Source organism: Wyeomyia smithii, chromosome 1, assembly GCF_029784165.1.
Source record: "Wyeomyia smithii strain HCP4-BCI-WySm-NY-G18 chromosome 1, ASM2978416v1, whole genome shotgun sequence".
Classification (NCBI taxonomy): Eukaryota; Metazoa; Arthropoda; class Insecta; order Diptera; family Culicidae; genus Wyeomyia; species Wyeomyia smithii.
This window is the reverse complement of record NC_073694.1, coordinates 123,765,312-123,837,400: the sequence shown is the minus strand read 5'-3', so window position 1 is coordinate 123,837,400 and position 72,089 is coordinate 123,765,312. Positions and strand designations below refer to the sequence as shown.

Below are 72,089 nucleotides of genomic sequence, written 5' to 3'. Positions count from 1 at the left end.
TTATCCCTCGATGTAGAAAGAAACATATTTGGCAAATTTACAACGATTTTTGCAAGTTTGCATTTCTGCAACGTGCACTGATTTTAGTAAATGCACTCTACGAAATATTCAATGAGTAAATATATTTATTTTTCGCGGACTCGTTTTTCGTTTTTAATTTTTGTTTCGAAATCTTACTGTTAACCATCCCTTCTGGAATATATGTTACCATTTGTGTCACTTCTGACATTTTTGGGACATGTTCGAATTGAGTGAAAATAATCAATGTTTAATTTATTTTTTTGCTTCTTAAGATTTTACCCCTTTTCGCCTTAGAAATAATTTCTGGTTACGCCACTAGTTAAATAAAAAAAATATTTATTTTATGTTCGGTAATCGCAAATTCGAATATTTTTCCAGCGATTCGATTATCCAGAATGAATTTTTTTTTTTTTGACATTCCGAATAATCAAGTCCGACCTGTATTGTATAAAAAAAATTAAAATTTTCATTTAATTTATAATCAATGTTAAAAAAAAAATCAAAAGTACATATTCAGTGGTTGAGAAACAAATTTACAAAAACAACACTTCAAGAAGTCAAGTAAAATTACACTAAAAACTCGTTTTGCATTGTTTTAATTCAAGCAAACTGTTCTAACACGCATAATAGACTTGATGATTTATTTTCATTAAAAAAACGCTTGCTCGAAAAAATTGATAATTTTCGTTCTCAGACTTTGGGCGGACCGGAACGGAGCCAACCGCACCGGATATAAAACAGAACGGAACGAGCTTGTTCCGAATCTCGACCGAACTGGTCCAAAATCCGAACGCAACTTTCCGTTACAATTTCGCACTTATTGAGCAATTGAGAGCGTTTTTTATAGACTTGATAATCAATCCTGAAAAAACAACCAACTTAATTTGCCGAACATTTGATTTTTAATCTTTTCCCACATTTGGCGCCCTCCAATGATTGACGAGCAGGCGAGTTTGATTTTTCCAGCCAGCCACTAGCGCATCGCACTCGAGTTTATCGCTTCATAGGGAGCATTCGCAGGGAGTGGGAATTAGCATTCTTCGTGAAGTCTTCGGCTATCAGACGAGCATTCGTAACAACCACGCTTCACCTACGAACAAACAAACGGGTGAGTTGAGTTTTAATTATTCGGTTTGCCGAAAGAAGCACTTGGCGAAGAATGAGATTATGTATGTAGAACGGAGAATAAAAACATTCTAGCCCTCACTCATAGCAGGCATACTCTCGCACACGAGAGGAGAAACTCCCCTTACGGTGCTTATGAGGCTGCTGCGAACAGAATATAGAGTGAATGAAGCTTCAATGTGATAATCAGCAACATTGCTCGTGTTGCCTTAAAAGCTCTGCTCCGTCCGTGATGAAGGGTTCACCGATAAAAGTGTGGAAATTGTTGAAACGGCTAAAACGTAAACAATTACTTTTGAACAGCTACGAATGATAAATTGATACATTGCCTTCCGATGCCAAAATGCGCCAGGAATCGGCTTAGAACCTATGCTCGAGATCCTCAAACGAAAATATTGTGAACAAATATTAAACATTGCGGGAAGATTTGGTACCCGACAGAACAAACGCTAGCATTTATCAACATCGAGATTTTTGGGAGAAGCATGTATGCTTATGTCTAACTTTTAGGCTTGATAAACCGAATCACCACGCGATTGCATTCGAGTTTTTTGGTAACCGTAGAACGTTAGAAACTTGAAAAAAGTACAATTTGTCGAAAATTCGCACTGAATGCCGAAAGTAAACTATTGTTGTGACGTCACCACTTTTAACTCGCCACCTCTGATCGCATATCCAGAACTTATCAGCCATTCCTTTATAAGATATCTTATTGAGTTGCAATGACTTGGAATACTTTATCGCTTTCAAGTTTTGAATAATATCCGATAGTTTCCGCAGCTGCGAACACTTTTTACCATCGAAGAGTCGAATACATTTATTTTGTACGTAGTGTTATTCATGTTGTTGGACCTTAACATCAACAGTTATTTCATTTAACCACTTATTTATTCACTTCAAAACTGTTTTATGTATAGTTGTTGCTACTGCTAAGATGCCAATAACCAAAAAGTAATAAAGTTACGCGCTTGAATGCATTTTTGCAGGGGAACATACAAGCAAGAGCCGCGTTGCATGTGAAAGCGAGACATCATCTGCTGTGTTTGTATTGATGCAGTGATCTAATTCATTTGTGTCACGACAGTGTGTGTTGTAAATCGACTGGAGAGGAGGATAATTTTTCATTTACCTTTTCAAGTAGTGAGTAAAAGTTTTGCAAGTAGTTGTAACGGTTATTATTAGATACTCGTGATCTTGCAACATGTGCAAATCATATGACAGTAAGGTTTGTTACTCAACAGGCGAAGAATTTTATTACTTGTAAAGTAATAGATTTGTTACACGAAGGAAATTTTTTTTTAATTACTCTCCAAGTAATAAGTTGAACTTTTGCGTACAGTTATAGCAGCTATTAGGTTGGAAAATAATATAGGTAGGTATGATAGCATGGCAGGTATAATCGATTAAATAGTTAATTATACCACAAAAACAGCCCGTTGGATTTGTATCATGCTCTTAGCGATAATTTATAACAACAGGAAAAAACCCTCGAAAATGAATTCTGAGTGAAAATGGTAAAATATTCAAATGTTTATAACTTTTTTGTTTTTCATTTTACCATCACCAAATTTTGACAGATAGTAGTACATGTTGTCGTCTTCAATGCGTAAAAAATTAAATTTTCATAAAAAGTACGTTTTAAGATATTTTAGATTTTGTGACGATTTGGAATATTTGGCCCAGAAAAAAAAATTTACGGTGTATATATTTTTTTTAGAATCGCAATTTTATTACCTACAACTTTACTGAAGACACCATTCCAATCAAACAAGTCGTTTTTCTGATACAAAATATTTTATTCATCAGTCACATTTTCGGATAAGCCCTTTTGAAACAGCAGTCGTGAGTCTACGTAAAAAACTGATAGTGTAGAATGACCTCTTTATCAACTGGGAACAACTGTGCAAAGTTTCAGCGAAATCGGAAAGGACATCCTGAAAAATATTTATTTTTATTTATTTTCCATGGAATGCCTCTACAGCAACCTGTTACAAAAGTAATTCTACTTATCTCTTGGTGTTATGCTTTGACGATGAGGTGAGCAATATGCCATCAAGATGACACACACGAGTTTCTTCCGTTTCTTTCACACGAACACGAAATTCATACACACAACATAACAGTCTCCCTTGTTTAGGCAATTTCTCACAAATCACGAATCTTCCAAGTGAATTTTAACCCTATTTCTAACTTTTACTGAATATATTTCACTACTGGCACACACGATAGTCCAAAAAGGAAAAAATGGCTAACTTTCATCGACACAGCTTGTTAAATGACACAACAAAAGAGTAAAATGATCGGAGCGGATAAAAACGCCCACTTCATTCATTGGCTGTGTTGCCAGATCTCGATGTTGCATCGCACGATTATGCCATCGAAAAACTCAAACGTATGGGGTTTCCAGAGCACGTCACCGGATGCCTCATGCCTCACTAACCGTGCTTCAGTCTGCGTGAACGCCGTGTGTTCCAAAGAATTCGCCTTCACGTCTGGTGTTCCACAGGGAAGCGTACTGGGTCCACTTATATTTATCTTGTTTGTGAACGACATATGCTCTAGACTGAAGTCTCAGAAGTAGATGTTTGCTGATGACCTCAAATTCTATAGAGTAGTATCGTCACCTCTGGATTGGCTGGCTTTGCAAGACGACATCAACGAACTCACACTATGGTGTTTACAAAATGACATGAAAACGAACGCAGCGAAGTGTAAAATTGTTTCACTCACAAGACTCTCTCCATGCATATTATATTGGTGGTGGTGCGGGTCACTTCTTTTCGCGATCTAGGAGTCACGATTGACTCGAAGATCCGATTTCACGATCATGTCTCAATCACTGCAGCCAAAGCGTTTGCAGTGCTCGGACTGATTCAGAGGCAGTCGCACCATTTTACTGATGTATACACTCTAAAAACCCTTTTCTGTGCATTGGTTCGGAGCATTCTTGAGTACGCAGTTCAGGTCTGGGCACCATACCAACTAGCGCACGCCGTGGTATTAGAGAGAATACAAAGCAGTTTGCGCCAACTACCGTGGAATGATACAGTAAACTTACCAGACTACACCGCGCACAGCCCGTCGAATCAAGCTGCAAAGAATGTTCGTTTTCGACATGCATGTCAGTTACCTTCATGAATTTGGTATGACGAAAACGGCTTTCAAAAAAGGATTAGAAATTAGAATAAGCTAAAATTAGTCTGTACGATTTTTATTCGAAGACGAGAAACGATAAACAAAACAAACGGATATATGTGCATGTAGTGTGAGACGCAATATTTGAAACACGTTAAGCTTTTGTGTTAATGGTCTTACCTGCTGGAGTTGATACCTTTTTCCACTGCACTTACCCTTCGATATTGAATGTTACCTTTACTTGCATTTGTTTCTTTTCCTGTAATTTTGTAATTCATAATTAATATGTGCAGGGTTGTTACAGAAATCTTGAATTTGAATCCGCAAAATCCACGCCACGGGGTTTGAAGATCCGCACCGTGAGAACTAAATCCGAGCCGAAAAAAACTATTAAAAGTTATTGATTCAAGCATGGTTTCTACAAGTATCGTAGCGTTTTCCTTCATATATCATGTATCGATATATTTATAAGAGCAAACTGGACATTTCTAGAGAATAAGTTTAGCAAAGTAAGTTTAGTAAAGCGGGCAATGTATGTAGTTTCGCGGGAATGTGAAGATGAACGGGAATAGAAGGTGTGACTAGACTTAGAAAAAATTTTCCCTCGTCCAGACGGGACTCGAACCCGCAATCTCCGTTGTCTCCGGCAAGGTGTTTTGGCCAATTAAACTAAGGGTAAGGTTAACTCTTCCTAAGACCAATGTCGAATCACCCTCTACTATTGTGTTCCCGCATCTTAGCACGCCGCGATGAAACTGCATACACTGCCCTGTGGGAGTTTATTTCTGTAACTGAGAAAGTGGTCTCTTTACGCACACTATGTATAATGACTTACAACGACAACGGAGATTGCGGGTTCGAGTCCCGCCTGGACGAGGGAGAAAATTTTCTAAGTCTAGTCACACCTTCTATTTCCGTTCATCTTCGCATTCCAACGAAACTACATACATTGCCCGCTTTACTAAACTTACAGTATAAGTCAATATGACAAAAAATGAAATTAGTTCGTAAAGTTTAGCAAAGTAGATTTTTCCATAAAAATCGTATGGAAACTGGACCTTGAAGCTGACTTTAATTTTTTGTCCCACGCTAATTTATAGCTTATTTGTGTTGAGCCTAAAACGCAGGACATTTGAATTTTCAACATACGACGCGAATAACTACCTAGTAGTTGAACCGTCTTTAATTAAATAAAAAAAAGCTAAACTAAATAAACTAAACTAAACTAAAGTTAAAGTAAGTCAAAACCCTTACTGCGCCAATGTAGTGATGCTGAAATTTTTTTTTAAATCATGTTTATAAATGCAAAATGTTCGTATTACTGATTTTTTCTCTCTTTTACTATGTTTAAAGAAATATGATTATAACGAGTAACGTGCCAGTAAGATAAAAAATTGATGTTTGAAGAGAGAATTGAATTATGAGATTTAAAAAATATGGACTAAGAGGTATGATACATATTTTAAAATCTAACTCTTTAATTCTGTAAATCGCCGGGAGCATTCAATCAGTAGTTAACAAAGCAATTCATAGAAAGTTGTACAAAAATTAACAGTTCAAAAGGATAAAAGGCCGGGCTAAGTTTCAGTTAGAAAATGAAAAGATATTATCACTATTACGAATTGAAGTATGGCACCAAGCTCGGAAAAGTAGAAGCAAACCTTAGCTTAGTAAAATTGTAAGAACGAAGCTTACTTATAAAAATGTTTAAATTCGATGAAAAATATGTACATAAAAATCACTGAGTTCAAATTCATGTCTAACATTTAACTTATAATTATCTGCACATGGAAAGAGTTTTTTATGTACGCATTAACTTTTGTAAACAAAGTTTCAAACGACAGTTTAACGCAAACGCTAAGTTTGCGTGGGTTGCAAAATAGTCGCAGCAAATAGACCATCATACCCAATCTTTCAACCTCACTTTTAGAAAGATAGTGGTGCCACAGACAAACAGACGTACCACTTTATACAAAATTCTAAAAAAATGTTCGTAGAGATGCCAATGTTCCAATTTCAACTACCTAGATTCTTCCAGTTCTTTTGTCGAGTTATCCAGTTAAACAGTTGAATCACAAAATCATCCAGTTTTTGTATATTTTTTCAGTTTTATCCAGATTGTTTATCAGCTCAAGTTTTCATTGTTTTTGTCTATTTTGAAAATATTTTTTTAAGTAAAAATTGTATCTTGTTTCATATTTGAAAGTTCTTCAAGAGGGAGTGAATAAGGATTTCACTTTTTTTTTCTTTCTATTCTCTGCTCACACGAACTCAGCCAAATTGATAGCAACATGACAGAATTAAAAAAAAAAAACATTAAAAACAATGTAGAAGCAAAAAAGCCAATGATGGATAAAGCAACTTTTTAAAATTTTGTAAAATCTGTATTCGAATAGGACTGACTTAAGCGTGAGATTGTTAAATATTTTTTATTGTGACCTAGACCGAGAATACTACATGTTAAGTGATTGGTGCCTTGTCATATATGTAATACAGTGACGTCTCGTCCTATTGCGCACTATGTGCACTACACCAGGTGTTGTTGGTGGGGGCTTCATATCAATTTCAAGAAAAACTAACAAAAATCAAAAGCTAAAAAAATCCATCAAACAGTATCAATGATCAACTAGTATTGCTCGCTGTGTACCATTTAAATACATGTGACTCTGGAAATCAATGAGTGTAGGAAACCTGTATATTAGATAATTGACAAGACACTCACCGTTATGTTGACAGTATATCAAAACGAATAACGGCAATGCAAAATTATACAGCTCGCCCGTTTTGATGTTGATAGTTGCCTTAACGGTGAGTGTCTCGGCGTCGCTCTGATGTATAGGCTGACTAAATGAGTGATGCGAACGAGAGGCAAAAAACAGACCAAAAACCTCTCTGCGCAGTGCACTTATCAATGTACACAATATGATTATGTATCTACATACAGAGCGGGTACGCGTGTGACCAGTGGATATGGTTTGCGAGACCGACGTGTTAGTGTTGATTCCGTGCACTCCCGTCTGTGAACTTGAAGAGATGAGAACAAACACGGAGAGCATTGAAAATTGACAACGTTGTACACTCTCCGCAAGTCGCATGCTGCTTCATTCAAGCATTGAATGCAGCTTCATTAGAGAAGAGGTAGGTGGGAAACTGATCTGCCCCTGTTTACATAGTTGACTTAACAACCAACACCATCATTGCGAGAAAAACGCGTTTTTGTTATTTTAACCCAAATAATTATATTGAGTTACAATGGGGTCCTAAAGTTTTAAACGGTTTTCTGATTTTTATATATTAGCTGGAAGAGTGCAATTTTCTGAGCAAAACGTGATTTTTAAAATATGTTCACCATTTTCCTTTGATTTTTAAATGAAGGATAAAAATTTGCTCGAAATGCCGTAAATGACAGTTCTCTCATATACCGTACATGGGCGAAACGTCATCTAAGACCATTCGAGCAGTTTTTTTATTCTTCATTTAAAAATCGAAGGAAAACGATAAACGTTTTTTGAAAATCACGTTTTGCTCAGGAAACGCGGCTTTTTCAAATGATATATAAAAACCGGTATAGCTTTAGGACCCAATTTCAACAAAATAGTCTGTAAATTTTATGAAGATTGATGTTTGAATAGAGGCCCCAAGGATTATACGAGTCTGCCCATGGTAATTAATCCAGAAAAACCGCTACGGCAGTTTATGCGAATAAACATGCATTTTTCTCGCAGATTGTTCGCATAGCTTGGCGTAAAAACTCGACTACTTCCTACTCTGCCTCGCAATTGAATTAGTTTTATCAATCGTGTTTCGGTCAAACGTCAGTTATTGTCCATCGGCAGTTTTAATTAGACAAATACGCCAAACACACATACAAACCCACACACATGCACACACAAACCCATGCACAAAACTTACATTTACGCTAAGGTGGGCAATCGTTACAAGGAAAAATGCAAACTTGTCAGCACAGAGCCAGAACAAACTTTTTTTTTGTTCAATTTAGGCCCCCAGACAATGCTAAACCTGCCGAATATGGATTACTCGTGCCTCTGATTGGTGCATTACATATGCATGTACATGAATTTGTATGAAAATTAGTATAGGAAAACTTTTTCGCATGTTTCTTCCTAGACAGCTATCGATCAATCCACTTCCGGTAGTGTCAGGATTGTTTGGGGCCCCAAATAGAACCATAAAAACGTTCTGGCAAATCGATTAAGTTTACCCACCGTATTATACACACACGTTTTAATTATTTCATCTGATGCAAATATCCACTAGTAGGGGGAAAGGAGACGGTGCTTTAGACCTTCCTGAGACTGAGTGTTTGTAAAAATATTAATATTCAATACAAGAATTCAATCCCCCTTTCCCCTTTTCCCCTTTACATGGAATATTTGTCGAATTAAACGTCTTAACTTAGGCAAACAGACAGTAGTTAGACAGTCGAGTAAAACGACTTAACATAGACAATTGAACCTTGTATGAAGTGATGCCAGTTTTTGCAATCAATTGGCAGTTACGCCAAAGCGTTTTTCCAATATTTCTCAAAAGTTTTAGTACAAAATAGTTTTCTTTTCATTAGTAGTGTGTGTATCTAAGGGAAAGGATGCTGAATCAACGAAAAAGTGCATTTTGGTCATTTTAGCTCTTACGTCAACTATGTAAACAGGGGCAGTGATGTCGAATTCGTTTCCGCGGTGTAGCTACACCTTTTCAGACTACACTTTGTAGCTTGAAATAAAACATTTTCAGGGTAGTTGCATTAGTATGCGTAATAATGGGATAACTGTCCATTTGTTTTGTTTTGGTCATTACCGCCATCGTCATTTTGTCTCGTTTCCATTTCATATGTCCATCTCGCAAATGTGCTGAAAAAAAAATTAACCTGACACTTTACCACGTAGAACGAGAACCAAAACAAACCAGTTTTGACACATACGTGGGAATGTCTTGGTAACTTCCAACAGTACACTCTGTTTTTTCGGGTGTAGTCCGGGACAGAAAAAGTGTAGTCCGGGAAGTCAAATAAAACATTTACGGTGTCAAAAGTGTAATCCGAGTGTAGCTACACCGCGAAAACGACATAACAATGAAAATGATTACGCGCGCCCAAGCACATCCCGAACTGTTTTGACGCTATTCGCGTCTCGCCACATTCTGCATGACAAGGGCTCAAGGCCGATGTTAGTATTGGCTACTGAAAATACGCTCGGTGGCATTGTATGTAACACACACGCGATGTTGTATTGCCAGGGTGGTAGAATGAAATGATTTTCTTTCAGTACTTTTCAAGAGGCAAATGCCGTACGTTAAAATAAATATGGAGCCAGATCTTGTTGAAGACCTTCTAGTCAAGCCACTCTGAAGACGAACTACTGTAGAAGAAAAACTTTTGATCACAAAAATGCAAGTTCCTCGACCAAAGCTAGGAAATCTTAAGTCAACGTTTGTCAAAGGTGGAAAGACAATTACACGAAAATTTAACGTGAACGCTTATGATGCAACGTGGCTGTGCGGCTCACAAACACGTGGTAAACTATTCTGCTGGCCGTGTCTCTTGTTTCAAAATCCTAGTGATAAATGCGTGTGGATAAAGGATGGATGTGGGGATTTGAACCATCTTTCCTCGGCCATGAAGGGGCATGCAGCGACTAAAGAGCGAATTAACAACGCTATGACACACCGCACGTTTGGAAGAACGAGGATTGATGAGACGCTGGATCATGCACATGAAATTGCAAGGAAAAATCATAACGCTCAAGTGAAAAAAAATAGGGAAGGAATGACAACACTGATTGATTAAACATGGCTCGCATGGTCTAAGCTTTCGAGGTCTTTACGAACAACACGATTACGTCAATAGAGGCAATTATAAGAATCTCTGTGAATTCCTAGCATCCAGAGACGTGGCATTCGCTGATTTCGTCAACAACAATTCAGTGTTTTCGGGAACATCCGCTTCCATTCAAAACGCGCTTATAGAAGCCATTGGATCTTTTATGATTGAAGAAATCTTCCGGGAAGTGTGCAAAATGCTGAATTTATTTCTGTGACGATCGATAAAACCACTGATGTTGCGAGAAATTCTCAGCTGGCTACCACTTTTCGATATTGTTTGAAAGATGGTAAGTAAAATTAATAGTATTTTTCGTGTAATGAAAAGGATTGAGTTGAAATGCATTGTTATATTTGTGAAACCCGTCTGTAAGCAACGACAAAACCGCTGTAGTTCTTGCCAGAGAAGTAGTTTCGTTGTTGGAAAAATTCAACGTGACCCCTGAGAAATTTGTAGCACAGACATACGATGGAGCTCATGTTATGTCGGGTGTTACTGGCGGAACGCAAGCGATCGTCAAAAAGTCATTCCCTAACGCCGACTACATACATTGTAAGGCCCATGTTTTAAATCTTGTTTTGCAGCACGCTTGCAACCACCAAGATACAAGAAAGTTTTTCACTACACTGTCTACACTGGCTTCGTTCTTTACTCAAAGTCCTAAAATAGATTCAGAATTGAAAAACTATATTCAGCGTAAAATTCCAAACGTTTGTAAAGTGAAGTGGGCATATACATTAGACTGGGACACGGTTATATGGGAAAAAAGCGATGGTGTTATTTTTTCGCTCCCATGCACTTTTCGTGTTCCTTATGGGTCCTATAACAACTGTGTAACTTTTCAGATCGATCGGTGAAACGCCCGATTTTTAAAGCTTCCATACGATTTTATATGGGAAAAACCACTTTTCAAAACTTTTTCTCTAGAGATGTCCACTGCCTGTGATCGCATAATTGTAACACTCGACATTTTGTGGATTTCGCGCTTTTTATTGGGAAATGCTTGAAATAGTATGTACTTTCTACATCTGAAAAAATATGCTTATGTTTTGTAACGAGTACCTTGGAAATAATGGTTTTTTAGATTTAGCAGCAATATCGGAATATTAACTAACGAAATTGTAAGATTGAATCAGAATTGATTTGTTTTTTATTTCATTTATTCTGCATTACACATAATGCATGCTAGAATTAATTTCCGACTTTTGCCACGTTCAAATTCTTTTTTTTCTAAATAATCTGCGGTTTACATTACCGCAACAGGCGCCAAAAAAGTAGTAATTGGCATAATATTTACTCAGCCACGAGTCCTCTTACGTTCGCTTACGTTGCTTTGCATGCATCGCTGGCGGTCGAAGAGTGGATCGACCCAGCCGAATAAGTCTATTGACCTATTGCGTCACTGGGAGAGTTTCCTTTTTCTCTCTATCCTCGGGGATGGGATACTGGATGCTGGGTGGAAGATGCACGCTAGAAGAAGATGACTTTGCCGAAACTGCAATCTTCTGGCTTTTAGCGTGGGCAATGATCCTCGCGAGACAGGTTCCGGTAACGAAGTTACCGTGGACGGTTGATCTAAGGAATCCCAATGCTTGATCGTTCACTCTAAGTTGATTAGTGAAAGAGGTAGGAGCGATCTGCACAGTACAGATCCGCGCGAAGTTTGAGACAGGTGGTTTAAAAAAAACCAGTGAAACTCTTTATTTAATTTAAGATAGACCCGTAAATAGATAAAGGCAGGTTCCATTCAGAGTGGATGTGCGTAAAAAATCGTAGTGTGCAAAGTGTGCATAAAGGTAAGAAGCGGAATCTTGCCCAAAGGCGGTAGATAATGAAACGATACGTGCTGGCCACCTTTTTCTTCCATTAGAATTGCCACCGCTCATCGATTGCGACATCACGGATACCCCCGCGGCTTTCCTGCACAACACGATTCCGAACACGAGCATCGTCAAACGTTTATGCCTGTACGGAACAGGCCGAAAGACCAGTAATCGGCACCATCACCCTTGATGATTCACTGATCGAGGCGCACGTTCGAGGAGAACAATAGGCTAGACGGATAGAGTGGAGACACCCGATTTCGACCCAACGTAGCACTGGTAGCGTGCCGATAGGACATCGGTGAAAGGACCCGCGTGGTACGAAGCAGAACGACGCAGCAGCAGTAACCAGGTATGGCGGCTACGTCATTGTAAGCCGACCCACCCTCATGAAACCCGGTAAAGAGTGAGTACTCCCATCTAATTTTTGTCCATGCGCATGCGACTAAGCTAGGGCCGTGACCCTAAGCCGAATCTAGAGAAGATTTGCCCCCGCCGCACACTTGCCCCTTTGACGACAGCAGAATTGCACACTGTAGAAGATAGGGAATAAATCGGGAAAGGAATGAGTTAGGATAAGAAATGACTAGGCCTAGTGAAGCGAAATTGTAAATCAAAACCTTTGTAATAAAATGCTGAAACGTGATAGAAGGTACCAAATCTCACTGGAATAAACCGCAGTAGTTATACGGCAGAGAACGGCGGTTTTTATGAAAAGCGATAGACTGTCCTAGTAGATGGGTTAAGGTTTTTCACTGGTTCGGGGTTTCGTGTAGTTTCGCTGTTTTTTTGGTATTATTTTACTGGGGCGGCTGGCTCCGAAACCAGCCCGGAAAGCTCCCGAATCCACTCTGGTCAATTTTAGTTCTGCGAGACTGGATTGGGCCAGTGATGAAAATTAACCCTCTGCCGTTCTGTTTTTGCGAGGTCGAGTACCGCGGATAAAGGTACCAGGTGGGAGCGTAGGCAAAGTATCTGACGCATTTAGCGGAGTAGAGCAGGGCATTTAAGGTCAGCGGACAGCTTCCCTTCCCGCAACGGGATAAAAAAGAACCTCCCCTTGGAAGGTCTCAGGCTGGGCAATCACATCTCGGCGGGTGGTCTCTCTTAGAAGAGTGGCGCATTCAAGCCACCCGCTTATCATCGGGGAGCGATCCGGCCGACCAGTTACAGTTTGTTTGAAAAAAGTCGTAAAAAATAACATGTTGTTTTGTCACATAGCGTAAATAACGGCATTATTGTCACATTGCTTAACCTTTCAACTTTTTTTGTCAAATAAGCTTCCATCTAAATCCACATCTGCGTCCTCAAAAACTCGGAAGTTATTCTGGTCCGGTAACCAACCACCGGTGATCCATTTCTGATGTTCAGCTCATGCTTGTTGAATACAAGAAAAACTTCATTTTTACTGTGGTATATTCCAAAAATATCTTGAAAGTGATGGCATAAAAGTATCATTGCAAAAATTTCAACCAGTTTGACTTCAAAAGTAATGTTCAATGTGTACATAGTGTAAAGTAGTGCTTTTTTCATGATACTAAGTTTAGTTGAACTGTCTATTTGCAAAAATATATTAAGAACAATGCATTTAAGGTCAAAAGATAAAAGTGTTATTTGCTCGAACAACCAATTTTGCAAATGTTACAATTATGCGGTTATGGGCAGTCAGTTGGCTGTTAAAAATATATCAATACACGATATTTATAGGAAATTTTCCTGGAAAAAAAAAGATCCAACATACTATATTCCAGGAGATACAAAAAGAAAACATCATATATTATTCGGAAAGATAAAGTGGTCCCCGTGGCTCTGTGGTTTGCGATGTTGGTCGGCTAGCTCTCCCACACGGTTGTGAAATCGGGTTCGATTCCCGATCGAGTCAAGGAACTTTTCGAGCTGGAAATTTTCTCGACTCAGCAGTGGGGCACGGTGTATCGTTGTACTTATCCTACACATGCAAAATGCGCCAAAAACAATATGGATAACGAATTCTCTCAACTGCTAGTTGATCGAGACCGCTATTAGCCCCAAGGCTAGCATGCGATATTGTTTTTTAAAGACAAACAAAATGAAGTGGAAGAAGATTACGAACAGAAAACGAATAAAACAAAAAAAGAATATAAAAAACTGTGAATGGCACTGAGAATAAAGAAATTCGCACAGTTAAAACAGTAAAAAAAATACATGCACGAACACATCCATATGCAAAAACACATTTGTATTTACATATAAAAATAATAATAATGAAAGTAGTAGTAATCGTTGTGGGAGGAGTGGGGAGGGTTAGTAATACTACCAGAGCCGGATTTAAGGGGAGGTGGGCAGAGGGCCCGGGCCACCACATTTTTGGGGCCCCCACTAAACAAGAAAGTTCTTTTCTCTTCATCAAAAATGAGATTCAATCAAAAGTTCAATTTACAGCAAGAAAATTTGAACAGACCATTTCAATCTGAAACTTTCCGTCAGTGTTATTTTTTCGCGAGCGCCAATATCACAACCAGGGCTCTACATTTTCGAAACAAAACAATGAAACTGATTCGAACGCTGTCATTTCGATTCGAACAGTTCTTTCTCTCTCTTCTTTCGCATCATTTCAAATGAAACTAATGACTATTTCAATCGACGGAGACAGACAGACAGACGACGTCCAAGCAAGAACAACATTGATCAAAATTTCCGAGTAAATTTTCAAAGTAAACTGCGTTATAAATCACTCGTACACTAGCGCCGCCTGGTGACCTTATCGCTACAATACATTTTTTTCGCTGGTGAACGAGGCTGGCGGTATGTGTAGCGCTATCTGGTTACGGATTGCTACTACAAAAAACTTTGCACAAGTTTGGAACTCAGCTTGGACGTCTGTCTGCGCTCTTTCCTTTCCTTCAGCGTCTCAACTGAAATTAGCACCGCATCGCGTCGTTTGATGATAGTTTTCTAATACCGCAAGCCGTAGTTAGAACGGCAATGGCATCCATTAAATACGTTGCGCAAGTTCCGATCAATATTTCCTCTATATATATGCGTGAAGTACTGTATGAAAGCCTTGTCTCCGTCAGCGCTCATTGTCATTTTCAATTGAGAATCGTCATGTGAGAGTGATGGTGATAATCTTCGCTTTCAATTGAAAAGCGCTTGTATCGATTTCAAGCCCTTCAGTTGTCAGAATCACAGCAAGAGCTTTCAACTGGGTGTCATGTGACTCACGAAGTGCTTGAAAATGATACAAAAGTTTTTCAATTGAAAGCGACGAGTTAAAGCGTCACTATAACCTGATAAATGTCAATGACTTTGTCAGGCTCTGGGTGATTACATCCATAGACGTTCACCTTCGATTCTCTTGGAATGACATACATCAACACTCCATTTAAATCGAACCAGCACGCATGAGAGATCAAGCAGGAAAGAAAATAATCCACAAGTTTTTTTAATGCGTGCGGGACCAAAATCCGTACAGCACCGAAATCCGTACACTCTGTAGGTTTTATGCAATTACTCAAAACAGAAAAGTGTACAAACAATAATCACTGAGCCACAATAAACTTAAAATTTCCATGATATCTGCGTTGAAATTAAATCGATAGGCTTGGAAACAAAAATATTAAAAATAACAGACTGGAAAAAGGAAAAACTCCTTTTGAAGTGCATTTACTGCGATTTCGAAGATTTAATAGTTGCAAATCGATCTGAGAGGCAAGCATTTAGTGTTCTACGTGGTGATTATGAAGAAAATATCATATAAATGGTATATTGTGCATGCAGAGAAAAATCGGAAGCAACGAGTCGCTCGTCTGACAAGGATTTTCCAGCGAATTTCGTAGTATTCTAATATAATGTAGCCTTTGATTCAACATAAAATGTCTCGAAATATGCGACTGTAATATTTTCTAATAGTTTTGATTGTTTTCTAGTCGCAAAAGTATGCCAATTTAATCAAAGAACATTAAAACTGCATTGTACTGTGCGAGAAATATTCATACAAAATGATATCGCTAGAAATCTTCGCGTCGCTGGACTCACCAGCGAATTGCAGAGTAGTGCTGCAGCGACAATACATTCATCATAGTCAATGTTGTACGAATTTAGAGCCCGATTTGTGGGACGATTTTATATCCGTACTCCTAGGGTTATTTATCAATGCTAGTCAGTTTATGTCAGTTGGAATGTTTTGAACTGTCATCCTTCTTTAGTAAACTGATCAGACGAACGATTTTTGGGCAATTTTTAATCGTCCTGTTTTTGATTTTGCCATATTGAATCGATTTTTTGGATACTCTTCGAAAAATTTCCGAACAAAGTTATAATGAACACAGACAACTAACAGTTGCAAACTGATGTGGTTCCACAAATTTACGAAATGAAAGCTCATTTTTCAAACTACCTAGATCGTGTTAAAGTTACTGAGTACCTTTTGGATTTCCTGGTAAAAACGCGCTAACTGAAAAGTACAGTATGTGGACTGAATAGACTGCAAGTTGAGATCATGCAATATTAATTGTTAGGCAAAACTCTCCAAATTTCACAGCCATATTTGCAAAAAACTGCGCAAAGCTTCATGATCAGCTAATTTTTTTATTCCTTATGAGACAGATTAATCGAAGCAATGCATGCTTTGCTGAATCTACCTCATTTTGTAGGTGTTCTTCCATTCACGGCTGCACTGCCGTAATCTCGCAGACTGACGTAAGCGCCAAAGTGGCCGATTTGTGTTTTTTGCGATTAAACGATAGAACTGGAACTCGAAACTGCCATATGGCAGCAAAATGTATGATTTGTGGTGACACTAATCACACGAAAGATATCTGCCCCGTGAAAGAGACCACTGATAGTTTCAAACGTGTAAATTGTGGGGGAAATCACAAATTCAATTTCTTTAATTGTCCTGTAAGGTCAAAAATTATTGCTTCCAGACAACGTAAGACTTCAAAACAACCTGTTGTCAATGTGGGTAATCAGAAGACTTTCAATACTGTTCAGGCATCACCAGCACTTTAATTAGCAGGTGTGTCTGTAGGTAATAATTTAAATTCAGATAACAAATTTCAGACAAATAATCCTGTTCAGGCAACACCAGGCTGTTCATATGCCAGTGTCCTTTCAGGTAATATTTCAAATTCAAACAGTAACAAACCATTCGTGTTTGGTGCTGAAAAGTCAGCCAGTATTGCTTTAGGTAGTCCAACTCCCGAAAAGATTGAATACCTACAACAATCCATGCTGCAGTTAATGTCCGCTTTGTTGAACTGTAACTCGATGTATGAGGCTGTTCAAGTAGGTATGAAATTTACAACTAATATTGTTATGAAATGGAAATTCAGTAATGATTTTAAATAATGTTGTAAATATTCGAAATTGGAATGCTCGCTCTTTAAAAGCGAAAGAGGATGAATTTTTCAATTTTTTAACAGTTCACGATGTGCATATTCGTGTTTGGTGCTAAAAAGTCAGCCAGTATTGATTTAGGTAGTCCAACTCCCGAAAAGATTGAATACCTACAACAATCCATGCTGCAGTTAATGTCCGCTTTGTTGAACTGTAACTCGATGTATGAGGCTGTTCAAGTAGGTATGAAATTTACATCTAATATTGTTATGAAACTGAAATTCAGTAATGATTTTAAATAATGCTGTAAATTTTCTAAATTGGAATGCTCGCTCTTTAAAAGCGAAAGAGGATGAATTTTTCAATTTTTTAACAGTTCACGATGTGCATATTGCAGTTGTGACTGAAACGCTTTTAAAGCCAAATATCAAACTAAAAAAGAACCCAAATTATATAGTTCATAGGTTTGATAGAATTAATGTTGCCGGTGGTGGAGTTGTAATAGTTATCCACCGTCGAATAAAACATCGTGTTTTACCCCACCTTGAAACCAAAGTTATCGAGAGTTTGGGAATTGAAATTGAAACAAGTATTGGCATTTTATTTATAGCCGCAGTGTATTTGCCTTTTCAATGCACTGGTGAGCAAAAAAAATATTTCAAGGGAGATTTGCAAAAACTCACAAGAAATAAATCTAAATTTTTAATCATCGGTGATTTTAATGCGAAACATTGATCTTGGAATAATGCTCAAAGCAATTCCAATGGAAAAATATTGTTTAATGATTGCTCGGCTGGATTTTATCCAGTTTTATTTCCAAATGGACCTACATGTTATTCTTCTATTAGGAATCCATCTACAATTGATTTGGTACTAACAAATCAAAGTCATTCATGCAGTGATTTATTAACTCATGCTGACTTTGATTCTGATCATCTTCCCATAACATTTTCTATTTCCCATGAAACTATTTTAAATCCCACTAGATCTGTGTTAAATTATCCCAAAACTGATTGGGATAGATATCGTTCTACGATCGCAGAAAATTTGAATGATGATATTATTTTACAAAATAGTGCTGACATTGACAGAGCATTAGAAAATTTTGGCAGCTTAATACTTAATGCCCGGAATTTATCAGTTCCTAAGGCTCGAGTGAAATTTAATGCACCAATTATTGACAGTGAACTTCAACTTCTTATACGATTGAAGAACATACGGAGACGTCAATACCAAAGATCTCGTGATGCTGCTTTGAAAATTATTCTTCAAGAATTACAAAAGGAAACTAAACATAGATTCACTCTCTTGCGAAATGAGAATTTCATGAGAGAAGTTGAACAACTAAAACCTTATTCAAAACCTTCCTGGAAGCTTTCGAAGATTCTTAAGAAACCTTCGAAGCCCATTCCAGTCCTTAGAGATGGTGGTTGCATTTTTCTAACGAATGAACAAAAATCTCAAAAACTTGCTCAGCAGTTTGAGAGTGTTCATAACTCCAATTTGAACGTAGTAAGTCCTATTGAAAATGAAGTAAACCAAAAGTATGATCAGATCACCACCCAAGAATCTCCGAGGTTCGAGTCCCGTCTGGACGAGGGAAAATTTTTTCTAAGCCTAAAAGTCACACCTTCTATTCCCGTTCATTTTCGCATCCTCGCAAACTGCATACATTGCCCGCTTTACTAAAACTTAAAATGTAAGTCATATGACAAAAATGAAATTAGTTCGTAAAGTAAATTTTTACCAAGAAATTTAAAAAGTTTTCGGGAAGTCTTTTGATGAGGATATAGAAAATCCCATCATCTCCTGGTGCTTTCATGTTTTTGAATTTTTTGAGAATAGTTCGCACCTCATTCAAGTTTGTTTCCAATACCTTTTCAGAAAGAAATTCTTGGGTGGTGATCTGATCATACTTTTGGTTTACTTCATTTTCAATAGGACTTACTACGTTCAAATTGGAGTTATGAACACTCTCAAACTGCTGAGCAAGTTTTTGAGATTTTTGTTCATTCGTTAGAAAAATGCAACCACCATCTCTAAGGACTGGAATGGGCTTCGAAGGTTTCTTAAGAATCTTCGAAAGCTTCCAGGAAGGTTTTGAATAAGGTTTTAGTTGTTCAACTTCTCTCATGAAATTCTCATTTCGCAAGAGAGTGAATCTATGTTTAGTTTCCTTTTGTAATTCTTGAAGAATAATTTTCAAAGCAGCATCACGAGATCTTTGGTATTGACGTCTCCGTATGTTCTTCAATCGTATAAGAAGTTGAAGTTCACTGTCAATAATTGGTGCATTAAATTTCACTCGAGCCTTAGGAACTGATAAATTCCGGGCATTAAGTATTAAGCTGCTAAAATTTTCTAATGCTCTGTCAATGTCAGCACTATTTTGTAAAATAATATCATCATTCAAATTTTCTGCGATCGTAGAACGATATCTATCCCAATCAGTTTTGGGATAATTTAACACAGATCTAGTGGGATTTAAAATAGTTTCATGGGAAATAGAAAATGTTATGGGAAGATGATCAGAATCAAAGTCAGCATGAGTTAATAAATCACTGCATGAATGACTTTGATTTGTTAGTACCAAATCAATTGTAGATGGATTCCTAATAGAAGAATAACATGTAGCTCCATTTGGAAATAAAACTGGATAAAATCCAGCCGAGCAATCATTAAACAATATTTTTCCATTGGAATTGCTTTGAGCATTATTCCAAGATCAATGTTTCGCATTAAAATCACCGATGATTAAAAATTTAGATTTATTTCTTGTGAGTTTTTGCAAATCTCCCTTGAAATAATTTTTTTGCTCACCAGTGCATTGAAAAGGCAAATACACTGCGGCTATAAATAAAATGCCAATACTTGTTTCAATTTCAATTCCCAAACTCTCGATAACTTTGGTTTCAAGGTGGGGTAAAACACGATGTTTTATTCGACGGTGGATAACTATTACAACTCCACCACCGGCAACATAAATTCTATCAAACCTATGAACTATATAATTTGGGTTCTTTTTTAGTTTGATATTTGGCTTTAAAAGCGTTTCAGTCACAACTGCAATATGCACATCGTGAACTGTTAAAAAATTGAAAAATTCATCCTCTTTCGCTTTTAAAGAGCGAGCATTCCAATTTAGAAAATTTACAGCATTATTTAAAATCATTACTGAATTTCAGTTTCATAACAATATTAGATGTAAATTTCATACCTACTTGAACAGCCTCATACATCGAGTTACAGTTCAACAAAGCGGACATTAACTGCAGCATGGATTGTTGTAGGTATTCAATCTTTTCGGGAGTTGGACTACCTAAATCAATACTGGCTGACTTTTTAGCACCAAACACGAATATGCACATCGTGAACTGTTAAAAAATTGAAAAATTCATCCTCTTTCGCTTTTAAAGAGCGAGCATTCCAATTTCGAATATTTACAACATTATTTAAAATCATTACTGAATTTCAATTTCATAACAATATTAGTTGTAAATTTCATACCTACTTGAACAGCCTCATACATCGAGTTGCAGTTCAACAAAGCGGACATTAACTGCAGCATGGATTGTTGTAGGTATTCAATCTTTTCGGGAGTTGGACTACCTAAAGCAATACTGGCTGACTTTTCAGCACCAAACACGAATGGTTTGTTACTGTTTGAATTTGAAATATTACCTGAAAGGACACTGGCATATGAACAGCCTGGTGTTGCCTGAACAGGATTATTTGTCTGAAATTTGTTATCTGAATTTAAATTATTACCTACAGACACACCTGCTAATTAAAGTGCTGGTGATGCCTGAACAGTATTGAAAGTCTTCTGATTACCCACATTGACAACAGGTTGTTTTGAAGTCTTACGTTGTCTGGAAGCAATAATTTTTTACCTTACAGGACAATTAAAGAAATTGAATTTGTGATTTCCCCCACAATTTACACGTTTGAAACTATCAGTGGTCTCTTTCACGGGGCAGATATCTTTCGTGTGATTAGTGTCACCACAAATCATACATTTTGCTGCCATATGGCAGTTTCGAGTTCCAGTTCTATCGTTTAATCGCAAAAAACACAAATCGGCCACTTTGGCGCTTACGTCAGTCTGCGAGATTACGGCAGTGCAGCCGTGAATGGAAGAACACCTACAAAATGAGGTAGATTCAGCAAAGCATGCATTGCTTCGATTAATCTGTCTCATAAGGAATAAAAAAATTAGCTGATCATGAAGCTTTGCGCAGTTTTTTGCAAATATGGCTGTGAAATTTGGAGAGTTTTGCCTAACAATTAATATTGCATGATCTCAACTTGCAGTCTATTCAGTCCACATACTGTACTTTTCAGTTAGCGCGTTTTTACCAGGAAATCCAAAAGGTACTCAGTAACTTTAACACGATCTAGGTAGTTTGAAAAATGAGCTTTCATTTCGTAAATTTGTGGAACCACATCAGTTTGCAACTGTTAGTTGTCTGTGTTCATTATAACTTTGTTCGGAAATTTTTCGAAGAGTATCCAAAAAATCGATTCAATATGGCAAAATCAAAAACAGGACGATTAAAAATTGCCCAAAAATCGTACGTCTGATCAGTTTACTAAAGAAGGATGACAGTTCAAAACATTCCAACTGACATAAACTGACTAGCATTGATAAATAACCCTAGGAGTACGGATATAAAATCGTCCCACAAATCGGGCTCTAAATTCGTACAACATTGACTATGATGAATGTATTGTCGCTGCAGCACTACTCTGCAATTCGCTGGTGAGTCCAGCGACGCGAAGATTTCTAGCGATATCATTTTGTATGAATATTTCTCGCACAGTACAATGCAGTTTTAATGTTCTTTGATTAAATTGGCATACTTTTGCGACTAGAAAACAATCAAAACTATTAGAAAATATTACAGTCGCATATTTCGAGACATTTTATGTTGAATCAAAGGCTACATTATATTAGAATACTACGAAATTCGCTGGAAAATCCTTGTCAGACGAGCGACTCGTTGCTTCCGATTTTTCTCTGCATGCACAATATACCATTTATATGATATTTTCTTCATAATCACCACGTAGAACACTAAATGCTTGCCTCTCAGATCGATTTGCAACTATTAAATCTTCGAAATCGCAGTAAATGCACTTCAAAAGGAGTTTTTCCTTTTTCCATTCTGTTATTTTTAATATTTTTGTTTCCAAGCCTATCGATTTAATTTCAACGCAGATATCATGGAAATTTTAAGTTTATTGTGGCTCAGTGATTATTGTTTGTACACTTTTCTGTTATGAGTAATTGCATAAAACCTACAGAGTGTACGGATTTCGGTGCTGTACGGATTTTGATCCCGCACGCATTAAAAAAACTTGTGGATTATTTTCTTTCCTGCTTGATCTCTCATGCGTGCTGGTTCGATTTAAATGGAGTGTTGATGTATGTCATTCCAAGAGAATCGAAGGTGAACGTCTATGGATGTAATCACCCAGAGCCTGACAAAGTCATTGACATTTATCAGGTTATAGTGACGCTTTAACTCGTCGCTTTCAATTGAAAAACTTTTGTATCATTTTCGAGCACTTCGTGAGTCACATGACACCCAGTTGAAAGCTCTTGCTGTGATTCTGACAACTGAAGGGCTTGAAATCGATACAAGCGCTTTTCAATTGAAAGCGAAGATTATCACCATCACTCTCACATGACGATTCTCAATTGAAAATGACAATGAGCGCTGACGGAGACAAGGCTTTCATACAGTACTTCACGCATATATATAGAGGAAATATTGATCGGAACTTGCGCAACGTATTTAATGGATGCCATTGCCGTTCTAACTACGGCTTGCGGTATTAGAAAACTATCATCAAACGACGCGATGCGGTGCTAATTTCAATTGAGACGCTGAAGGAAAGGAAAGAGCGCAGACAGACGTCCAAGCTGAGTTCCAAACTTGTGCAAAGTTTTTTGTAGTAGCAATCCGTAACCAGATAGCGCTACACATACCGCCAGCCTCGTTCACCAGCGAAAAAAATGTATTGTAGCGATAAGGTCACCAGGCGGCGCTAGTGTACGAGTGATTTATAACGCAGTTTACTTTGAAAATTTACTCGGAAATTTTGATCAATGTTGTTCTTGCTTGGACGTCGTCTGTCTGTCTGTCTCCGTCGATTGAAATAGTCATTAGTTTCATTTGAAATGATGCGAAAGAAGAGAGAGAAAGAACTGTTCGAATCGAAATGACAGCGTTCGAATCAGTTTCATTGTTTTGTTTCGAAAATGTAGAGCCCTGGTTGTGATATTGGCGCTCGCGAAAAAATAACACTGACGGAAAGTTTCAGATTGAAATGGTCTGTTCAAATTTTCTTGCTGTAAATTGAACTTTTGATTGAATCTCATTTTTGATGAAGAGAAAAGAACTTTCTTGTTTAGTGGGGGCCCCAAAAATGTGGTGGCCCGGGCCCTCTGCCCACCTCCCCTTAAATCCGGCTCTGGTAGTATTACTAACCCTCCCCACTCCTCCCACAACGATTACTACTACTTTCATTATTATTATTTTTATATGTAAATACAAATGTGTTTTTGCATATGGATGTGTTCGTGCATGTATTTTTTTTACTGTTTTAACTGTGCGAATTTCTTTATTCTCAGTGCCATTCACAGTTTTTTATATTCTCTTTTTGTTTTATTCGTTTTCTGTTCGTAATCTTCTTCCACTTCATTTTGTTTGTCTTTAAAAAACAATATCGCATGCTAGCCTTGGGGCTCGATCAACTAGCAGTTGAGAGAATTCGTTATCCATATTGTTTTTGGCGCATTTTGCATGTGTAGGATAAGTACAACGATACACCGTGCCCCACTGCTGAGTCGAGAAAATTTCCAGCTCGAAAAGTTCCTTGACTCGATCGGGAATCGAACCCGATTTCACAACCGTGTGGAAGAGCTAGCCGACCATCATCGCAAACCACAGAGCCACGGGGACCACTTTATCTTTCCGAATAATATATGATGTTTTCTTTTTGTATCTCCTGGAATATAGTATGTTGGATCTTTTTTTTCCAGGAAAATTTCCTATAAATATCGTGTATTAATATATTTTTAACAGCCAACTGACTGCCCATAACCGCATAATTGTAACATTTGCAAAATTGGTTGTTCGAGCAAATAACACTTTTATCTTTTGACCTTAAATGCATTGTTCTTAATATATTTTTGCAAATAGACAGTTCAACTAAACTTAGTATCATGAAAAAAGCACTACTTTACACTATGTACACATTGAACATTACTTTTGAAGTCAAACTGGTTGAAATTTTTGCAATGATACTTTTATGCCATCACTTTCAAGATATTTTTGGAATATACCACAGTAAAAATGAAGTTTTTCTTGTATTCAACAAGCATGAGCTGAACATCAGAAATGGATCACCGGTGGTTGGTTACCGGACCAGAATAACTTCCGAGTTTTTGAGGACGCAGATGTGGATTTAGATGGAAGCTTATTTGACAAAAAAAGTTGAAAAAGTTAAGCAATGTGACAATAATGCCGTTATTTACGCTATGTGACAAAACAACATGTTATTTTTTACGACTTTTTTCAAACAAACTGTAACTGGTCGGCCGGATCGCTCCCCGATGATAAGCGGGTGGCTTAAATGCGCCACTCTTCTAAGAGAGACCACCCGCCGAGATGTGATTGCCCAGCCTGAGACCTTCCAAGGGGAGGTTCTTTTTTATCCCGTTGCGGGAAGGGAAGCTGTCCGCTGACCTTAAATGCCCTGCTCTACTCCGCTAAATGCGTCAGATACTTTGCCTACGCTCCCACCTGGTACCTTTATCCGCGGTACTCGACCTCGCAAAAACAGAACGGCAGAGGGTTAATTTTCATCACTGGCCCAATCCAGTCTCGCAGAACTAAAATTGACCAGAGTGGATTCGGGAGCTTTCCGGGCTGGTTTCGGAGCCAGCCGCCCCAGTAAAATAATACCAAAAAACAGCGAAACTACACGAAACCCCGAACCAGTGAAAAACCTTAACCCATCTACTAGGACAGTCTATCGCTTTTCATAAAAACCGCCGTTTTCTGCCGTATAACTACTGCGGTTTATTCCAGTGAGATTTGGTACCTTCTATCACGTTTCAGCATTTATTACAAAGGTTTTGATTTACAATTTCGCTTCACTAGGCCTAGTCATTTCTTATCCTAACTCATTCCTTTCCCGATTTATTCCCTATCTTCTACAGTGTGCAATTCTGCTGTCGTCAAAGGGGCAAGTGTGCGGCGGGGGCAAATCTTCTCTAGATTCGGCTTAGGGTCACGGCCCTAGCTTAGTCGCATGCGCATGGACAAAAATTAGATGGGAGTACTCACTCTTTACCGGGTTTCATGAGGGTGGGTCGGCTTACAATGGCGTAGCCGCCATACCTGGTTACTGCTGCTGCGTCGTTCTGCTTCGTACCACGCGGGTCCTTTCACCGATGTCCTATCGGCACGCTTCCAGTGCTACGTTGGGTCGAAATCGGGTGTCTCCACTCTATCCGTCTAGCCTATTGTTCTCCTCGAACGTGCGCCTCGATCAGTGAATCATCAAGGGTGATGGTGCCGATTACTGGTCTTTCGGCCTGTTCCGTACAGGCATAAACGTTTGACGATGCTCGTGTTCGGAATCGTGTTGTGCAGGAAAGCCGCGGGGGTATCCGTGATGTCGCAATCGATGAGCGGTGGCAATTCTAATGGAAAAAAAGGGTGGCCAGCACGTGTCGTTTCATTATCTACCGCCTTTGGGTAAGATTTCGCTTTTTACCTTTATGCACACTTTGCACACTACGATTTTTTACGCACATCCACTCTGAATGGAACCTGCCTTTATCTATTTACGGGTCTATCTGGGGAAAGGAACTGTCCTTATTAAATTAAATAAAGAGTTTCACTGGTTTTTTTTAAACCACCTGTCTCAAACTTCGCGCGGATCTGTACTGTGCAGATCGCTCCTACCTCTTTCACTAATCAACTTAGAGTGAACGATCAAGCATTGGGATTCCTTAGATCAACCGTCCACGGTAACTTCGTTACCGGAACCTGTCTCGCGAGGATCATTGCCCACGCTAAAAGCCAGAAGGTTGCAGTTTCGGCAAAGTCATCTTCTTCTAGCGTGCATCTTCCACCCAGCATCCAGTATCCCATCCCCGAGGATAGAGAGAAAAAGGAAACTCTCCCAGTGACGCAATAGGTCAATAGACTTATTCGGCTGGGTCGATCCACTCTTCGACCGCCAGCGATGCATGCAAAGCAACGTAAGCGAACGTAAGAGGACTCGTGACTGAGTAAATATTATGCCAATTACTACTTTTTTGGCGCCTGTTGCGGTAATGTAAACCGCAGATTATTTAGAAAAAAAAAGAATTTGAACGTGGCAAAAGTCGGAAATTAATTCTAGCATGCATTATGTGTAATGCAGAATAAATGAAATAAAAAACAAATCAATTCTGATTCAATCTTACAATTTCGTTAGTTAATATTCCGATAGTGCTGCTAAATCTAAAAAACCATTATTTCCAAGGTACTCGTTACAAAACATAAGCATATTTTTTCAGATGTAGAAAGTACATACTATTTCAAGCATTTCCCAATAAAAAGCGCGAAATCCACAAAATGTCGAGTGTTACAATTATGCGATCACAGGCAGTGAACATCTCTAGAGAAAAAGTTTTGAAAAAGTGGTTTTTCCCATATAAAATCGTATGGAAGCTTTAAAAATCGGGCGTTTCACCGATCGATCTGAAAAGTTACACAGTTGTTATAGGACCCATAAGGAACACGAAAAGTGCATGGGAGCGAAAAAATAACACCATCGCTTTTTTCCCATATAACCGTGTCCCAGTCTAATGTATATGCCCACTTCACTTTACAAACGTTTGGAATTTTACGCTGAATATAGTTTTTCAATTCTGAATCTATTTTAGGACTTTGAGTAAAGAACGAAGCCAGTGTAGACAGTGTAGTGAAAAACTTTCTTGTATCTTGGTGGTTGCAAGCGTGCTGCAAAACAAGATTTAAAACATGGGCCTTACAATGTATGTAGTCGGCGTTAGGGAATGACTTTTTGACGATCGCTTGCGTTCCGCCAGTAACACCCGACATAACATGAGCTCCATCGTATGTCTGTGCTACAAATTTCTCAGGGGTCACGTTGAATTTTTCCAACAACGAAACTACTTCTCTGGCAAGAACTACAGCGGTTTTGTCGTTGCTTACAGACGGGTTTCACAAATATAACAATGCATTTCAAATTTAGCTTGTAGATGCTTTCGGGAGCAGCAAAAACTTTCTATGGTGGTACGACTCCTCTTTCTTCCAAGTAAAACACACATATCTGAAACAATTTTTCCGGAAAATAGCTTAAAATGATCGAAATGATGCCCAGGAGCCAAGAATTGCCCCCAGAGACTATTTTGAATTCTAAGATGGCAACTTCTGGTTTCTTAATAACAGACCAAAATGGCCAAATACCATCCAGTATGAGAATTTCCGGAATCAGAATGATACCCAGATGCCAGAAATTAGGCCTTTTTGAAATCCAAGATGACGACTTCTGCTCTCTGGAAAACATCCCTAAATTATCGAATACCACCAATATGGATATTTCCTCAAACGGGATGATGAACAGAAGCCTACAATTGACCCCAGAGAAAACTGTGTTAATCTCCGACTACGGATTCAGCTTAGCGGGGATGAAATCGAGGTATTTGGCAAGTGCGTGCACTTAGGCTAACTGGTGATTACCAAGAACGACAGTAGAAGAGAAATTCGTCGAGGTCCTATGGCGGGAAGTCGTGCGTTTTTTGGACTCCGGAGGACGCACTGCTCGAATAAAATTCGCCGTGGAACGTCGTGGACTATCTACAAAACTTTGATCATACTGTAGCCCTCTAAGGCCACGAAGCTCGTGGACAACTAAGGCGCACTTGCTTTTTGTACGGAAGAAGTGTAGATGGAAGATGGCAGAGGCCACGAATGCTATTATATTCCAAGCCAAATTCATTTCCAAAAAATCACAGGAGGGTTGTGTGCAAAGCCACGACCGCAAGGTTGAAGTTGAATACTTTTACACAGCTCTACTTACGGCTGTACATTAACCTACGGCTGGGCGAATCGGTTCGCACCGCTTTTCGCGTTTAGCCTGGCAGAGGCCTAATGCGCACGGCCAACACAATAGAAAGGTGTTTTCACATTGAAAATTAGACACGGCTTTACTGGAGTAAGTGTTGGCAAATGCATCTACCGCTAATACCGCCGCTATCGTACGAAAGCGCGTCGTTTCATGTGGGGAATAAAAGAAAATTATTAACCTTCAATTATTTGTTTATTTGCCTTGAAAAAGGCATTTTGCGGTTCAAAACCGGTTGCTGACCGCAACCTTTGAGCTGTCCCAACAGTGGGGGAATTAAAAGACACGGACAACATGCACTGTGGAAGCTATTTCACATTCAGGAGATTAGACGGGTGCGACAGATTTAAATTGCCAACATGCCAAATCCAACACAGAATGCTTGCTTGTGTTGTCAAAAAATTAACTTTCAATGACTTGTTTATTTGCCTTGAAAAATGCATTTTGATTCTTAAAATTAGATTTCCTGATGGCAATCTTCATGCTGCCCCAACACGGGAGGAATAATGGCAGTCTGGCGACACACGCTGAGAAGAACCGCGCTGCTCCTGAAACGTGGTGACCAACCACAGGGCAAGTGTTTAATTTGAAGGCAGCCACAGCCGCGACCCGCTGCTATGGTCTGTTACTGCTGAGTGCCGATATCTGCTGCTTCTGCTGTCAACGTTGTGGACGGTCCATCCAGTTCACTTTCCGACTAATAAATGTAGCTAGTTTGATGATGATGAATTGTCTTTTATTTTTGAAATTATTTACAGAGGTATAATTTATGACAGGATAATTGGTCAGCCCTAAAGGCTCATCATCTTTGTTCGTAGTAGTGCATTTAGATTGGTTTTTTAAATTATCTTGAAGATTAATTTTACATCTTTGCCTTAATGGCATGGTAAGTTTATGAATTTAAATAAAATTGAATAACCTACCTAACTAATACTAACTTAAAACTAAATTGGCAAAGATCGAATTGCCTCGTGAATTGACCTCTGGCAAGCATCCCTGAATCTAGACAGAATTGCCTGTTTGCGCACCAAAAGTGTATCTAGACCGGCTAGTTGGTGGATCTCAGAGTTACGCGTTTTGGAGGACTGTTAAGGATCATCCTTAGGATCTTATTTTGGATAACCTGTAATTTATCATGGTGATACTTGGCACAACTCTCCCAGATTGGCAAACCGTATTCTAATACTGGCAGGATTATCATTTTATGGACAGCAAGCTTGTTCTTCAGGGACAGTTTGGATTTTCTGTTTATCAGTGGATATAAGGATTTAATTAGGATGTTGCCTTTGATTGATGTTTTTTCCACGTGTGATCTGAATATAAGCTTGCTGTCCAGAACAAGACCGAGGTATCCAACCTCTCTCGACCATTCGATGGGTGAATTATTAATTTTAAGCCTGACGTCGTCAGGCGGAACAAGTCGACGTGAGTTTGAGTGGGGAAATAAGATGGCTTGTGTTTTAGCCGCATTGATGCAAATCTTCCAGTTGTTGAAGTAGACGGATAGAACATCCAGGCCTGCTTGAAGTTTTCTAGTCAGCAAACGGATCACTCGCCCTTTGTACATGATGGCAGTGTCGTCTGCGAACATGGACAGAACACCACCATCCGGAAGGGGAGGAACGTCTGACGTAAAGATGTTAAAGAGGATGGGATCCAAGAGGCTACCCTGGGGGACCCCAGCATCAACATTAAATGTATCAGACTGGGAGTTGTTCAAGCAGACCCTAAATGATCTACCCGACAGATAATTTCCGATGATTTTCACAAGGAAGATCGGGAAGTTGCACCGATGCAGCTTATAAACAAGACCATCGTGCCAGACGTTGTCAAACGCTTTCTAAACGTCCAACAACGCCATGGCAGTTGTTTTGGAAACAGACTTGTTCCGCCTGATAATGTTCGTTACCCGGGTGAGCTGGTGCACAGTGGAGTGCCCCTTCCTGAACCCAAATTGCTCTCTAAGGAAGATGTTGTTCTGGTCAGCAAACTCTAGTATACGTCTCAGAATCAGTTTTTCGAATAATTTCGAAATAGATGGAAGTGGCTAATGGGCCGGTAGCTTTTAGCGTCAGTGGGATCCTTCCCAGGTTTATGGATGGGGATAACTTTGGCGAGCTTCCAACGGGACGGGAAGTAGCCAAGTTCCAAGCAATTATTGAAGATCTTTGCGAGGTGATGAAAGAAGCAAATATCTTCAAATAACAATATAGTTCACTCTCGAATTTCCCATATATTCCCGTGAAGACAGACAGGGAACATCCCCTCTTGTGGTGAAAAAGGTAACTAAACTCATTGCACAGTGGTACGGTTGGTTGTACCGCATTTAGAAAATTAGATTAGATATACTTATACTAAACTTATTTGATACTGCGTACAAACAATCTTCCGAAACGAGTAGAAATAATCCGCGTTATTGTGAAAATATCCCGTTTAAAAAAACACATAAAAACAACCCGCGTAAAAAGCGACCCCAGTGTAACTTTGTAAAAAAACTTTTTATAGACATGAAATTTTGTTTCCAAAAACAGTCTTTTCGCTCTATTTTTTCAATTCAACGGTAACTTTAATCAAAAATGCGCCAATTTCGACGAAAAAACATTGTCGATATATTGTACAGATGAAGAATTTTCACTATTTCTATTTTAAAAATAGGCCCTTTTGACATATTGATGTCTCCGTATAGGGAAAACATAAATAATATTTTTTGGTATCATTTGAAAGAACAAATATTGTATAAATATTGTGAAGAAATATCGAAAGTTGCTTAAAATTAGTTGATCTACAACTGTGCCGATGAATGTATACATTTATTTATACAAATAAAAAGTTGGTTTTTTCATTTAGTCGATTTCAGGACCACCCTTATTTTCATTGGCACATAAAAAAATAGACTAAATATAAGAAACAAGTTCTTAGAAAAAAAAATTTATTCTAAAACCACAAAATCGCATCGAAAAACTCATGTCCGCCTACATTGCCTTACTGTACCACTGCGCATTGTTGTTGAATTTCTGTGAGCGTGTGACTGACATTTTCACACACGAAACTGAATTTACTCAATTTTAGATTTAGTTGACTCAATTTCATACTTTCACAGAAAAAAATATGTTGCAGATTTCGTGCGTATATTGTTTGTATGTAAAACTAACGCCATTCCGGAAGTTAAATATTGATAATATAATAGATGTAGCTTATCGAGGCACGAAGAAGAAATATTCAAATAATCAGGCCACGACGTGTAAATGGTATAGTAATCCCAAGTTGCTATATACGTGGTTCCCTGTGTAACTTCACTAGCTCAAATCCATCACGGGAAGCAACTACGAAATGTGCGGCCGTCAAGCTCAAGCACAATAATCAGGCCACGAAGTGTACAATTAAATGAATATTTCAATTACCTCGTGAAAAAGATAAAAGGAGAAACCGCACAATGGTTGTCAATAGTCGTATATGGTTGTTGTGCAACTTTTAGCTTAGATAACACTTGAATGTTCTATCAATTTAACAATTTAAGTATGGATACATATAATGTTGTAATTGGTTTAAAACCTTTATTATATTATATATGAAAGATATTCAACAAAACAAACATAATTAGTGATAACAACTGTTATGCAAAAACTATTATTTAATGTTTAGTTTTCTTCGTTTTGAAAGTATTTTTTTCGTTTTTTTATTCCTCCGAATTTTTTGCTCTCGAGTTCTAATTTTCGTATTCATCACTTGCAGCTTTGCTTTAACCAGCGTATTTATGTATTCACTATCTGACCCGACAAACTTCGTCCCGCCTATTTTTGTGTTTAATTTAATAATTTTTAACATTCCAAATTCATTGATTTCTTGCGATTTGTTTATATCGTTTGGAATTATTGGTTTTATCGGAATGACAACATCCTCGACTTTTTCCTTTAGTACATCACCTCTATTCCGAAAACACTAATATTGGGTGGTATTCAGTTTATTTTCGTTGTTTTCCAGAAACTAAAAGTGGTCATCTTCGAATTCAAGATGGTGTCCAGGGTCAATGCTTGGCTTCTATACATCATTTCGATTACGGAAATATTCATATGCAGTAGTATTCGGCTGTTTCCCAGAAGTTGCCATCTTACAATTCAAAACGGTGTCTTAGGTTAATCTTTAGCTCCATGCATCATTCTGGTTAAAGAAACACTCATATTGGGTGGTATTTGGTCCCTTTAGGCTATTTTCCAGAAACCGGAAGTCACCACCCTGGGTTTTAAAATGGCATTTGGAGACAATTTCTGGCCCCTGAGCGTCATTCTGGTTTAAGAAACACCAATAATAGGCGTTATTTACTCATTTTCGGCTGTTTTACAGAAACCGGAAGTCACCATCTTAGAATTAAGAATGGTGTCTGTGGTCGATTCTAGCTCCTGTGTATCATTCTGGTATCGAAGCATCTCATATTGGATGAAAATCGGCCGGTTGAAGAAATACCCATATTGGGTGGTATTTGATCGTTTTCGGCAGTTTCCCATTCACCGGAAGTCGTCATTTTACAATTCATAATGTTATCTGAAGTCCATTTGTAGCTTCAGTGCATCATAACAATCCCGGAAATACCCATAATGAGTGTTATTTGGTCTTTTGCCACTGTTGTTTAGGAACCAGAAGTCGCCATATTGGATTTCAAAATGGCATTCTGAGACAATTTCTGGCCTCTGAGCATCATTTTGGTTAAAGAAACACCCATATTTGGTTGTTTTTGGGTCATTTTCGGCAGTTTTCCAGTCACCAAAAGTCGCCATTTTACTACTCAAAATGTTGTCTGAGGTCGATTTGTGGTTTCAGTGCATCATCACGATTTCGGAAAAATCATATTGGGTGGTATTTGGTCATATCTCGCTGTTTCTCAGAAACCGGAAGTCGCCATCTTGGATTTCAAAATGGTATTCAGAGACAATTTCAGGCCTCTGAGCGTCATTCTAGTCAAAGAAACATCCATATTAGGTGGTATTTGGTCATTTTCGTCTCTTTTCTAATCACTTGAAGTCGCCATCTTACAATTCAAAATGTTGGCTGAGGTCGATTTGTGGCTTCAGTGCATCATAACAATCGCGGAAATACCCATATTTGGTCATTTGTCGCTATTTTTCAGAAACCGGAAGTCGCTGAAGATGAAGACAAATTGAAAATGACAGAAGCGTTAGTCACCTTTTCGACCGCTAGGTGCGCCACTTCTGATTTTGTTCTACACGACATGCGAAATAGAGTGACTTTTGACAATAATATTACCCTAATGGGTACACTGAAAAAAATTCACATTTAATTGTGAAGTGAACTCGGCCGAATATTTTATAATAATAAAGTTCACCTATGCATAAGGCAATCCATGGGTGGTGTTCCACGGTTTGTACGTTTGTCGACCTCCGACAATATTTTGAGTTGTAAAATGGCGACTTCCGGTGACTGGAAAACTGCCGAAAATGACCGAATACCACCTAATATGGGTGTTTTTTTAACCAGAATGACGCTCAGAGGCCAGAAATTGTCTCGAAATGCCAGTTTGAAATCCAAGATGGCGACTTCCGGTTTTTTAAAAATCAGACAAAATTTTGAATTGTAAGATGGCGACTTCCAGTGATTGGAAAAAAAGAGGAAAATGACCAAATACCACCAATATGGATGTTTCTTTAACTAGAATGACGCTCAGAGGCCAGAAATTGTCTCTGAATACCATTTTGAAATCCAAGATGGCGACTTCCGGTTTCAGAGAAACAGCGAGATATGACCAAATACCATCCAATATGGGTATTTCCGAAATCGTGATGATGCACTGAAACCACAAATCGACCTCAGACAACATTTTGAGTAGTAAAATGGTGACTTTTGGTGACTGGAAATATGGGTGTTTCTTTAACCAGAATGATGCTCAGAGGCCAGAAATTGTCTCCAAATGCCATTTTGAAATCCAATATGGCGACTTCCGGTTCCTAAACAACAGTGGCAAAAGACCAAATAACACTCATTATGGGTATTTCCGGGATTGTTATGATGCACTGAAGCTACAAATCGACCTCAGATAACATTATGAATTGTAGAATGACGACTTCCGGTGAATGGGAAACTGCCGAAAATAACCAAATAACACCCAATATGGGTATTTCTTCAACCGGCCGATTTCCATCCAATATAAGATGTTTCGATACCAGAATGATACACAGGAGATAGAATCGACCACAGACAACATTTTGAATTCTAAGATGGTGACTTCCGGTTTCTGTAGAACAGCCGAAAAAGACTAAATAACACCTATTATTGGTGTTTCTTTAACCAGAATGACGCTCAGGGGCCAGAAATTGTCTCCAAAAAATATAGCCTAAAGGGACCAAATACCACCCAATATGAGTGTTTCTTTAACCAGAATGATGCATGGAGCTAAAAATTGACCTCAGAACAGCCGAATACTACTGCATATGAATATTTCCGTAATCGAAATAATGTATAGAAGCCAAGCATTGACCCTGGACACCATATTGAATTCGAAGATGACCACTTTCAGTTTCTGGAAAACAACGAAAATAACTGAATACCACCCAATATGAGTGTTTTCGGAATAGAGGTGATGTACTAAAGGCAAAAGTCGAGGATGTTGTCATTCCGATAAAACCAATAATTTCAAACGATATAAACAAATCGCAAGAAATCAATGAATTTGGAATGTTGAAAATTATTGAATTAAACACAAAAATAGGCGGGACGAAGTTTGCCGGGTCAGCTAGTAAATACATAAATATGCTGGTTAAAGCAAAGCTGCAAGTGATGAATACGAAGATTAGAACTCGAGAGCAAAAAATTCGGAGGGATAAAAAAACGAAAAAAATACTTTCAAAACGAAGAAAACTAAACATTAAATAATAGTTTTTGCATAACAGTTGTTATCACTAATTATGTTTGTTTTGTTGAATATCTTTTATATATAATATAATAAAGCTTTCAAACCAATTACAACATGATATGTATCCATACTTAAATTGTTAAATTGATAGAACATTCAAGTGTTATCTAAGCTTAAAGTTGCACAACAACCATATACGACTATTGACAACCATTGTGCGGTTTCTCCTTTTATCTTTTTCACGAGGTAATTGAAATATTCATTGATTTGTACACTTCGTGGCCTGATTATTGAGCTTGAGCTTGACGGCCGCACATTTCGTAGTTGCTTCCCGTGATGGATCTGAGCTAGTGAAGTTACACAGGGAACCACGTATATAGCAACTTGGGATTAGTTTACCATTTACACGTCGTGGCCTGATTATTTGAATATTTCTTCTTCGTGCCTCGATAAGCTACATCTATTATATTATCAATATTTAACTCCCGGAATGGCGTTAGTTTTACATACAAACAATATACGCACGAAATCTGCAACATATTTTTTTCTGTGAAAGTATGAAATTGAGTCAACTTAATCTAAAATTGAGTAAATTCAGTTTCGTGTGTGAGAATGTCACACGCTCACAGAAATTCAACAACAACGCACAGTGGTACAGTAAGGCAATATAGGCGGACACGAGTTTTTCGATGCGATTTTGTGGTTTTAGAGTAAATTTTTTTTTCTAAGAACTTGTTTCTTATATTTAGTCTATTTTTTATGTGCAAATGAAAATTAGGGTGGTCCTGAAATCGACTAAATGAAAAAACTAACTTTTTATTTGCATAAATAAATGTATACATTCATCGGCACAGTTGTAGATCAACTAATTTTAAGCAACTTTCGGTATTTCTTCACAATATTCATACAATATTTGTTCTTTCAAATGATACCAAAAAATATTATTTATGTTTTCCCTAAACGGAGACATCAATATATCAAAAGGGCCTATTTTTAAAATAGAAATAGTGAAAACTCTTCATCTGTATAATATATCGACAATGTTTTTTCGTCAAAATTGGCGTATTTTTGATTAAAGTTACCGAAGAAAACTTTGTTTTTAACTTTGAATTGAAAAAATAGAGCGAAAAGACTGTTTTTGGAAACCAAATTTCATGTCTACAAAAAAGTTTTTTTACAAAGTTACTTAGAATTAGTTGGTCTACAAGTTTGCCAAAGAATGTTTTATTTCGTTGATTTTAGGACCACCCTAATTTTCATTCGTACATGAATCGAGGACTATGTATAAGAAACAACTTTTTACAAAAACTATGGCTTTAAACCGCAAACCAAAATCGCAACGAAAAGCCTATGTCCGCCTAAATTGCCTTACTGTACCACTGTGCAATGAGTTTAGTTACCTTTTTCACCACAAGAGGGGGTGTTCCCTGTCTGTCTTCACGGGAATATATGGGAAATTCGAGAGTGAACTATATTGTTATTTTAAGATATTTGTAATTATTGTCACGCCGATACACGCCGCCGCCGATAAAAGCCAACGGCGTCACGCCGGCGCGCCGTTCGCCGCCGAGGTAAAATGTTTTCTACGCCGCCGCCGCCGATGATATGGTCGGCGCACAGATCTATCCTGGTTATGCTTATATGGACTACAGTGAGAATCAACAAACATAAAACAGGTATTTCGGATAATCATTCCATTTTGATTGTTCAAAGATGCCCAATTGTAAAAATAGTCATTTTCCGATGAATTTAACAGTTCATTTAGATTGCAAAGAATCTCCAACTACAACGATTTTTAGCATTATAGTAAAGATTTTTACATGAAAGGTATAGTGCTGCTATTAATTCTGAACTACATTAGCCATTGCAAAAGTAGTACGTACTATTAATAATAATAGATATATGTGTTTCACATTTTATTACCAATTCACACTAAAATTATGTTGTTCAAAATGTTTACTATAAGTGTGTACATCACGTGCAAATGTGAATCATTATGTCAATAATCAATATTCATCATACAATTCCTTATTAAATTTTCAACATAATGTTGCATGATTCATGTCTGATTGTTGTTGCTAGATAATTCACTCATCGTAACGAACAACTGAGAAGAAAACGTTACTTTACTTTTTGCCGGAACTATTTATTGGATTTTTTTTAAATAAAGCTTTAAAACTGCTCTAACTGTTATCATTACAAATCGATTTACTCAACTACAAATTAAATTATGCTTTTCAGTTTGCATAACTAAACATTGTATAAAATTAAATATAAACTTCTATTTAGCCGAATCGCCTTTTTTTTTGTTTTATTTTGTTATTTAATTAAAGCGCTCGAATATACAGCTTCAACATTGATAAATTTTTGAGATATAATTTGCATTGGTCGACTGTACTAAAGTTGTTTTCTAAGTAAAAGCATCAATTGATTTTTGTCTTATGATATTTCCAAACTTGTTGAGTAGGTTGCAAATATACTTAAAAATATTAAACATTAATTTATTCTTTCTGTTCTCAAATTCCCAGCTCTACACTGGGAAAAGAAAGCGAGTTACAGCTACAAGAATCTAATTTCTTGTAAATATTACATATTTTTAATTTTAATTCGCTCACCACTTTAAAAACGGCGGCTAAAAATGCTACCAGCGAGGCGGCTGCCCGTGTTTGAATTTTGGGGATTAAAACTACCACTGTTATTAGAATTACCACTGCCAAAATTTCGGCTGGTATTCGTATTGAACTCATTGAAGGACATACCACCTCCCTGGTTGCCAGCATTAAACGGTTTGTTTTGACGGTTTTGGTTAAAATTATTTCCCTTATTGCCAACAAAGTTACCGTTGCTGTTATTATCATCGAAATTACTATTCTGGTTTCGACTAAAGTTAACACTGAATTGGTTGCTACCGCCAAATCGGTTATTGCCACTATTATTTTCGCCCCCGAACGAATTTAAATTATCGTTCTGCTTGCGATTACTACCGAAGTTACGGTTGTTGCCGCTAAAGTTGTCACTTGAGAAGTTATCGTTGTTACGATTGTTACCAAAATTGTCGCTAAAATTATCGCTGGTAAAATTGTTACGATTGTTTCCAAAGTTATTACTACCTCCATAGGTGTCATTGACAAAGTTATTGTTGCGATTATTTTGAATGCGATTTTGATTCTGATTGCGGTTTAAATTTCCGCCTCCTTGGTTCCGGTTCTGATTAATGTTGTTACCAACTCCTGGCTTCTTTTGGTGCACGCGGTTTCCCTGATTCAGGTTTTGCACTGTACGATTCTGACTATTATTACCACCGTCAACACTAGCACCATGGGTCTGGTTCATTGGCTGATTGCCACGGTTAGTCATATTTTGACCACCACGGTTCTGATTGACTCCCAGGGCATTTTGGAAGTTAACACTAGCGTTGTTGTTACCAAAGCTATTGTTGGCATTGCCACGATTCTGATTCTGGTTCATGTTTCTTCCTTGGCTACGAAAATTGCCTGGACCGCCTTGGTTATTACGATTACGATTTCCGAAACCACCGTCGCCAAAGTTGTTTAAATTTGCGATTGGTGGATCGGGATTGTTGAACGAGGTCTGGTTAGAAGCCAGACTCTCGCCAACGTTCTTGCCAGACATGAACGCGAGACGCAACAAGTCTTGAATAGCTTGGGGATTGGTCAGACTGTTATTTGGATTGAAGCCACCAGGGCCTTGATTAAAACCTGTAAAACGAGACGTCGTTTGAATTACATTGCATTTTAAGTTAAGACAAGATTTTAAGATTCAACACATTTAAGCATAAACTTCATAGTTTATAATTTACAATACTCGAATGAGTTATTCAAAACGAGATTATAAACTTTGAAGTAAATGAAAAAACTAGATAATTCTGAACTGTCCAGGATACAAGCTATGCTAATGACTGGAAATGGAAAGAACAGCAGTTGATTAAACACAACCATTGACATAAGTGCTTAACTTTGCTTTGGAGAGAACCATATGGATCTGAAACATAAAAGCATAGAAAGATGAGATAACCAATATCTTACCAGGTCCATTGAGACGCGGGCGTTTATTCATGGGGCCTCCTTGGTTCATTGGAGTCTTTTTAAGCATGTCTGGATTTTGAGAAATGATCATGGCGATGCCGTTGAGCACACGAGAATCATCTTCATCGTAAAGACGCATGCTGACTGTTTCATCAATTCTTTCCACATTACTTTTAGGAAAAGGATGGTTTGGGGTTTCAACATTTAACAATTTTTCAGCATCGGCCGGATCATTGAGCTCAATGTAAGCAACTAATCGCGATTTCTTCACAATGCGATTAATCTTACCAACGAAAGGCTTGATTTTTTTAAATAATGCATCCTCCGATACTAGACGAAAAAAGAAACATAAATATAGTTTATTCAAAAATGCAATAGAAATTTTTCTTTATTAATGTTTGTAACATTTAAATATGCTGTGAATCATCTTACGCAAAGAATATGAAACATGGTTGAATGAAAATTTCTATATAGCAAAATCATTATCGCACATTTTATCGAACATCAAAAGTCACATACTCCATATAATGAAGAAATTCTCAAAACAGCTGAAATTTGTAAAACCAATACGAGCTTCTTCAAATATTTTGCCTTTCTACTTGATTCGGTGATTTGCTGTTGAAAATATAAAGCTGCTGTAAAACGCATAGGTTTTGAGCTAAACCCTTTCCCGCTCATGGTGACTCTAAAGCACCAAGAATTATAATCATCATATCTTGACATAAAATAGTTTGTTGTGCTTACGATTGTTCCATAAACTTTTATATGCTGCCTCAGAGCATCACTGGGTATTTTCTTCAAAATACTACAGTTGACAGTAATTTTAGTTGGTCTACAAAGTGTTCTGCTTGAATTTTCACGTGAAGCTATAAATTTTAATGATAAACCTTGTGAGCGAAAGAGGGTTAAGGCATACCGAATAGCCCCGATAGGATATATGCAAAATCGATTATAGAAGATTACTTACGATATGGAATTTTCGTCAATTTTAATGTTTTCTCCTCATTGAAAAACTCTTCTCCTCTCAATGGTAGAACATGCAAACGGTGTCCGCCAAAGAATTTATGATCCAAAAATTGGCATGCATTATCAGCGCTGTCAGCAAAATTATAATAAATTATGAATGTCTTTACTGGGTGCGGTGCGCTGGTACGATAAGGAAGAATTTGAGGTGAAAACATAAACTTGATTGGTCCATGTTGCGCAAAGTAGCGTTTTAAATCCAGTGGTGGACAGTTGAATGGTACGTTACCAACAAATACGGGATAAAAGGCTTCTAATTTCTTGTGCGCAGCTAATTGTGCTTTGGTTTTTTCCTCAGGTTCGATTGATTTACCATCTTCGTTGGTTTTTAATTTACGTTTTTGTGCTTGTTGGCGAAGCACCAGCGGTCCATCATATTTTTTTACCGAAACCTCTTTAGTAGCATCCTTATTTTCCTCTGTTGCAGCAGGAAAACTGGTGCAGAGAAGTGCTTTTTCAACGGAATCAGCAGACTTAAAACAAACTATAGCCGCGTCAATGCAGTTACGGCGATTGACAAAATCGATATCACCAAACTGTTTGAAGTGATCATACACTTGCTCTTCGGTAGTAGTTTTGTCCAAGGACGTTACATAAACAGATGTTTTATAATTTGGAATCAATGCCGATCCGAGATGTAAAGCATGAATTCGTTTATCTTCGAAAAAACGACCATTCAAAGCTTCAGCAGCTTTGACCGCCTGTTCTTCACTCTCGTAGAAAATACGAGCATAGTTCGAAGCGTTCCGTGTCATGTTGTTCAAAATAGCTTCGATTATGGTACCACCATTAGCACATTGTTTCTTCATCTCTTCTTTGTCTTCTATCCATTTGTGTGGTATATTAAGCAATTGAACGCGGTTGCGGTTACGGAAGAAAAGCTTTGCCTCACGCCAAATATCAAGATGTTGATTTTGGTCTCGTTGGTTAACATCGTGTGCATTGAAACCAGCTGCTTTCAGTTTTTCCAAAATATCTGCCTTGTCCGAATCCTTTTCCGGGCAAATATAGCAAAGGGGATAGAAAAGCAAAATCGAATAAGGTTCGACTCCCGCAGATTTAACCTTATCCCAAAGCTGCTCCTCCGTTGCATTCTCATCGTCGACAACAATAACAAAAGTATCGCGTGGGATATGCCGAATATTGATATATTCAAGATGCATACGAAGACGCCGTTCACGCAAAATTGATCCTTCTTTTCCAGCAAGAGCCTTAGCAGCTGTTTCTTTGTCCTTAAACAGGAACGTAGCTAGCGTGTACTTACGATAATGGAAGATCTCCACGTTTTCGATGTCATAACCACTAAAATGATCACGAAGCTGCTGTTCAGTTACATCCCAGGGTAAGTTACCTACGTTCATTTTGCGATGATGTTCTGAAAAACAAGATATCAATAAGCACTTTTTAGACCAAAATACGATTTCAGTACGCGCTACCGGCATCATTACAAGTACGATTAAATAATCATGTCTTCCGTTCGTGCGATTATGATTAAATGCTAATACCATGTGGGTTTAATTCGATAAGAAAACTTAATTGTTTCAGTTTTCAATCAAACTTGTAAAAATGACCAAATTTATTTCACGTACAGAAAATAAACGCGTTCAAAATGACAGGTAAACCTTTTTGTCTTCCAGTTGGCATTAGAACTATGCAATGGGGGCCAAGCCGCCATTTTTTTGCTTGCCATGATTACCTACAAAAGAAATTTACTGTACATGTTAACTTACCGTTAGCAGGCTTCGATCCTTCAGGCTCATTTTCGTTTTTTTCTGGAAATAAAAGTTTTAACACGTAAAATTGAATATAGACATGTGTGCGAATGCTTACGTGCAGGTTTCAAATCAACGTCGGTCATTTTTTAAAATTCAATCGTATTTAAAACAATTTCAGGTTCAAATTTCACTGTTTGAACAGGGCACAAGGTAACAGCGCGAAAAATAATAATTTCTAATAGGGATAGGCGATACTAGCATCGATACCAACGGTATCGATACTAGGAGTCGCGGTATCGAGTATTTTGGCATCGATACTCACAGCCACACTGAAAAAACTGCGCACGCTCCATCCAAGTGTTTCATCAATTGGATATGAAAATGACTCTGCATTGTTATATGTAGAATATTTTTCATCGAATTCAATAATTTGTCACTTTCGTTTCAAGTTGTCATACACATCAACTTACATCCATGAGCCGCACTTCATTTACGTATGATTCTAACATCCCTTTGAAGTGAATTACACTTGAATCTGCCCCACTGTTTCATCACAGTGATTATCATTAAAGCCCTATAGTTAAAGTTTGGACGACTGTCACTGAAAAGTTCCAATCGAACTGTCAAAACTTGTTCCAATCGAACACATGAAGGTTTGGCATGTCAAGTTTGTCTTAGTAAATGGGAAGTATTGTGATTAAGCGATAGCAAAATGCGAAAAAAGAAATGAAACTAGAATATAACAAAAAACAAAACATTGAATTCCAAAAATCTTCACGATATTTTATTTTTTAAATGGTTACAAAAATCATAACGCCATAGACCTTCTTTCTATTGTCTCTGATCTTTAGCTTCTGATTAATTTTTAATTTTGTTTTTCCTCACTGTTGACAACTGGATGAGATCATATACATGAGATTATATGTGATGAGATTCTGAGTTACTACGGCTGTTGGTGATACATGGAATTTTGAACGGACATTATGTAGCTTGTTTGGAGTGAGCGTAATCAATCGACATATTATCCGGTGTCTCACCGAGCCACAAACTTATACACAGGTCCCGGTAACTTTTAGTGCTTATTCTCCGACGCGAAGCATAAATCATCGTTATTAAAGTGGAACTGCAAAACATTTTTTTTATTCGGATTGATATTTTCAAAACGCCAAACTTACGCTACAAAGACATATCGTTTCGGTTATTAAAAAACCCTCCGGTAATTCACAACACTCAAGCCATTTTCAGCGATGATTTTTATTGGTGGGGAATCGAAAAGTTTCAAAATTTCGTGATGTTCGATTTGAACAAAATAGAAAACAGCACTTCATTTTTTCAGTACTATATGTAGCAAAACAAACTGAAACAAAAAACTATGAAACTGAAAATACCAGGACTATGCTATCGCTGTCAAATCTCATATATTTGCAGTGTACCTAGTGATGTCCGGTAATCGCTTGGTTAATCGATTAATCGATTAGAGTGTGTAATAATCGAATATTTTGTCATCGATTTTCTCCCACTGAATAGTCGAATTATTCGATTACCTCAGGGGGCTCTTGTGGCTGTCAAACTCCATACATTTTCCATCTACCACTCATTGATTCTGGTACCAGCGTTTCTGGTACCAACTTTTTGGTTGGTTTGCCCTAAAACAAGTGAAATAGAGTAAACGTCCCATTTTGTCGGTAGACTTATTCTCGTGTAAATGGCGTTTTAGATGCGAAAATACAAGAGCTCAACATTTGTTTTCAGTACAATGTGCACTTTCAATGAATAAGATAAGTTTTGTAAGCATTTGAAATTAAATATTACCGCCGTGATGAATTTATGATTGGTAGGCAGAATGTTGACGTTTATAGGCCCCTGGATTACCTGCGTCGATTACTAACACCAGTGTTGCCACATTTTCATCTGTACTGGGAGCTACAAACATCTTTTTCATCTGTACTATTTCCGGGAAAAATCTGTACCAAAACCTGTACCACTGGCCCAAAGTTTTAATTTTTATATTTATACAGCTTAAATTGCTTAGAGAAAACTGGGACTGCGTTGACTCAGTTAATTATAATTGCAAACTACTAACTCGATTGTCAATGAAACTTTTGCACACTTATGCAAATTACCGAGCCATTGCGGTTCAATCTCCTGAAAATTCAGCCAAAAAACAATGAAACCCATAATTCAGCAACACTACCGATATTTCGGATATTTTGTTCCAACATTTTAGTTTGGTTAAATCGAGATTTACGAAAAAATGTAACAACTGCCGTTTTTTAACCGAGTTGTGCAATTCTCTGCAGCAAATTACCGAGATTTGGTAGTAAATTCTAAGTGCGTGGATTGCAAGATCGCATTCTTGTATCGTTGCAGAGTCGGCCAAAAAGTTTTGTCTAATTCTTTCTAACCAGCTAAAAAATCTGTACTTATCTGTACTTTTTCTTTACATCTGTAATCTGTACGGTACAGAATCTGTACCGAAAAACCAGAGAAAATCTGTACATTTCCAGATAAATCTGTACAGTTGGCAACAGTGACTAACACGAATAATGAATTTTACTTGGTTTTTGAATTGAAATGATACGTAACCTATGAGGCGGTTATAGTTAATTTTTTATAAAATACTGTGGCGAGTTCCCGATCAGACAGTCGTAACAAACTCATATCAAAATTATATCTAAGTTTGTAAGAAGTAACAAAATATGTTATAACTCAGAACTATACTCACAGCGCGTTGAACAAAATTATAGCTCATCCAGCTATCATATCAAAATCTGTTATGTTTTGGCTATAAATTATGTTTGACCTGCGTTCGTGTGCCATACCCTAAACAAAAACAAATTTATGTTTTCAAGTCACATTACTTTCATCAGGATCTAAAGCGGTTTTGAGGTGGGAACTATAAATCCACGTGCCGTTCGAGCCCTTGGTTGCATAAGTGCTAGTATCTCAAATTGTTTGGACCTAAATACTAAATTACGGAAAAAGCAATCAAGGATCATCCATAATTTGGAAATTGATAATATTATTATTCGATTGAGCATAGTTAAATATATTACAACAAAATTCATTCAATTTGTGTCTTGACTTTACACACCGAAATATATTTTGTTTGAGAATCTTCCAAAGTATTAATTGTTACACTTACGCACTGTCGGATTGATTTATTTAGAATCACTAAATCGATATATCCAGTAGTTTCGTAGAGAAACATGTTGTCAAACATTTTTTTTGCATTCAGTCTTTCTCCAATAATGTAAAATTTGTCCTTGGAGTCTAATAGAATGCGCTGTATGCTATAAAAGAGGCCGTTCACTTTGATAAAAGAATCGTCATAAGAAAACTTAGCACACCATACTTTAGTACATATATTGATACCATTATAAAAGCATCGTTCTGTGTAGTTAAACTCCTCTCTGTCTATTGTGATATCCGATGTTATATCTCCTGGAAGCGTACATTTCAACGCTGGGTTATATGTTACATTTTTTAAGGCTGTGCGAGATTTCGAATTATTTCGTATAATTTCGCAAAACTCGAAATTTCCCGAAATTTCGCGAAATTTCGGTTTCGCGAAATTTCCGAAAAATTTCGTTGAATTTCGCTAAATTCCGCCTAAAATTTCGCGAAATTAATCTTCCAATTTCGACGATTACGAAATTTCGCGAAATTTCGGACCAAATTTCCGATGCACATTATTACATTATTTTGGTTTGTGCTCATTGCGACCATGAATTAAATTGAATATATCTCAACAGATATCTGGTATACTAAGTCAGACATAGGAGAATAAACTCTCAGCCGGTAATTTTTGTTTCTAAAGACAAAACCGTAACATCATGCGGGAGGTATTTTTTATTCACGCAGAGCATAAAATTCATGTCATCACTGAAGTCATATTCGAGGAATATGAAGCCGTCCGAATGCGCTACAAGGCATCTAGTAATTTGTTTGAAGGAATAAATTTTACGCATCTTTTACGTACATCAAAATGTGGTTATATTTGCAGCGCACAAGGTTAAAGAGGTCACTCTTTGTCTTTCGTTTAGGAGGGCATAGCAATTTCTGTCAAAACTAAAACTCTGAAGCTCTATCTTACAGGCCGAATGCTCTATGCTACTCGACTTGTAAAAATTTTTAAGCGTTTTTTCGGGTTTCTCTGTGTTAGAGGACTCCTCTTCGCACACCGTAGTGTATTTAAATGTGTTCTTTCAGATAGTTCATTGCTATCACTAGGCTGACCAGATATCATGCCTTATAGTGTGCAGACAGAGTGATCGATGTGTCAAGCAGAAAAAGTTGTAATTGCCTGAATTTTTAGTATTGTTTCAAAACACTCTGACTTCAAAGTCAGCATAGGTTTCAAAATTACCAGGTACCTTATCGAAAATATTTTGAACGTGTCACCAAAAAAGTATACTTCATCAATGAATGAATAAAAAGTACATGGTTCGCTCTTGTTGAACACATAACTGAGAAATGTTACTCTTGTTTTAGGGGACACGAAATTTTACAATGTCAAAAACAAGTTCAGATTATAGCGAAAAAGTGATTCTGACTTTGCACTTGACGAATATACAAGGTAGAAGGAAAGAAAGGTTAGAAAAAACGAGAAATAAGAGAACGAGGATGATTACGAATAACTTAATTGAGTAAAAAGAAAACTATTTGTTAGTTGCATTACAACATTCCATTCTAACTGTTGATTGATTGAAAGAAAAATAATTTTTGGTTTGTTTCAAAGGGGCCGTTCCCAAACCACGTAGTCATATATAGGGAGGCAGGAAGGGGGGGGGGGGGGGAGGTTATCAAAAGAACCTTAAGGTTAACGAATAGACCACGTAGTCTTTTTTCTGACTTATAATTTATTGTTACCACTAAGTCAAGACGAAGCTTTCGCAATTTTTTAATTATTAAATTTATTTGACACGACTTGATAATTAATAAGTGTCACGGAAAGTTTGGGAGTTCTCAGCAATTAACTGTAATCAAATTTTTTAAACATATTTCAAATTTATCCGAACCAGGGGCGACTCGTCCATAGGTGCAACCTGTGCAATGCACATGGGGACGTCAGGCAAAAATGAATCTAAAATCCAAATTCATGCTCTTATTTTCTTGTTTTTTAGTTTTATTTTTAAATAGTAACAAAGGGAATTACTTGCTTTTATTCGCGGATAAAATTGTAATTACTTCCCCAAACTCTGATTTTCAGAATTTCTAGTTGAACAGGTAGGTTCAACAGCCACGAGTCGCCCCTGATCCGAACGAAGAAATTTTTTTTTTAAACAGGCTTTGCCTTATATGGCATTTATTCTTAAGAATAATAGTTCTATTTTGCAATGCGTCGGGATTTATGACATTTTTCCTGGAAGTATATTTCAATACTCTACGACCGGTAAAAAAAATCAACGTTTTGGTCTTTAAAACAATATATAAGACCTGGATGTTCGTGAACTGAAGGAAGAAAGAAAGATGTTTATATTTTGTTCGACATTCAAAAACTTTGTAATTTATTAAAAAAAAAAACTAAGTTACACATCCGATACCTGAAAATCACTAAAAGTAAGGTTTCACTTATTATCAACTAAATATTTTTCTAGATGATTTTTAGATGAGTACAAAATTTACCATAACTATAAGCGAAAAATTGATCGTAGATGATCAAACTGCTTAAAAAAACTTTATTTATTTTGATACTCAACAACAAATTAAGAATTATTTTGAATATACTCAACAGAATAGCGTATTTTAAATTACTTTCAGGTAAGGAAATTATTATATTTGTTAAATACAATGAAATATTTTTAAAAATTAAACAACCATTATCTATTTTGGTTTTGAGAAAATGATATTACTGAAAATTCTATTTACAATTTGCGCAATAACTAATAATCAGTTTTCGTAAACCATCATTTTTTTATAAATTTTTCATACTTTATTGTACATATATTTGCAGAATAAGATCACAAAACAAAAGAACACGAAAGACCACGGGGGAGTGGGAGGGTATAAAAGGGATCAAAATATGACCCCTTAGTTTAGGAATGGTCCCAAATGCATTTTATTATTTTTGGTATCGCAGAAAGTCACAGGGCATATTTTTTTAGTGCAAAATTATTTTCTACAACCTTACCAGAGACACTAGTTATGCCAGTCAAACAAACCGATTTAGCTGAAAAAATAATTTAAACTCCAATTGGGCACTCTGTGGGTAATTAAAATATTTTTATAATCGAAACAGTTGGTTTGATTGGCATAGTGCCTTTGGCAAAGTTGTAGATAAAAATATTGTCCTTCCAAAAATAAACATGTTGTAAATTTTTTTTTTTTTTTTTGAAAAAATGTAACTACTTTTTTTGATTTCTTCATCGCTTCGGTATGTTTTTTGTAATTTTTATACAAAAAAAAAAAGATTTTTGAATATAAGCTTTTCTATATTAATTTTAATGTTTCCCAAAATAGCATTTTAAATAGCTGCTCAGCCTATAAAAACGTTTATGCAAAGTTTAAGCCAAATCTAAAATGACAAAAAATATTGAAACTGGGGCATATTTTGTGGAACTGCTCAGTTAAAAAGTAATTTTAAGTTATATTACAAAATGTGCAAACATATTGAAAACTTCAAAGTTTACAGAATAATTAACTTAAATTTTGTTTTCCTCGAATTGATAAAGATGTCACTTAGTCTAGTCTGACTAAACGGTGTTGAAAAAAAATCAATAACACTGGTCGACAAAAGCTCAAAATGGTTGCCCTCCAAAGGTTTTACAGCTTTACAGCTCCTGTAAATTTTGCTGCTTTTAGAGAATGCAGAAATGCATCAGAAGGCCGCCGAGGAATTGCTTATCGGATTCGACGCTTTTACGTTTGCATAGGAAAAAACTCTTTGGAAAAGTTATCTTTGCTAGGGACACCAAAACTCACAGGAATGGTTGAAAACCCTACCTACCATCTCTCATGTTTTCCAGTTCGAGCTCTAGGACAAAACTTGGATTATGAATGACGAAAGTGCTATGAAAGAAGGATTAAGGTGCCGCCACACGGACGCTACCTCCCTTAGTTTCTAAGTCTTAGTTGATTGTAAAAAGCATTTTTTCAACACTGAATAGTAGGCTATGAACTATTCGGGCATGCCGGAGTAGTTCAGGGTCTCTATGTTATAGCTTTTGACAGTACAATCCCGCGCTATGATGAAAAAAAAAATGCTTTTTACAATCAACTATGAGTTAGAAACTAAGGGAATCAGCGTCCGTGTGGCGGCACCTTTACTATTTTAAACATAGTTGCATTCAAACCAAAAGAATCAGTTCAGAAGTTTATTAAATTATTATTTACAAAGACATTTCGAGTTTGACCTTTATATCATTTGTATCTATCGCGCTACTATTACCTGCAATATAATCTGTATAAATAAGTGCATCAAGATTTTAGTTTTTTACATTTTTGATTTTCTCGTCATTGTCGGTTTATCGATATCTGAACACCTACGTTACTCTTCGTAAGCACCTTGCGATCAACTGCTGAAGGGTACTTCGTTAGCGTACGCTCCAACGTTTCAAATCATTGTAATGCTATGTTTCAGAAACATTTATTTTATTTTTCGAAATTTCGCGAAATTTAGAGACCAATTTCGTTTCGTCTCGAGAACTCGAAATCCACCTTGATTTCGTTTCGACTAATTTGGCGAAACCGAAATTAAGGGTTAATTTCGTTTCGTTTCGTTTCGACACCAGAAAAGTCAGTTTCGCACACCCCTAACATTTTTCCTTGGCTGACTCCATATTTTTTCAGTGAAGGCTTCGACTATTGGAGTTCTTGGCGAATATGAGTAGTGCACTATTCTATTCAAAACGTATTTAGTTGCAAGTTGCAGAACTGGACGATTGTGAGATGTATGAAAACTTTTCAACATACTGTTTCCGTTTTCATACGGGAAGATAATGAATTCCTCAACGCCCCTGAAAATAAATAACGTTTATTCAGATTTCAATCGATAATTTCTTGAATAGACCAACCTAGATTTCTACCATTCTGTACCAAGTGACCGGATAGATGCACATTATAGAGCATGAAAGATTCTCCATACAGCTTCTCAAAATCCTCAACGAACTGATCCATTAGTTTTTGACATTTTAATAACGTGCTTCGCGAAATGTTTAATTCTAGTAACAGAAAAACAACCGTTGCAAACATCATAACGTTATTCATATAAGTAGCAGGTAACAAATCTGCTAAACATGGGTAAATGCAGTGCAATAGAATAGTCTCCCATTCAGATGCTTTAAATTTAAGATATTCGTCGGGTTTCCGCATGCGTCGTGAAAACGAGCTTGGTAATCTCATTGATGTAAATCTGTCGCCTATTGTTTTTTTAACAATACTTGTATTTCGTAATCGCTGAATGTTTCCGCTACTATTTTCCACCAATATTTCCCAAATTGTTCGCGTGATTCCTAGAAGTGCCATGTGCGTGTAATCAACTGGTAGACCTTTTATAATGTCAAATTCTGGTAATCCGACTAGTACGCTCAGGCCCTTTATTCCAAATCTTGGTTCACGAGTTTCAAACTCTTCTACTTGAATCATCAACCTCCTTGTTGTTACATCTTCTCTAAGTTTCGCACGTTGATAGGGATATTTCATTTGTTTGCATACGAGTTTTCCAGGATGCATACAAATGGTGCATCCGTATCTACCATTAAACTGCTTTGAACAAAAAAGTTCACATCTCCCAATAGAATCGAGACAACATTGAAGTAGAACAATTTTGTACGTTTGTGCTTCTATTTGCATTCCGTTGTGCAATCTTTGTAGCTCCAAAACGAACTTCTTATGAAATAATGCCATGTTTGGTTTCCCTTTATTAAACCAGAGACTTGCCAGGATCAAATTATTCTGATCGAATCTTAATTTAGGTGGGAGATTATTCACGGTTACGAAGAGAGGATAAATTGGTTTTTTGTTAGTGCATTTATATCCGGCTGCTGCATCTTCATTTGCGGAAAGTGTTATTATTCTTCCAGTGTTTCTAGAGAAAATCGATCGGGCTAATAAACCTCTGTTAATATCCGATATGTCATTTTCTTCGATCTGTTTTTCGTATTTTATAGTTTGTTGAGAATACTTCAAATATATGTCTCTTATTTGTTGCTCAAGCGGAAACGTTATTAAAAAAATCATTCTCACTGGAGCCGCATCCATCCATCGGGCAGACTGATTCAGAGTTTGGCTGATTATTGAATCTATCATTAAACAAGTAATGCAGGACATAAAGTTCAAGTTGCAAAAAATAAAAGTACATCTTACCCGTACAAACAGTTGGTGCAAAAATAGTTTCTCTTTGCTTTTAGTGGGCTTTCGAAATCTTTCGCAAAAGAGGCAAAAGTTTCCGGAAGCACTTTATATTCCATGAACAAATTCAGCATATGGAGTAAATCTTCCAAAGCAGTTTGACTTAGTTTGTGTCTTATATAGAAATTAAGGACCATTAACCTCATATCCCTCACACTAATATTTTTCGCGAACTTGACGACAGTATCATTGATTAACCAATTCAGCAATATGAGATCAAAGTATATATTTTGCAACAACTAAAGCATAGCAGGATAGTTAAAGACGATAACATTTCAAATTATCCTATCTCACCTCATTATAATTATTATGTTTTTCAGTTCCACATTCAAACGCATCAGAGTTTGCATCAAAATCTTTAAGATTGTCATATTCGCTATCATTATCGCTCTGCAAAAAAGGACCGATTTTGAATATATATAGACTTTGTAAAACTCATGCAGATGATTAGAACGATTAAGATTCCAGTATTGAAATCAGATGATGTTGGTTGGTTCTAATTTTAAAACGCAACATGAGCCATGAGCGATACTTTCAAAAAATAAACATGTTCCATCTATCTTCAAAGTATAATCTCGATGACCAGTAACAAACATTACATACCATCTCACAATTTCCATTCCCTGTATCAATATCATCCTCAGAATCAAAATCAACTGTCATTTTTGCAGCGGAAGTGGGTTCGGAATCTTTTTGGCTTTTATTTGTGTGAACATCATTTGTCGAATCATTTCTATTGACCGGGATTTCACCTTCCACTTCCTGATAGTAGGCAGTGCTAATTGTTGTTTCCGAAACTGTATTCTGATTGTTAACCATTGGTGCTTGTGGTTGAAAGTTGTTCTGAAAATTGAAACCGCGTTAGTTAAATTAGTAAGTGTGAATAACGTTATACGATTTACCTTCTTAATATACTTCCGGTTACACCAGGGTCTGATTATATAATAATGTAGCGGCCTGCGTTTCCTATTCATTATTTGACTTATTTTGATCGTTTTAGTCACCACTTAATTACAAAAAAATTGTAATCACTTCACTTGTTTTTGTTGACCAAAACTTAGGGTAGTGATGGGAAACTTCTCGATACTTATCGATAATATCGATATATGCTGGTCATCGATATTATCGTTAATTTTTTGACGTTAACGATAATTATCGATATTATAAGGGTGAGCCCAAGTCAGTGCTGCTGGTTACTGGAGGAGACCCAAAAGAACCTACCCTACCCCAGGAGTTGCTTTTGCCGCTAGATATTTGTTGGGTGCTGCTATTCGACAAGATTTAGCATTGTTGGGGGTGGTGTAAAGGTTCACCCCGGGTGTCACTGAGTTTCTGAGAAATAATGGTAACTAAAAAGGTATTTATAGTTTCCTAAGAACAGATGAATTCGACAACTTAGTACTGGAGAACTTTGAAAGAATATCCGAACTTTTTGCACCATCTCATAAAAAGCAATGATACGAAATTGTAATAAAATGCATTTTCTTTGGCTTGCCAACTCTTATATTATGATGGACATGCATAGCGGCAGTCTAGTGGTAATTCTCTGGTAATTGTTTAGTTAAACTTGGAACTGTTTATGTTTAAAGTAGCTGTAACCCAACAAACAATTTTTAGTTCCACTAAAAATCCAAATCAACGAAATTGTTGCGCCAAAAAAGTATCCTGATTTATACAGGGGGTAGACAAAATAATTGAGATAAATAATTTTTAGTGTTGATATGTTACCATTTGTGGCAGAACACACTATATTAATTCTGAATACATATCAGTACATAAATAAATCATTACAAACATTACCCCCCCCCCCTCCCTCTTAAAGAGATAAATAAAATTTTCTCGAATTTTTAAATGGCCAGAACTTTACGAAAATTGAATCAATTTTGATAACCGGTTTCATTTCACTGGAAAACAGTAGTATTACTTGGGAACTTTGTGTGACCAACCTATACCGAAAATGTTTCGGATTTCAAGAGTGTGTGTTTTGCAACGCATAGAACGTTTTAGGCAACTAAATTGTCTATCTAAAATACTTCATTTAAAAAAATCTTAGATTACCGATATTTTCTAAAATCATTTTTTGTTTTTAAAGTTATATTTTTTTCAGAGTAGGATATTAAACTCGTTTTTTTATATTTTTGAAGAAAAGTTCAGATAATTTTTACTAAGATAAATTGATTCATAAGAAAAAGGTTCAAATACAGTTAGGTTTTCTTACGCGAGGCATGCCTGAAACAGAATGTCAGAAAAAGTTCTACGCGTGCCAAAAATGTACACTTTGGCACACACTCCAGGAAATCCGAAACATTTCCAGTGACCCTTGGTCACGTCTAGCTCTAAAGTAATACTAGGATATTGGGACAGTTTTCCAGTAAAATGAAACCTGTTTTGTCAAAATTGATTCATTTTTCTTGAAGTTTTGTCCATTTAAAAATTGACAGAATTTTGCCTGCTTCAATTATTTCCTTTATTATACAACCTTCAAAATGAACTTCGGCTTGAAACTACTTCGTAGAAAGCACTCCCGGCGTAAAACCCGAAGACTTTCCAAAACAAACTGTTTAACTCGTCCGGTTGTTTGAATTTCCATTCGCAGTATCGTAAGATTTGTCATTCAAGGCCTTAACACAATGGATACGTTACGGCTGCGTTTGCGGCAATTTGACAGTTAGCCCATACATTTACTATCACATTGACGTCAACGCAACGCAAACGTACCCATTCTGTTTGGGCCATCACTGTCTCTGTTTTTAACAAATTTATATAGCAAAACTGCATTTGTCGAATGGTACGTATGCGGTAAAAAAATGGACAAAAATTGCCGATTTTTCATGGGTTTACCTTTAATCGCACTGACGAAACGCGTCAAAAACGGACATCGTGCGGCACTTTGTGGACGCCGGGTATGCCGGTCCTGGCATCTACAACATGTAGACACTATTGGACAACGCTCAGAGCATCGAAAGAAAGCCCGGTTCCGGACGGCCAACGACCCCGAGCGACAAGAAGCTTCAAAGGATGCTGAAGAGGAAGACCGATGGAAAAGTGGCTAATGCTCTAAAACAGTGAAAAAGCATCTGGAGAACATGGACATACATGCAGGAAGCGGCAGTCCCGTCCACTGGTCTCGGAGCTGCAGACAATGACGCAGCGACAGCGGTTGAATAAGATGGTCAAGTCGATTTTCCCGGCGAATCGCGACGCGGCAGTGGTATTGGACGACTAGACCTATCTCACCCTGGATGGCAACGACTAGCAGGGCTCTTCGTATTTTACCTCCCCCACGAAGGAAGTGAGCACCGAGGTAAAGTTTATTTCACAAACCAAGTTCCCCAAGAAGGTGCGGCTGTGGCTGACAATCAGCGAGAAAGGGATGTCGAAGTTGCTCTGCTTTCGCTCCGGCCTGGCCGTGAACGGGGAAATTTATAGTACGAAGTGCCTGACAGAAGTTGCGTCGTTCATCAAGAAATACCATAAGCGCGAAGACACGGTGTTCTGGCCAGATTTGGCGTCGGCCAACTACTCGAAGCGATCGTTGGAGGAGAAGGAGCGGCTGAATATCGATGTGGTACCGAAGTCGGCGAATCCGCCCAATGTCCCCCACCTGCTTCCCATCGAGAATTTCTGGACAAACGCAAGATCAATTTCAAAAATTTTGTCGCGAAAACGGAGGAGGAATTAATAAAAAAACGAAGAAAGAGCTTGAAAACACGCATGTTTCCTTCCGCCATGACGAATGTTCCGGTTAACTGCCGGAAGGCTGCACGCAAGGACGTAATATTTTTTTGTGAGGAAGCTAACATGATAACCTTCCATGGGAAATTTATCCAACTCAATTATCTGTCATAGTTTTTTTTTCATCACCATCTGAAATTTTTTTTACCGCAAACGTTAGCAGTCAAATTATCGATACTTATCGATAAAAACCCTAGAATTATCGATTGTTATCGATGTCCGTTTTGGGCGATAGTTCGCATCACTAACTTAGGGATGAGTGATACTAGCATCGATACCAGCGATATCGATAATGGGGGTCGCGGCATCGAGTATTTTGGCATCGATACTCTCCGCGAGAAACGAGTGCCGGTATCGATACTTTCTGAACGCCGCTTTTTGAAAAAAAAATTGTAGGTCAAAAAAAAAAAAAAAAAAAAAAAGGTCTGATACCGATACTATCGAAGCATCGATAATTGATGCTCCTTCACGCGAGAATATTTCTAAATATTTACCACCGGGAACATGTGCAAATAAAAAACCTGGATACGTATAGAAACGTATAGAAAAACTAGATTATTTAGTGATTTTAAACTGGAAGAATTTAGTTTAAATTGTAACATTGGCAGCTCTGGCAGCATTGTCTGACGTGGTCACGTGATCCATGAGTTTGTTTGTATAATTACTTAGGTGTATAGTCTGGCCGATAGAAACTATGGAAATCAATTCAAACATGGTTTCGTGACTAGGGGCAAGACACCATTGGTATATTGCGGAATATTTCCAATATTCGGCGTTACAAAGTATTTATCATTGCATTTTTGCACATTATCATTGGACTGATATCAATATGCCAGATAAACGATTAATATCAAAATATATCAACCGATATCGTATAACATTACTGAAACAGTTTTCATGAAAATAAAATTGTCTTGCCTCTAGTTCCGCATTCAAGCATTAATATTTTTCAATCGGTGTGAAAAATGTATTATAGTAATATTGAGATTCAAATCTAACAAAAATGTAATATGCGATATAAACTTTGTACACACCTAGTTACTAAAGTTGAACGAATGTTCAGTTACTGGAATATTTTCACCAAGCCTTGGGCAAGCAGTCATGTTTTGTTTACCAACATCTAACGAGTGCGCAAATAATCTTCATGCATTGCGTTTGACTTCGGAAAAAATCAGTGAACGGGCAAGACATCATTAATATATTGCCAAATATTTCCAATCTAATATGATCGGCGTGCGACCAGACCGAACCAAGTGCCATTTTTTGATAATTGGGTTATTAACTACGCTGGACGTGAAAATAAATAATCTATATTCCAAAAAAAAAACCCAAATCATTCGAAAAGTTCATAATGATATTATAACAAAAATTTTCTGTAGCAGTAAATGTGGCAGATAAATGATAAATATCAAAATATATTAACCAATATCGTATAATATTACCGAAATATGTTTCATGAAAGTAAAGTTGTCCAGCCCCTAGAAAAAACAGTGTTTTCAACTGCCAGACTATAACCTAGTGACTATTCATTTTTATTATTGCATAAGCCACAAAAATGGCTGGAAAAAATGCTGCAGCGAGAAAAAGGCTCCTGGCTCGAGCCAATCGTGAAAATTTACAATCTTTACAGAGCAATAAGTGCCAGATAAGTGAAAATAATGAAGCTAAACAAGATTTAGAAAAATCAGACGAGATGCGCCTAAAGAAGGAACTAAAAGTTGTGCTAATGAAAACGGTACGTATGTTCGTCAAAATTTATATAAAAAATAAAATCAACGTCTATACTATAGGTTCCTGATTCGGGAAACGCAGATTTCAAAGCCCTTGAAAGGAAGGAGGAAGGAAAGCAAGCAGCTATCGTACGTCAAGAGCAATCTCATTGCGGACGTAACATCAAGTTGAATGATTCTGTCTGCTATAATACCGGTGATGGAGTAGAGCATCAAACTTACACTACGGAACAACTAAAAGTAAACTCAACGAAACAAAAGGCTATGGAGGTAACTATATTAAATGTTGCTGTGTTGGTTGAAATTGCACACTCAAATTTCTCAAATAAATTCTTTTTAGTTTAAAGGAATAAATTCCGTAGCAAAAAATCTCACACCACAACGTTCGAGTTCTTCGAATTCCGTCTCGAAGCTCAGTATTCGCGATAAATACTGCAAATTGATGCCTGAACAAACTGACTCTAATCCAGAAGCATCTGCACAAAAAGAAATGGTAATATTTAATTTTATTTGGTCCTATTCCTAGTTTTCAATAACCAATTAAATTCTAGGTATTAGAAGATCAATCGTCTGATACAGATTACTCAGATGAACTGTCATGCAACTCGGAATCGGAATCATCTAACCTTTTCATCTACAATCCGAAAAGCAAGAAGCAAAAGAAGGATATAATCTGTAAGTCAAAGAAATAACGAGTAAAGAATTGCAATTTGAATAATTTAGCATAGTTTCTTTTTAAAGCAGTTCCACATAAAATGTCATGATTTTTATTTTTTTTTTCAATTGTCATTTTTGATTTGGCTGAAACTTTGCATAAATGTTTCTTTGTGCAAAAAATGCCATTTTTGTGCTATCAGTTCAACTTTTGGAACACAATTCATTTTTGAAAAACTATGTTGGGAAGGTATTGATGATTACAAATATTTTAAATAGTTGAATCGGTGTGACGTCTCCGGCAAAGCTGTAGATAACAATTTTGCTGCCCATAAATGCATAACAGTCCCATGTAAATTTTCGTCGCTTTTGAGATAAATCTCAGAAACTTCTTTGCATTACGTGTGCTCTCGAAAAATCCCAAAAAAGCTATGTTTGTTGCTGAAATAATGAAAAAAATATGAATTTTGGTCAGTCCCATGTTACAAATAAACGCAAAACAGGCTCGAAACTGAAAATAATTAGTAGAAAATTATAGTAACATTCATTAAAAGACCAATTGAAGTGTACTATTCAAAACAACAAAAATCTTATTGCATATAAAAGTACACTCCCATATATATGTACCGTAAACTGGGGTGACTTTGATCACTTTTTTGATTGTATCTCAAATATTTTTAGAATATACTGGAAACAATATTCTTTGATATTTTTAAAATAAGTACTGGCATGCACTGAGAAAGATTCAGTCACTACTTCAAAAGTTTAGCAATAATTTTGCTGTTTTTAAATATGCTCTAAAAATTTTTTACCAATCATTCCGGGTGACTTTGATCACTTCATTGTTTTGATGAATTTGAAGTAACACTTTGCTACTTTCACTAAATCGAACAGCCTAAAACGACTTAAAAGAGTTTTTAAATACGGAAAGCAATTTGGGGGCCATTCACATTCTACGTGAACAGTTTATAATGGCGAATGTCCAAGTTTCATACAAATTTTTTAGAATATATATGAATGATTATCTACTGAGAGGGAAGGTATTCTAAAATCATCAAAAACTAGTCCACGAGGAATATGACTTATGCAATTGTCCAAATTTGCATGTTACTTCACGTCTTGGGTTTTTGTTAAGAAGAAATATGTAATACGCTGTGGAGAATATTGGGACTCAACATTGCCTTCGAGGAAAAACTTGCAAAAATAACAATAAAATGTATTGTTATAACATTTGTTTATCTTAAGAACTAATCTGGGAACAAAATAAGAAAACTTTACGTATTGCAACTTGTTGTTTTGAACCTGCTTGGGCCGATTGTTTGTATGCAACAAAAATCGCTTAAAATACACTTTATTTTCAATTAATATTTTAGCATGAAAAACATTTTTTAAATAGCAGGAAATGCATGAATAGTAGCAACGCTAACATATATCCACACAATCAGTGAAGATTACGACAAATCCCAAGCACTACGAGTGCTTTCTTACCACATTTTCAAAAAAGAGGTACAGTGATCAAAGTCACCCCGGTGATCAAAGCCACCCCAGTTTACGGTACCTTGAATGACTGCTTGTTTTGATTTTTTGCTTTTGATTGAATCAATAGCACGGAAAAAATGCAATGGTTCACTTCCGTCTACTGCGTTTTACTTAGTTGTACGTTTTTGGCAGTGTGACTCTTATGCGTTTATGGACAGTTTGTCTTTCCAAAAATACATACACTCGAAAAACATCATATAACAAATATGGTAAAAAGAAAAATTAAAAACCGTTATGTAAAAAAGCTCATTTTTTAAAAATCCTTTTTTTTTATTAAAACTACAAAAGTTTACCTTAACAATGGGGCTGTCTGATCATGGAGAAATCAGGAATAAAATGTTTTATTATTTTGGAAATTTATATTATAAATAACTGTTGTCACCATATAAATTTTTGCTATAGTATTCAGGATTTCTGTATTTCAAAATTAATTTTTAATTACAGAATGCACTTGTGGTCAGCAAAAGGAAATCAATGAGATCATAAAAGAAAACAAACGGTTGAAGGATGCAATTCACAAAGTTCGTGCAAAATATTCGGATGCTACGATGAGATGTAGAAACTTATCGGATGCACTGAGTGCTAAGGTTGTTAGGCTACAACACAAGCCAGCCTTCACCGAGGTTCAGGGATTTCCGAATCAGGAACAATGAAGAAATTCTCTGATGCTGGCCATAGGAGTGATTTTGTTTTTATAAAATTGCTTATGCTCGAATTGTGGCCTGAAGGACTGTATGGTCGATCAGTTACAGGGCGGCTTTCAAATAATCCGCTTGGAAGACGGGTTAAATCTCAAGTAGAAGGGCCATTTCTTCAACCAACTGTTGAAGGTCGTATTGCTTTAGAGCCGAACAAAGTAGAATACATAGCTGGTAAATTAGTCAATGTACTTATGATTGCTTGATCTAATACAAGATATTTTCAGAGCGTCTTTTGGAACATCGCTTGCATCTGGGGGATTCTCCAGCGATGGCAAAAAAGAATTCAGATGAATGCTACCGATTGATGGCGAGAGTAATTTCTTACTATGGGAAACAAAACACCGCAGAGCATCGATGAATTTCTAATCAACAAATATTACCATCATAACAAATTTATAAATTTATTCTCACATACGTTTTCATTTACATATATACTCCTTGCATACACATACATACATCACCTACACAGAGACATACAAACAAGTAGGCACCACACTCAGAAAGACCTAATACACATAGACAAACAATCATGTTGACAATAAAATAGAAATAAACAGTGAACACAAGTGAAAAGACAGAATGAAATCAAAAACTTTCTAAAAGTTATGTATAACAGGTTCGAATGTGATTTGAACCAAAATAAAATCGGTAACTCATAAAAACTTATTTCTACGTCGTGTTTTCACTTTAGTGTTTGAATTATATATATATATATATATATATATATATATATATATATATATATATATATATATATATATATATATATATATATATATATATATATATATATATAACATTACAAAATTATAACAATATATATATATATATATATATATATATATATATATATATATATATATATATATATATATATATATATATATATATATATATATATATATATATATATATATATATATATATATATATATATATATATATATATATATATATATATATATATATATATATATATATATATATATATATATATATATATATATATATATATATATATATAACATTACAAAATTATAACAAACCGAGATATGAGCAAATGTCATGCAAAATATCATCATTATAACAAACCTTGCACTTATTTTTGAACACATTTTGAAATATTTCTGTTCATGCCATAACAAGTCCTGTTATCTCTCTGCAACAACCAAATAGAGGTTTTGATATGATTTTTGATATTTTAACTATTAACGAGACCAAATTTATAACACAACTTGTAACAGAAACAGTCCGTATCAAAATATCTCATCTTGATATAAATTTGATATGTTCTTCTGATCGGGTTTACACTGGATACCGCTACCGACAACTAGTACCGGAATCAGGGTACTGCTGTTGATTCGCTGGCTGTGGAGACGACAAAATCGCTGAAGCGCATGGCGAAGTATGTTCATTTTTAACGGAAATGGCGGAGTTCCTTGTTACCAACTAGATACTGCGTTGAACCGCCACTTTCTGCTACTGCACAGAAGACGAAACAATTTGCTGCTGCCCGCCAAAGCGATTCAAAGTTTTCACTTTTGTCACTTTTGCTACCCACTGTGTAGGGGTAAACAGGGTTAACTTTTAACTCCGCCTGTTACGATTCTCTTGGTTCAGTTTAGCCTTTACGAATAGACTTGAATTATTGAGAACTGTAGCAGAGGGTCCAAAGCCCCTGTAAAGGAGGATGGTTGCAACAGCTCTTAACCATGGCTGTTGCGTAAAATCCAATGGTTAAAACCCCTAAGCTAAGGTGTTATGCGACCCGTGCCGATGGATGACGTGGTGGGGGGGGGGGGTTAAAAATACCCAGCCTCTAACGGAGCCTGTGGAGTACCAGGGCACCCTTCACAGTAATTAGCCCTTACTGCATCACGCGGGTCACTGATGCAGCGGACTCTTCTTTACCCAGCGACTCGTGGGAATTTTATGAACGACAAAACTTCACAAAATTCGGCCACCGGCAGCCTTTCTTTGCCGGAACCCATGGACTCATCGGAGCGTAGTCCAATAAAAACAAACGCACCGGGCAGAACGGAGGAGATGGAGCAAGAGGATGATTTCAACCTCGACAGCGAATCGCTGGACGGAGGACCCTCTGCTTCATCCTTAATCCTACTTTCTCCACAAGGGAATGACGAAAGTCAAATGGACTTAGTTCCCGGTCCACAGACAAGGCCCGATGACGAAGGGAAACCCGAATCATCGGCACCCCTTGTCAAGCGACTTTCAAATGCGCAAAGGCGGCGACTGAGCAAAAATCTTCGCTCCGGTCTCTCGTACGAAGAAGCCAGGAAGCTGGCCCTCCTTCCAACAGAGCAGCCTGCTCAATCGAACCAAGTTGCTGTCAAGCGACAGCGGTCGGACGACTTGGTGTCCCCAAACACCAGTACTAAGTGTCCACAGCCTAAAAAACTGCGGAACGGCACTGGTTTGGGGTCATCGGGTTCGAAGCCGCTCCCGAAGGCCACATATAGGGACATGCTGGGAGCTATAAGCCTTGCGGTTACTTCTGCTACCCACCCCAGCTCCCTACTCACAACGGACCAGCTTCAGGCTGTCCGGACCTCCATCCTCGATCACATTGCGGACCAGGAAAATCCAACCACCAAGCCCAAGTTTAACGGTTGCCATCTAAAAAATGGCTTCCTGCAACTTGCCTGTGCCGACAACGACACAGTGCAGTGGTTGGAAAGGGAGGTACCTTCTCTCGTACCTTGGGAGGGAGCACAACTTCGTGTATACCACATGAAGAATCTGCCGAAGGCCAGACGGTATGTCGGTTACTTCGCGGACAGTGCGAACTCTCCGGACGAGAAGATTCTTCGTTCACTCCAGAATCAGAACGACCATCTCTCTACCAAAATGTGGCGAGTCTGTAACTGCAAATTGGTAAAGACCTTGGTCGAACTAGTTCTGGATATTGACGAAGAATCGGCCAAACTCGTTGAGAGTAGAAATAATGAACTGCACTACGGTTTCGGCAAAGCACGCATCCGAAAGGTAAGCGGAAGGCCGAACGTCACAGGCAGGAAAGACTCCGTCGCAATGTCAGGGAAGGTACGTGCGGGTAACTCCTCCGGGAGTACTCTGCCACCACCCAGGCAAAGCGATCCTGCGAATGGGCTAAAGGTTCGCGTGGGAAACTCCTCCGGGAGTGCCCCACAGCCACCCAAACGCAACCCTGCGATTGGGAAGGTACGCGCAGGATGCTCCCCCGTGAGTGCCCTGTCACCACTCAAACAACGCAACCCCGCGGCTGCTCGGACGGTTCCGCCGAAGACTCGCAAGAGTGTGAAGCATCAACCACCGAAAAGTCGCACCCCCCGGAGTCAAAAACCGCCACAGTGTGCGCGACGACCTTCTGTTGCCAATCGACTGCTGCAACCGAAGCCGAACAGTGAGGAAGAGCAACTTCCATCAACCAGCCAAACCGCTGTTGGCAGCCGTCAGCCAATACCAGGATCATCTTCCGATCCGGACAAAGACGGCAACTTCACTGCAAAGTGAGCAGCCTTCGCTGCTTGCAAGCGAATCTCCATCACGCAAAAGGCGCCTCGGGTGTTCTTTGCAGGAGATTCGCCAAAGAGCAGCTAGCGGCTGCTTTCATCCAGGAGCCGTGGATCAACGAATCCAAAGTTCTCGGACTTAACGCTCCTAACGGTAGGTTAATCTACTGTGACACGCAGTCCAAACCAAGGACTGCGATTCTGCTAAATAGAGAACTAAATTTTTTACCTATTACAGAATTTATCCAACGCGACGTCGTTGCCGTCACGGTTGAAGTACCGACAACCAGAGGAAAGCAGGAAATGGTTGTCGTGTCAGCCTACTTCCCGGGCGACCAAGGTGATATACCGCCACCCGAAGTTGCTGCGCTCGTGCGGTACTGCAAGGCCATCAACAAGCCGTTTCTGATCGGCTGCGATGCCAACGCTCACCACACGATCTGAGGCAGCTCGGACACCAACACCAGGGGTGAGTACCTACTTGAATACCTTACTTCTAACGATGTCAATGTATGTAATGTAGGGAATAACCCCACGTTTATCAACGCTATCAGACAGGAGGTCCTTGATCTCACTCTGTGTAGCGCCTCTATTTCTGAAAGGATTAAAAATTGGCATGTCTCCGATGAAACTAGTTTGTCGGACCGCAGACACATCGTTTTTAATATAGAGGCTAACCCTCTGAAAAGAGAGCTGTTCAGAAATCCTAAGAATACAGATTGGGAATCCTTTAAGGGACACCTGATCGATTCACGAACTTTCAGTTACAGCAACATTCGAAATTCAGTTGACCTGAATTCGGCAGCAAATGATCTACAAAACAGAATCATGGATGCTTTCGACGCTAACTGTCCACTAACACAGCGGTCAGTATGCCGTGACGTACCCTGGTGGAATGATCAACTTAGTGACCTTCGTCGGGAAACTAGGCGGTTGTTCAACAGGGCGAAAGTCACGTCTAACTGGGACGTCTACATGGCGTCCCTCACTAAGTACAACGCCGAGCTACGCAAGGCTGAACGGAAATCCAGAGCTAGTTTCTGTGAAAGAATCCAAACTCTGCCGGAAGCTACGCGGCTCCAGAAGGCGATGTCCAAAGACCATACTAACGGTTTAGGACAGGTGAGGAAAGAGGATGGATGCCTCACTGTCACTACCAAGGAAACGCTGGAGGTTCTTATAAACACCCACTTTCCTGGATCGACAGAGACCGAAGAACTGAATAGTGATGGGTCGCGGCAGGACAATTCGAGACATATGGCGTCTCGGGAGTCCATCCTGCTGGCCCGTCGACTGTTCACGGAAGCTTCAATAGGTTGGGCTCTAAGCTCATTCGACCCTATGAAGTCTCCTGGTCCAGACGGCATACTACCCATCTTTCTACAAAAATCGGCCGCAGTTATCATGTCCGAACTCATCAACCTCTTCAGAGCCAGCTTAATCCTGGGCCATATTCCGGATAACTGGCTGAAGGTGAAGGTAGTGTTTATCCCCAAAGTTGGAAGGAAGGAGAAAACCCTACCTAAAACTTTCAGACCCATAAGTCTGACTTCATCGCTTCTCAAGTTGATGGAGAAAATAATCGATAAATATATCCGTGACGAGTTTCTTAAAGACTCCCCGCTGAACAGGAACCAACATGCCTATCAAAGCGGCAAGTCAACAGAAACTGCTCTTCACAGCTTAGTGACGTTGATTGAAAAGTCCCTAAGTTATCAGGAGACGGCGCTATGTGCCTTTCTTGATATTCAAGGGGCCTTCGATAACACGTCCTTTGCATCAATCGATACGGCTCTTTCTAATAAGGGAATCGACCAAACTTCAAGGAACTGGATACACGCTATGCTCTCTAGCAGAGTGATCACAGCAACCTTGGGAGATTCGTCTGTAACAATGTCAGTGGTCAAGGGGTGCCCGCAAGGAGGAGTTCTCTCGCCCTTGTTATGGTCACTAGTTGTCGACGCACTTCTCAACAAGCTTTCACAGCTTGGTTACGAGGTCATTGGATACGCCGAAGACATCGTCCTCATCGTCAGAGGTAAAGATGACGCAACTCTGTCGAGCCGAATGCAAACGGCTCTGAATACCACCATGTCATGGTGTTTACAGGAGGGTCTAAACATAAACCCCTTAAAAACAGTCCTAATTCCATTCGGCAGACGAAGGACGATCTCCATTACTCCTCCAATACTGAATGGAGTTAGACTGGGCTTCAGCAATGAAGTCAAATATCTCGGAATTATTTTGGACAAGAAACTGAACTGGTCTGCACAACTGGATCATGCCGCTAAGAAAGCGATCTCAGCGATCTGGGCCTGCAGAACTCTGTTCGGTAAGACCTGGGGACTAAAACCAGACTTGGCACTCTGGTCTTACAAGACCATTGCCCGACCAAGAATCACCTATGCTGCCCTAGTGTGGTGGCCTAAGGTGAACGAAGTGACTGCGCAAGCCAAACTCAAAAAAGTTCAAAGACTTGCATGTCTTTCGGTTACCAGCGCTATGCGAACAACTCCAACTGCAGCCATGGAAGCTATGCTTTGCCTACTACCTCTACATCTTCATGTGAAAAAGGAAGCAGAGCTTGGCGCTCTAAGGTTGCAAAGGAGGAAAACCATACTTGAAGGAGACCAAATCGGCCACCTTCGCATACTTAGGGAGTTCTAACTAACTTCGCTATTAACCACAATCTCCGACTGGATGGACGTTAGGACCAACATGGATATTCCATATAGAGTGATTGAAACAAACCGCTCTATGTGGAACAATGGAGGGCCTAATCTTCCACCTGGCATCGTCAATTTTTATACGGACGGCTCGAAAATGGGATCCCTAACGGGATCTGGTATATACGGACCCGGTATCAGGGAAACGTTTTCCCTGGGAAAATGGCCCACCGTTTTTCAAGCAGAGGTATATGCCATATATATCTGCGCAAAAATATGTCTGCAACGCAACTACAGACATGCAAAAATCGGTATATTCTCGAACAGTCAAGCAGCACTACTAGCAATTAAGTCCGTCAAATGCGCTTCCAAACTTGTTTGGGAATGCATTGAAACTCTCCGGGAACTTTCCCGACAGAATTCAGTTTTTCTGTTTTGGGTGCCCGGACACTGCGGTGTCGAGGGTAATGAACACGCTGACTACCTAGCAAGACAGGGATCAGCTCAGCGGTTTATTGGTCCCGAGCCGTTTCTGGGTACGTCCATTTCCGCTATCAAAAGCGAACTATTAACTTGGGAAAGGCTAGAAATAGTATCCCAATGGCAACAGGCACAGGGTTGTAGACAAGGCAAACAGTTTATCTATCCGAACCCTGGAACCGCCAGAAAGCTACTTAGTCTAAATCGTAGTGACCTACGGATAATCACGGGACTCCTCACCGGACACTGTCCCGCTTTTTATCATTAAAAGAAAATCGGCGTAGTGTTGAACGACACCTGCCGATTCTGCAAATCTGAACCAGAGAGTTCAGAGCATTTGCTTTGCTCATGCGAAGCTCTTGCTTCCTCTAGGTACAACTTCTCAGGAAGTTACCTTTTAACTCCATACCAAGCATGGAGCTCCAATCCCAAGCAGGTCATTAGTTTCATCAACTATGCTGTACCTAATTGGGGTACAGGTTTACAACAAAACAGTTCTACTCCATCAATGAGTACGAACAATCCGTAACCTGTGCACAGCAATCGGGGCCCGCCACAAAAGACAATCAGCAAGAATGTCGCAGTGGCATTTCAGTACCCAGTGCAAAAAAAAAAAAAAATGCTACCCACTGTGTAGGGGTAAACAGGGTAAGACCGCCCTGCGGGGTAAGACCGCCCACCGGAGTTTCAGTGCCAAGTTATATAATAATTGAATAATTTTCTAAATAGACATGTTACAATATAATTACATAATATTTTGCACCTCTTTCTGCTTTGATAGTGCGCGAACGGTCACAGAAATAAACAAAAACAACCTTTCAGCTGGCTACCGCTCAATGCGCTATTGTTTTGCGGCAACGGGACTTAAGGTTTTTCTGTCTAAAAATCTATTATTTTATTCGTGAATATACGTTTAATCGCTTGCCTGAATCTGTCTTCGTTCGGGAATATCGAAAGCCGTGAGTAATCTTGTAATTTTGATTACTTTTTCAGTGGAATATGAAAATGTTCCACTGGGGGTAAAGTCGCCCACTATACATGGGGTAAAACCGCCACGTTTACAACTGCTTGTTGTTTTACTTCAAGACCCAAATGCCTCGACACTACAAAGGGAATATTGACATGATCAGTAAAGCAATTTCAAGCCACATGAGACAACGATGTTAATCGACCATTTTCGATTTGATTGAAGCTTTTCTAATATTTTTTTAACAAGACTAATTTTTGAAAAAAATAACCCTGTGTAAAAATGGTATTAATGAACAAAAATCATTTTAGAGCCAGGACGGTTTGTTTTATCGGTATGACGTCTTCGGCAGAGTTAAAAACAGAGGTTTTGTCCTCCCGAAAAAAGTACACACTGTGAAAATTTTTTAAGGGAATCATAAAAAATAGAATTAATTTTTTTTTTGTTTCAAAATAATCATGTTCTTGCCTGCCAAATCTATGAAAGGTTAGCTAAACTTTTATGGTTGTTGGATCATGGAGTAATAAAAATTTTAATAGCTCAGATTTTGCAAAGAAATTTTTTTGGCTGGTTTGTTTTATTAGTAGAGAGTCGTTGGTAAAGTCTCAGATAGTAATTTTTTTCTTCAAAAAAAATATTCAAATATCAATAAAAAAATTAATAAAATTAATAACTATTATTATTACTCTATATATAATAAGTCTTCGAAAAAATCATCCAGACAGGTTCAATAAGTATTCATTTTTAGCTTAAAGGCAGGTATATTATAAATTGATTATCTTGAAAACCCCAAATTCTGAACAATTTATTCATTATGAAAACTACAAAACGTTACCTTAACACTGATTCGAACTTGGATAGCTAAAAAATAAAAAGGGTCAAAACTTAGAAAAAAAAAATATTTTCAGATTTTTCACAGTGTATTCAAAAAAAGAAAAAGAAAAATATACCATCTACAAATTTATCAAAGACACTATACCGATAAAATCAACCATTTTGGTCCTAAAAATATTTGTTATTCTTAACAGATGGTGGGCGATCTTACCCCGCTGGTGGGCGGGCTTACCCCGCATGAAAAAGATCTGCAAATTTTCAATGCATTTATAAAATTGAAAATAAAGCTCGTAAATAAACAAAAATATTTCAGTTCTTATTTTTGAGATGTGAGCATTGAATAGAAAAGCCTCTTAGCAAAGAAAAAATGAAATTGCAGCCTCAACTTTTTTTTCTATAAACAGAATTGCTTAAGGGGGCGGTCTTGCCCCGCTTACCCCAACTGCACCGCACAGTTTCTTGTCAGCTTCAGCGTGCCAGCGTTGGATTTTACACAAGTTGAAAACAATTGACGATGCAGGTGACAGCAATGTTGCCGAGATTTCAGTAAAGTTTTATACCGAAATTCATTCGCGACTACGAAGTCTCATGGGCTTGAAGAGATTTTGAAGTTGGAAATTCTGTCGATTAATCGTAAATGGTCAATTAATCGAATAGGTATGAGCGATTAATCGTATCGATTACCCAGCAGCTGAAAATTATTCGATTACTCAATATTCGATTTTTTGGAAAATTCGGGCATCACTAAGTGTACCCAACATCTCAATGCGGCAGAGTCTATGTTTATAATATTTAAGAGTCCCGCAAAGATGAAACCAAAGAAACCAAATCAGTGTCAAACGAGGGAACCAATCGAGCAATGTAAATAAACAAGGTGATAATGTTAGGAGTGGATGAAAAGTGTTGTAATTGAGCGTAATAAAGAATATGTGTTTTTCCGAAGTTTTACTTACAAATTTTAATCCAACATTAAACCTGTACACTGGTTCACTTAAATTTAACAAAATATCACCGGTGTAATCTTTCAAACTGTGTTGTGAAGAATTTCAAAAATTGATATTCGCTTATGCATGGTGAAAAACAGAACTGTATAGTTCTTGGCAACAAACGGCACAAAAACTGTGTTGCCGGAACGATAGATTTTCTCTTCGCGCGACTCTATATACCATAGACTCTGCAATGCGGTACCCGGAAAATGGGCAGTTTACTCTAAAGGGAAGAATTTTCGGGCAACTGCTCCATATGTTGGCCCTATCCATTTATGACAAAATAAAACTAAAAGCGATCAAATCTATCAATTTAATCACGTGATGTGTATGGAACGGCATTAAATAAGTGAACTGTTATTCATACTGTTTATTTTAAATTCACAGGCTGTAGTATAAACACAAATAATATGTAATAACTTTTGTTCTACATACATGTACACATTTACACGAATGCCGCCATATTGCTAACGATGTTCGATAGATGATTTCTAGTAGATGTCATCCTCCTGGAAAATACGAGTAGTCATGTAATGACTTCTATTTTCTGCAATGTTGCTAGTTCTTTGAAATTTTAGAATGGCTGCCAGATCGACGGAAATTCAGTCGGCCAAACTTTAACTCTAGGCCTTTAATTATCATGTGCGAAACACTTTCAGTTGATTTGTTTTGTTTTTATATGTCAAAGTGCCGTTTGTGCTGAAAAGTAGAAAAATGGCGACAGATGAGAAGTCAGCGAGTGTCATACGGCTTAGAAGTTCGACGATTTTTCGGACTACACCTGTAAATTTTTGCAAGGTAAGTGATTTGTATAACGTGAAAGAATCGAATTCTAATCTTATTTCGTCTTTCCAGCACAAGATCACAGAGATTCTGATAAATACATCTTTACGCTAAAGGCAAGTATTTGTTTACTAAAACATCAATTAATTGAATTAAAATAATTAAATTTTTTGTTTGCTTTACTGGCTTCTTCAACAGAGAAGGAAAATTTATATTTGGTGATGATTTATTGTAGTAAATTTAAATTTTATAAATAAAGCAAAGGTTGCATTATATGCAATCATTTCTATGTAAAATTGTTTTTATTTTAAAATCGAATAAAAATCATTCGAAGCTCGGTAGACATTCATTTGAGATTCAAAATCCAAACACTTTATGTCTATATGTCATAACACAAGAATTGAAAGTGTTTTCCTTTTGAAAATGAGGTGTTGCACGATGAATAATTCTAAAGTGTTTCGCATATGAATTCTATATGTTTTGACCTGGGAAGGAGAAACGAATACCCTCAAAACAGAGAACACGCACATGCGTCGTTTTCTGATAGCGTGTAACTATCTTCTTGCTGTAACGTATGCATGACTCGAACGAAGTTTTTAGCAACATAAGAAATTCGCGTTGACGGTGTTGATGATATTTGTTTGGTTTTTGCGTGCGAAAAAGAATGAAGGAAATATTTTTGCTTTTGTCATCATCGTTTTTTTTTTTCGATTTGATTTTTTCGATCTCTTGAAAATTTTATTAATTTTTTAGCGTGCAGAACTATTTTTTGATGCGATTTTGAGTAACTGTCAGATATCGTGCACGCTCACTCTGGGCTATTCAGCGGCTGAGTTGAATTTTAAACATTTTTTTCAGTTGTTCGAAAACTTCAAAAAATGAATAGAATTAAATTGACCATGGCGGAAAATTTACTCAAAATTGGATAATCGGTGCTTGCGTGTTATAGTTGTTATTTTTTTTTTTGCAATTGGAAACAAACAGTGAACCAACCAAACCGTCTGAAAAAAGGAGTAAATAGAAGTGTTTGACATTAGTTGTTATCGGTAAGTAATTCATAATTTGATATAATTGACTGTAACTAATACCAATTTTTCTTTTTCACCAGGACTCGTTGGTTGGGTATACGGCAAATAAATTCAAAGATCTCCCGTGTCCCGGCGAACAAAGGTTAATTTCCAACATTTTTTATTCTTTTTCTGCGAAATGGTATTCTACAAACTGGTACGCCGAATAGTTTTTCGCTACCGACTTACTTTTTTCCCTTTAAGGATTTTGCCTGTCATCTTGAGCACACATCTGCATTTCCCCACATTGCATGCGAGGTCGAAGTGCTCAAGACCGGCAGGTATTACGTTATTTTTCTTGGGATTGTCATCTTCGACCACGAGTCCTTCATAGCCACATCGGTATTTTTTCAAAAGCTTCGCTGTGTTCGGTGTGACTATACCAACCGAAAACCAAAAGTTGTAGGACGTAGCCATAAAATTCAATAAAAATATAATAATAGCGAGTCAATAAAGATAAATTTTCCGAAAATCCCTCATTGAAGCTTAAAGTACTCATTTTTGAGTCTGAAATAAGTAACTTTTACGCATCGCGCCTCAGGGATAATATGGGTAATATTTACTACATTTTTAGAACATTCGGTGGTATTCAAAAATGAGTAAAACAACTTCTACTCAATTTTGAATACATACGGTTTTAGCGAAACTGATTAGGCTTTGACTTAGTTTTGGGTTATCCAGAAAGAGCGTGTGTACCGTTTCCGAAGTTGTCTTCATTATGGGATCATTCAAATAATACATAACGGCTCAGGGGTGGGGGGTATTCAGACCCATGTCATGGTGACTGTTTCCTGAAGCCGCCGCTGACGATGATGGCGCTAGTGTTGAAAATATGGTCTTAAGATCCGTTCATTGTGCCGCATCAGTAACAGGAGGGTTTTTTGAGTGCTTCTTATTATATTGAATGTAGGGTTATCCGGAACGTGTAAAAAATCGACACGTTACTGCCAAGTGGATTCCACTTACTTCTGTGCTAATAGATGAAACATTTCATATCTACGTGGAATACACTTGCGTTTCAG

General features: G+C 37.7%; 2 protein-coding genes and 1 long non-coding RNA gene across 6 annotated transcripts; 1 reads left to right on the top strand and 2 right to left on the bottom strand.

The window, feature by feature from the left end:
- Nucleotides 1-29,130: 29,130 nt before the first annotated feature.
- LOC129722346 (uncharacterized) lies at nt 29,131-42,331 on the bottom strand. Of its 3 annotated transcripts, XR_008727593.1 has the most exons (6): nt 42,178-42,331; nt 42,078-42,119; nt 40,292-41,722; nt 39,325-39,654; nt 36,679-38,997; nt 29,131-35,825 (listed from the first exon to the last, which is right to left on the bottom strand). XR_008727593.1 is itself a non-coding variant. In XM_055675726.1 (5 exons), exons 1-5 carry the CDS (start codon nt 42,203-42,205, stop codon nt 37,898-37,900), a joined length of 2,931 nt encoding a protein of 976 aa, XP_055531701.1. In that variant the 5' UTR covers nt 42,206-42,331; the 3' UTR covers nt 29,131-37,897. The 3 variants fall into 3 exon arrangements, 2 of the variants coding, with proteins under 2 accessions (XP_055531701.1, XP_055531712.1); XM_055675726.1 differs by having other exon boundaries at nt 29,131-38,997; XM_055675737.1 differs by lacking the exons at nt 42,078-42,119; nt 42,178-42,331 and adding an exon at nt 41,784-42,019 and having other exon boundaries at nt 29,131-38,997.
- A 7,034-nt stretch (nt 42,332-49,365) lies between these two features.
- LOC129718019 (uncharacterized) lies at nt 49,366-52,503 on the bottom strand. Of its 2 annotated transcripts, XM_055668396.1 has the most exons (6): nt 52,316-52,503; nt 52,017-52,256; nt 51,708-51,803; nt 51,369-51,652; nt 50,078-51,304; nt 49,366-50,020 (listed from the first exon to the last, which is right to left on the bottom strand). In XM_055668396.1, exons 1-5 carry the CDS (start codon nt 52,385-52,387, stop codon nt 51,214-51,216), a joined length of 783 nt encoding a protein of 260 aa, XP_055524371.1. In that variant the 5' UTR covers nt 52,388-52,503; the 3' UTR covers nt 49,366-50,020; nt 50,078-51,213. The 2 variants fall into 2 exon arrangements, with proteins under 2 accessions (XP_055524371.1, XP_055524370.1); XM_055668395.1 differs by lacking the exons at nt 51,708-51,803; nt 52,017-52,256; nt 52,316-52,503 and having other exon boundaries at nt 51,369-51,701.
- A 4,045-nt stretch (nt 52,504-56,548) lies between these two features.
- On the top strand, nt 56,549-60,345 carry LOC129733807 (uncharacterized). Its single transcript, XR_008729720.1, has 5 exons — nt 56,549-56,883; nt 56,939-57,371; nt 57,430-57,553; nt 59,516-59,943; nt 59,997-60,345. It is a non-coding gene; the product is annotated as an uncharacterized LOC129733807 (long non-coding RNA).
- The last annotated feature ends 11,744 nt before the right edge of the window (nt 60,346-72,089 follow it).

What these genes read in the sequence shown, in the direction of transcription:
- LOC129722346 (XM_055675726.1), bottom strand. Translation starts at nt 42,205, where the DNA reads ATGACCGACGTTGATTTGAAACCTGCAC. An exon ending in CGTTGATTTGAAACCTGCAC is followed by an intron (nt 42,120 to 42,177) that starts GTAAGCATTCGC and finishes TTTTATTTCCAG; the next exon opens with AAAAAAACGAAAATGAGCCT. An exon ending in CCCGCGTCTCAATGGACCTG is followed by an intron (nt 38,998 to 39,324) that starts GTAAGATATTGG and finishes CTCGTTTTACAG; the next exon opens with GTTTTAATCAAGGCCCTGGT.
- LOC129718019 (XM_055668395.1), bottom strand. Translation starts at nt 51,263, where the DNA reads ATGGATGCGGCTCCAGTGAGAATGATTTTTTTAATAACGTTTCCGCTT. An exon ending in ACAGAATGGTAGAAATCTAG is followed by an intron (nt 50,021 to 50,077) that starts GTTGGTCTATTC and finishes ATTTATTTTCAG; the next exon opens with GGGCGTTGAGGAATTCATTA.